At 42.4% G+C, this 60,948-nt stretch overlaps 5 protein-coding genes across 6 annotated transcripts; 1 reads left to right on the top strand and 4 right to left on the bottom strand.

Moving 5' to 3' along the window:
* Window positions 1-545: 545 nt before the first annotated feature.
* txndc11 (thioredoxin domain containing 11) lies at window positions 546-10,180 on the bottom strand. The gene is made up of 13 exons (XM_080520340.1): window positions 9,880-10,180; window positions 8,758-8,854; window positions 8,427-8,546; window positions 7,994-8,091; window positions 7,294-7,423; window positions 7,067-7,160; window positions 6,820-6,932; window positions 6,288-6,491; window positions 5,521-6,199; window positions 4,322-4,509; window positions 3,567-3,679; window positions 3,373-3,453; window positions 546-2,167 (listed from the first exon to the last, which is right to left on the bottom strand). The coding sequence occupies exons 1-13, from the start codon at window positions 10,002-10,004 to the stop codon at window positions 1,648-1,650; spliced, it is 2,562 nt and encodes an 853-aa protein (XP_080376466.1). The 5' UTR covers window positions 10,005-10,180; the 3' UTR covers window positions 546-1,647.
* A 1,681-nt stretch (window positions 10,181-11,861) lies between these two features.
* Window positions 11,862-17,289, bottom strand: LOC308144523 (bifunctional apoptosis regulator-like; the record flags this gene model as incomplete). Its single annotated transcript, XM_080515653.1, has 8 exons — window positions 11,862-12,042; window positions 12,484-12,680; window positions 13,148-13,327; window positions 14,040-14,184; window positions 14,357-14,526; window positions 15,634-15,727; window positions 15,879-15,977; window positions 17,048-17,289. 8 exons carry the CDS (start codon window positions 17,287-17,289, stop codon window positions 11,862-11,864), a joined length of 1,308 nt encoding a protein of 435 aa, XP_080371779.1.
* Window positions 17,290-23,846: 6,557 nt separating this feature from the next.
* On the bottom strand, window positions 23,847-29,089 carry eri2 (ERI1 exoribonuclease family member 2; the record flags this gene model as incomplete). The annotated part of the gene is made up of 9 exons (XM_080515640.1): window positions 23,847-25,307; window positions 26,040-26,128; window positions 26,229-26,310; window positions 26,896-26,996; window positions 27,173-27,335; window positions 27,424-27,551; window positions 27,639-27,719; window positions 27,827-27,888; window positions 29,067-29,089. 9 exons carry the CDS (start codon window positions 29,087-29,089, stop codon window positions 23,847-23,849), a joined length of 2,190 nt encoding a protein of 729 aa, XP_080371766.1.
* A 1,110-nt stretch (window positions 29,090-30,199) lies between these two features.
* Window positions 30,200-36,749, top strand: rexo5 (RNA exonuclease 5; the record flags this gene model as incomplete). Its single annotated transcript, XM_080515628.1, has 17 exons — window positions 30,200-30,486; window positions 30,637-30,763; window positions 30,846-30,957; window positions 31,058-31,165; window positions 32,023-32,111; window positions 32,431-32,546; window positions 32,654-32,792; window positions 33,815-33,909; window positions 33,998-34,100; window positions 34,201-34,292; window positions 35,062-35,170; window positions 35,272-35,388; window positions 35,467-35,595; window positions 35,671-35,763; window positions 35,860-36,190; window positions 36,272-36,456; window positions 36,585-36,749. 17 exons carry the CDS (start codon window positions 30,200-30,202, stop codon window positions 36,747-36,749), a joined length of 2,397 nt encoding a protein of 798 aa, XP_080371754.1.
* Window positions 36,750-37,871: 1,122 nt separating this feature from the next.
* parn (poly(A)-specific ribonuclease (deadenylation nuclease)) lies at window positions 37,872-49,601 on the bottom strand. 2 transcript variants are annotated; one of them, XM_080520270.1, is made up of 26 exons: window positions 49,518-49,601; window positions 49,240-49,317; window positions 49,089-49,168; window positions 48,931-48,998; window positions 47,625-47,706; window positions 47,407-47,467; window positions 44,670-44,838; window positions 44,348-44,410; window positions 44,226-44,264; window positions 44,106-44,148; window positions 43,941-44,021; window positions 43,762-43,818; window positions 43,538-43,615; window positions 43,396-43,439; window positions 43,271-43,313; window positions 42,230-42,305; window positions 42,036-42,146; window positions 41,362-41,431; window positions 41,232-41,287; window positions 40,951-41,037; window positions 40,799-40,873; window positions 40,542-40,719; window positions 40,267-40,391; window positions 39,295-39,361; window positions 39,057-39,217; window positions 37,872-38,738 (listed from the first exon to the last, which is right to left on the bottom strand). In XM_080520270.1, the coding sequence occupies exons 1-26, from the start codon at window positions 49,534-49,536 to the stop codon at window positions 38,695-38,697; spliced, it is 2,055 nt and encodes a 684-aa protein (XP_080376396.1). In that variant the 5' UTR covers window positions 49,537-49,601; the 3' UTR covers window positions 37,872-38,694. The 2 variants fall into 2 exon arrangements, with proteins under 2 accessions (XP_080376396.1, XP_080376397.1); XM_080520271.1 differs by having other exon boundaries at window positions 40,267-40,385.
* Between the last annotated feature and the right edge of the window lie 11,347 nt (window positions 49,602-60,948).

The raw sequence follows: 60,948 nt of genomic DNA, 5'->3' as shown, positions 1-60,948 counted from the left end.
ACAGTGGTTCATGAAGCTCCATTTGGCCATCACTACTAAACAGGATGAAGAGGTATAGATTGATGTACGAAAACTCCCAGATTATTCATTGAATAAAAATAAACAAACTTGGACACGCTTTGAGATACACTGGCGGATAATAAATGTAAAGAAACATTCAGTTCGGTCATGATGGGAACCCAGAATTACCCAGAAAAAACCCCAACAAAGCACAGATTGTTCATTTTTCTGTTGCAAACCAACGAAACGTTCACTCATAGGGCTACGGTTAACTTTCTCACGTCCAGCTAGCAATTTTCTGTATTCACCCTTTAAAGAAAATCGTCTAATATCTCTCACTAACGAGAGATAATCAGTGTTGCTCACATCGCCTGGCTGTGGTCATAATGTTATGGCTGATCTGTGCATGTTATAACTGCAAACCTGAACCAACGCTGGAAGCTTTCCTGAGATGGACTGACCCCCCCCACACACACACACACAGAGTCCACAACGAAGCCCAGTAATACAAGAGGAACTTTATTCTGATCAGTAAAAACCGGTGCAATATTTCACATGTAAACAATTGCAGCATGTCATTAATACCTGAAATGTTACATAGAAATATTTAAGTGACTCAATGATTCCCGTAAAAAATAGATCCATTTAATAAAACAACCGAACACCCTTTGGAAAATAAAACCTTTTTTGCTGATTATTTCAAGTAATCTGAAGCTCATATGAAAAAGTATTAAATAACCTTGCAGCTTCATCATTAGACCTTTGGACCCTGCAGCCAGAGTCTACATCACTAATTCTGCACAATATGACACAGAAAAGGTCTTTATTTTTTTATTTCCAGGCTTTGCCTGGACAACTTTAATTGGTATGCAGCTAATTTTATCAACGGAAAAAAAAAAAAAAAAATCCCACGTAGACCGGGCATAATCATAAGGTAGTGAGTAAATTGCTCATTAGAATCTATGTTTAACTAAACAGTAGTGCATACACTGTCAACATGATGGAGTTTTAACTCAAATCAGTCATACCAGCTGATTTAAGGAGCTCGTGTTATGAAAATAAATATCCTCATACAGCACTCTCGGGTAGCAGGCGAGTGGAAACTGTAAAAACCGGGAAAAGTGCAGCGCGGGCCTTCATTGAGACTTTTAGTTCTACTTACTCTGACTTCCACATTCAACATTTTTTACTGGAACTGGAGCGCTGCTGGAGGCAGTACTCGAGTCCTTATTAGTTGTAGGTAACTTCCCTTTGACGCCTGCTTTGATGAGTTCTAATGGAAACAGGAAGCTCAGTTTGTCTGCAGGGTCTGTGTAGTAGCTTCGTCGTAAAGAAGCCGTTAAACCTCTACAGGTGTTTGTTTGTCTGTGGTGTGTTTCTCAGTGGGTAACCTCGTGTCTTCACAGCACTTTAGGGTCGTCAGTCTTTCATTTTCCTGCCGCTCGTCTGAGAGCAGCAACCTCACACAACAAGCTGAGGAGTGTCTCCTCCTCGTGAGCTTCATCACTCGGGGAGTTTTTAACCTCGCTCCCTCAAATAAAAAATCTTTCCTTCCTGCTCAGGTCTCGTCGCAACTTTCTCCCCCGCTTCTATTTCAAGTTCTTCCTTCGTCGCTGAGCCTCGTTTCCTCCGCGTCACATTTCGTTCTCAGGAGGCCATGTGGCTTCTTTTCTGCTCGGCCTCGCTCTTCTCCACCTCGGCCTGCTCCCGGGCCTCCGTCCTGTCCTTCAGCGCCCTCAGCAGGACCCTGAGCAGCATGTTCTCGTTCAGCAGGCTCTCCGAGGTGTCGGCCAGCTCCTGCAGCCGTCGCACGGCCTCGCCGAGCTGCCTGCTCTTCTCCCGGTGCTGCTCCTCCAGGCTCCGCCTCTCCCGCTGCAGCTCCGCATTCTCGGCCTCCAGGCTGCGGGTCTCGAAGGTCAGCCGACGGTTGTCGCGCCACAGCTGCGCCAGCTGCTGGGAGAGACGCTCGCGGGCGTGGTGCAGGGCCTGAACCTCCTGCTGGAGCGCCACGAACTCTGCCCGCAGGACGGCGCCGGGTCCCGGGCGCTCCGGCTCTATGGAGGCTTCGCCCGCGCGGCGTAAAGAGTCGGAGTGCAGCAGGAGAAAGTGCAGCAGGTTGGGCAACGTGATGGGAAGGTCATCAGGAAACTTCACACTTTCGTGCTTTCTGAGAAGAAAAAGGGAGGTTTTGGAGACTCAAGCACACTTATCTGGGAACAACTTCAGCGCTGCGAGTTGTTAAACAATAGATTTGTCGTGATTTCATTACTGAGATGGAAAAAGAATCTCAAGGGAAAGTCAAGATGTCGACATTGTCCTCAATATGATGCACGATACCACTGGACTGGTTATTCTGTCCAGTGGCGTTTCTCCATGTAAACACTTGGTGGGGCAAGATTTTATTTCAGGTCGAGTAAAATCACTGAATGCCAAAGTGAAGCGGTGAATAACGTTAGCCATAGCATTATGACAACCATATAACGACTGATTAAATAAAAAGAAAGTCTCCAAAAAAGTCAATGTCAAAAACCAAATCTCGGCCTGCTGTTTCGTCAACAGGAATTCTACCGCGAGGCCACCGGAAAAGTTACACAATTTTGAGATTCGCAGACCATCTTGGCCATTGCGTCACTCGGTTTACCACCAGTGACCTCCAGTTTCTCTGCAAAAGTAAGAGTTTCAAAGTCGTACTCCAGTAAATAATCAACCTAGTTAATTCACAAGCTGGTGTTTGTGACGAGTCGCTCCAGTTCTGTGAAGCGGTGCCTAAATCAGCGCTGAGCGTCTAAATGACGGTAGTGGGGCTTCGGGATTCAGGCCCCACGAGGCATCAAAATCACGTGGACTGTTGCCACAGCCTGAGCATGCACACTTACACTTCACTGCATGCAATACACACTGCATGGTGAGAGAGGGGCGAGCCCCACTAATGCACCATGAGTGTGGATCAGGAGGAAACACAGTCTGAAGCAGCAACTAACCAGCGAGTACAGTCCTCGCACAGTGCAATTTAGGAGGACGCTTTATTCACGTACGACAAAATATTGTAGATAATCTAAAAGAATTCATCACAAACTTCACACGCTTTTCTCCGATGACACCAGGTGGGGCTCAGCCCCAATGGCCAGTCGCCTGTGATTCTGCAAGTTTGTGCTCTTACTTTTAACAGATCTCTCTTCTCTCAATGACGATATAACTGTATCACTATAAGTCAAATAAAAACACATTTCTTATTGTACATTTAAATCGAATTATGAATCAATACATGTGTAATTGGTCTGATCACGCAGTATTTAACTATTGATCCTGTGTGAAATGTGAACACGATTTAAATGGTTCTTTCTGTGCACATCTCTCCACCACTTTCCTCACCTGTATCTTGGAAACAGCAGAATGGAGGGAACGTGATCCACCATGAACTCCCAGGGAAGGTCGTTACGGGCAACGTTCACCCTATAGCGATAAATAATATTAATTACATGGATTTACAAAACCATTTAACGGCACCTTTCTATTTGGTTTCGACTAAAGTACGGATCGATATCAAACACTGAGCCGAGACGTACCTGGCCACAGTGATGTTGCCGTTTCCTTGTAACAATCGGGCCAGCTGGATGATGACGTGGTTGAGAACGGAGCAGAAGCCACACCACTGGGTGTAGTAGAACAGCAGCACATCCTGACACACAAAACACACCTATGGCTCAAACTGAAAGCATCCAGCAATGAAGAAATGTGCTTTTGCTGTGTTGAATGATTAATAAGTTATAGGTGGAGGTCTTGTGTACTGTACTATGCTTTTGTGAATTCAAAAAGAGGAAAAAATCGATTTAAAAGCAAACAAAGGCATTCCAAAAACATTTTCCTGTTTGTCAAAATGATCAGAAGTGTCATTTATTCATATAGACTTTGAATGACTGTGTCAATCGAGTCTGAATATCACTGTTCAAGTCAAACTACGGGACCTACTTTAAACAGGGCACGTATCCATATCATTCTGAATTGTTTATTTTCGATTGTGAATGTGAAAAAAAGCTAAAAGAAATACTGCTTAAGAACTCATGTTGATAAAATGGTTGCTTGGAAACGATTCCCCGCAACAACCAGCAAAACTGCATCGGTTCATGTCAGAGTCCAGGTATTTAGATCCATATTCATTCATCCAAATGAAACAAATGTAGAAAAAGTGAACATCTTCGCCACATAAACCAATGAAGATAAAACGGATTTTATCGAGCCTATAGTCAGATCAGATTTATACAAAGGGAGGCAGAGTTCACAGAGAGGTCAGAAATAAAGTGAAGTTGTTGCAGCCTCTCACCTTCTGCTGGTCCATGACGGAGGGCAGGAAGGAGGAGGTGCTCAGCTCGGAGAGGAGGCGGCGTTGAGGAGCGGGAGGAGGCTCGTTCGTTCCCATCGATTCCTTTTGACTTTCCTTCTTGTCCGCTTCCCCGACCAAGTGTCTCTGCAAGAGGCTGTACGGAGCACTGAAGTTCCTGATGAAGGCCTCTTTTAATGACAACCACAGCCAAGGTCACATTCACATACAGTTCAACATGAAACTGGCGACGGAAACACAGTTGACATTCAAGCGGAACAATCTTAGAAACACAGGAGGGTTAGAATTGTGTCCTACAACTCGAAAGTTCCTCACAACTACAAAACTGGATTTTTTTTTTAAACCCCTAAATATTCAACACATTTCTCCAAGTGCATGTTGCTGATGTTTCACTGAAACCACAGTGCAAACCAGTATGCAAACAATGGCAAATGGCTTGTGTCGGCTAATCCGCTGCTGTGCAGAACATGTAAAACTGCCGTTTGCATACAGCTTCTTTTACCAAACCAGATACTGGAGAATTTGAACCACACCGACTCCACAAATCCCTATTCAGTCTCTACAAAAAATAGTACATTAAAAATACATAGATGCTTTTTTAAGTGATGACAACAGCAGGTGGGCTACTTTCCTGTCTCATAAACAGATTGACAGCCGCTTAACGCTCTTTCACCCTCTGAAATGGGAACGTTGGCGATACGTTCCAAGATGTTCTCTGGCAGCTTTCCCCACGTACATCCTGATCTAATTTGTAATAGTGGGATTAAATTAATGTCACACTCACTTTGACCAAAAGACATCCCATTTAACAGAGAAGGACAGAGTCATGTCTCTGTGTGTACAAGACTCAATCTCTGTGCTTACGAGCTTCACATGTATGGAAACCGATTCTAGTGGATTTTCGGGTGCGACTCTTGCAGTGACTTATTATTTCAAACCGGCATCAGTGAAGCATTTCGTCTCCTTACTCCTTGAGCACGTCTATACACGTTGACAGAAAAAAAAAAGCATTGAACTTGTAGACGATTTAGTGATTTTTTTTCTTCCAGATCCGAGTTCAGCTTCAGATCTTTTGGTTTTTGAATGTTGTGATGAGAAGCGGTGACCCGTCACAACATCTCTCTTGTTCAGACCAAGACATCTTGCACTGCGTGACAGGCATGAACCAGACGCCTTCTTACCCAGAGACTCGGTGAGCGTGGCCGCTGGGCTGTGGTGCAGGACGTAATGAACTTCATCCTTCAGGTTCACGATGGTCGCAAACGTCCTGCCGCCGCCCGCTTCGCCCTGTGACTCACTGGCACTGCCGTTGTCCGACGCTCCGAGCCTGAGAGCCAGGGGCCAGTTGAGAGCGGCGTCCAGCACATAAAACCTGAGCGTCCTGTTGGTCCGACACCGAAGCCCCGCGATGCCGCCCCCCTCCTGCTGGGGGACGGGGGGCGGAGGACTTGGTGTGAGCCGAGCGCTTTGCATGTCTGGCTCCTCTTTGGCTCGTGACGCATTGTGTTGAGGTTGTACTTCCCGGCAGCAGGCACTGTATTGACTAAACGGACTGTAGCTGCTCAGAAAATGGCTACAGCCTGCGGAGGCCGCAGTTTGTAGAGACACGGGCGGTAGATGGTGGAGGCAACAGTGTCTGAGATAAGTGGGGAATGCCTCTCCCTGCGCAGTGGCGGGAAACGTGCAGCGAAGGGAGGCGGTGGCCGGGCTGGGCTGCGAGGAGCCGACGCACACCTCGCACACATTTGTACTTGAGTTTGGGAGAAGCACCGACTGGCAGCACAGCGAGGAGAGGAGGAAGCTCCCGTCCGACTCGTCGCTGGAGTTGCAGGAATGGTAGCGCACGGCAATGTCTGCCACCTGAAACACAACCGGTAAACAACGTGAGACCTAAAAAAAAAAAAAATTATCTCACCTGAGATGAGATTATATTCCTGATACTGCTCACCTGCTGTAGTGCAGCACTGGGCTTTGGGCCCAGGGGATTGTAGGGCAGGAACAGCAGCAGTGCCGGTCCTTTGGTCAGCTCCTGTTCCAGCAGGCGGGACTTTGTTCCTGGAGGCTGAAGCCACTGGAGGACGGCCTCATGATGCTCAAACACCCAACTACAGATGGCCTCTGATGTGAAGTTACGTTCCCTTCGAGGGAAAATCTGAATTCGAAAAAAAAAAACCAACCATCCGATTCTCAAACTTTTCACAGTGTGCCAACACTTCAGAAAGTGTTGAGCTCTCCGCAGACCGCCACCATGATCAATATGAACACGGACAGTTCACTAATAAGACACGTTTCCTTGTTATCTGAGGCTTATTGATTGATCCTTTTGCCAACCACAGCTGGTCATTAAACAGGCACTCAAACTCATCGGAGCGAGGCACAGCCCTTCATAATCTCTCGTGTACATGGTAAGCCAGAACAATGCAAACGAAAGCAGGAGAGGAAGCCTTTCTGTCTGTACGTTGCACAGTAATGCTGCTCACCAGTGAGGAGTTAAATCTTCTGTGGAGGTAAACTGTTTCGTCATCTCTGAGAGGGATGACCTCTGCCACTTGCTTGTTGGTCACAACCCCAAAATGGACGGCGCCACGAAAGTCTGCACCAGAACAACAGAGATACTGAGACGACAACGAATTGCAGCTCATCTCTACTGAGACGAAACCCGGAAAATCCCTTACTTTGCACGTTCAAAAGATCGCACGCATGCATCAGTGTGTCGGCACTTCTTACCCCTTTTCAGAGCCTGCAGGGCCGAGGACAGGTATGTGAGGTACCCCGGTGGCTGTGGGGAGGAGTTAAACTGGAAGAAACCCACCACTCGAGACTGAAAATGCATAAGAGGACAGATGAAAATACCACAGTTCGACCAACAAATGTTAAAGAAAAAAGAGGGTTTATTCCTTGAAGATTGCAAACTGCGCCCAGAAAACATAGAAGAATTGTGACCCCCCACCCACCTCATGATAAGCCAGGAACTCCTCAACGTGCGCTCTGGATGGGAGGTAAGTCAGCGGTGTGATGACTCTGAGGATGAAACTTTCCACGTACGTGGCCACAAAAGGGCCTTTGTACTCAATCGGCCCAAACCTGCAAAAACACAGCCCTCAAAGTTAAGAAGCTGATTATCTGTAACAGTTTAATTCCGAATAAACAAACATCAACGCAACATTGAGACGTTCACTAAACTACAATCAGGAAATTAAACTCGAGGAACAGATAACATAAGTCCAGTTTGCTTAGCTGCTTTTACCACGCATTGGAAGCATAGTTAAGCACAAGAAAAGCAATCTCTCATTATAAGTGCCTCGGAGAGACGTTCAAAGTTCTAAATGTTGGTCATTTGAATTCAACAAATGGTTGTGGTTCCATGTATGAATGAGAGAAAGATAGACTTCATGCCAATAGATCTCCGTCATGACCAATCCAACACACACAGCTAAATTTGCAAAGTTCCTTCACAAGACAAAACGTGATTGCAAAAACACATGTTTGAGGTTGACTGTTGATGTTGATAACATCTGCCTCGAAAGTGTACATCTGTGTCGCCACAGCTGTCTGAACTCATTCAAGCATGGCGTTTAGTCATCCTGGGATCTGCCCACCTGTTCCTCATGCACACGGACAGTAAAGGTTGAAGCGGAGGCCTCTGCGTCTCACCTTCTGTAAAACAGGTGGATGATGGGATACTGGTAGAAGCGGTTCAGTCGCCTGCATTTCCCCTGACTCCACCAGCAGTTCACAGCCACAAACTGCACCTGCGTTTGTTTGTTGAAGAGACACGGAGAGAAACGAAGCTGAATAAACAAGCCCGTTTTCAGGCCATCGGCGGGACATGTGCTCGGAAGTCTCTCACTCGCATGGAACCTCAAGACTCTTCGATCGGATGTTTGTAAGGGAAAGAGGAGAATGATGGCTGAAGTGGCTTCTCTAAAGAACAACGACTGTCACTCAGTGGAAGACAAACCTAACTGCACTGGACTGCTTCACCCCCAACATGTGTGAAAGAGTGATATCGCAGTTTCACTCGGGATTATCTATATGTTGTTGAGACAGTTCCGCTGGTTTCTGTGGGTTGTTTTCCATCTTGTACCTGTTTGGTCAGCTTCCTGGCTACTTGCTGCACTTCCTGACGCGCAGCCATCGAGTGAGCGCACCACGGTGCGTAGAAGAAGATAAGAGACACCTCGGCGACGCTCCTGAGACGCTCCACCTGGGGGGGAGAACGTCATACTGTAAAGCAGAATAATAAACACGCAGATCGAAAAGACAAATCCCGCAGACATTAATCCTTGAGGAATAAATCCTTGACAGATGAACGATATCAGATTGTCACATGCAAGTTTACTTTCCAGTCAAAAACTAATCGATGAAATGAAAACCTGGATCCGGTCATATTGAACATCGTTTTCTTTGAAACTCACCTGATCTAACTGACCCATGTAAAGGTCCACCACCGGGGCGTCTGGAGAGAAGAACCGCACCGGAGGGCGAGCTGCTGCCACCACATTCTTAGCACGGCTACAGGAGGGGAAACAATGACAACAACACTGAGCTACACTTATATTACAGCAAAAAAAGGCATTCTTCAGGTATGACACATCTTAAATCTGGCAGAAAGAGAGCAGGATTATGAATCCGTATTTTTTCTGAAAGCAGACGGAGACTTTCATGCACGTCAGTGACGCCTGAGTGATCGGGAAACTTCAGTTGCAACCCAGCTGTCAACGACAACAGGTGTAAAACTACATCAGGAGAAGAAGCAGGATGTGACTGAGAGCGTTATTTGAAATTTGCTGAAGCTCCAGGCATAAATGAGTGTATCCTTTGGTCATGGAATTGATACAACTTACCTTTGAGTCTGAGACTATCAATCAATGTCAGCTGATTTGCTATTGGGAATAAATCAAATGCAATTCTTTGTTTATTTACTTTTTATTGCTGTTTTTTTTTTTTTTTTTTCAGAAAATGTAGCAGAAATCTAAATGTAATTCTTATCAGCCTGACATCGATGCCTTGGTCCAATATAACAGAAATGTCGAGGCTTTCGCTCAAGGGTTGGGATAATGGCATCACATTACTTATTTAGTAACTGAGCCCCTCGATTGAGTTGGAGATATTCCGGTTCCCAACATATGAAACCGAACAACAATATTGAATATAATGACACCAGTGTTTGTCCTCTGCCACTTTGGGACTTTTTCGAAGTTTGCTCTTGTTTAACATGAGAGACTTCATCCTGCCCGATGAACTAATTCACACTGCTGAAGACTGACAGGCTGTTTCCTTGGTTGATTGTCGACGAGAAACAAACAAAAAAAAACCCTCACAAACTGAGCGAGATACATGCATAACGTCTTGTGTAAACTGTTTCAAGCCCGAGTTAATCCTCTTGTCTTGCAGTAGCTATAATCTGTAGCTGCTCATAACTTAACCACAAACTAATTAGAAGCCAAATCAAGTCCCAGCGAAGCTCAACGTCCCCTGATGTTCAGCGAGTGCGGCGGTGAAAACAAACCCACCGGCAAGCCGCTCGTCTCGGTTACCTGCATGTGAACTTGACGGCCAGGACGAGCAGCACTCCGAGCACGATGGCCCCGCAGAGCAGGTCCGGTCTCCGGGCCATCAGAAGCAGCACCTGCCGGAGAGACTGCCGCACCCGGCGCAGCATTACAGCCCGTCGTGCGCTCCCAGTCCCATTTATACGCCGCTCAACGCCTCCATTTGCCTGCCGGAGGAAGGAGGAGGGGGCGGCGAGGAGGACCGGGTGGACATGGAGGGAGAGAGAGACGGAGCTGAGCTGGATTGGACGTCAGTGTGCAAGGTGTTCAAACACGGTGCGACCAACCTTTCTTCCCCACGTCGACTTTTCACTTCCGCAACCACCGCGGCCAGGGAGGGACCGCAAAGGGACTGCGTGTGTTAAAAACGCGCAGTGTGTTGAACACTGTCGTGGTTAAACTGCCTGAAACATCTCAATAATGGTGAATAAATAGACTCAATACATCCACAGGCAATACAAGTATTTTATCTAGGCTGCGTAATAGTTTATTCCTTTTTGCGTATTACCTTGAATGGTTTCTTTAGAGACAGTCTCTTGGTTGTTATGGCGACAACTCGTTGCTGCCATGACAACTGTCCAACACTAGGTGGCGGTCTTTTTGAAAGGAATTGACGAAACTTTATTTGTATAAATCTTGTTACAAGCCGTACTTCCAAGTGCGCCTTTTTACCCGAATAAAGGAGACAAATCTGAAAGACTAGTATACTTTATATATGTACATGTCCGTGTATACCGTCTTTATACTGTTTTTAAGTGGCATCTTTCTGAGGTTTATAAAATTCAGTTACTTTTTTATCTGGAGATTGAGTGAGCATCATGAGTAAAATATATGACGAATCCCAAGCAAATAGCAAACTACAGTTGAATGATTTTAAACAGCATTTTGCAAAATACCCGTTTGGCAAGTAACATTTTCTTAATTTCTTTTGATTAAGGGAAACATTTTTCCACCATGTCTAAGAGCTTTTTTTTTTTGGTGTAAATCTACTAATCCTCCAAGTCACAGCTAGAGACATTCGTTTCTTGGCATTACTCAAGTAATTATTCCAAATTATCCTGCTGTGTCAAAGATTAGCTTCAGAAAAGTCACTTTTCTCCAAAGTGCCGCCACAAACCCACACAGATTAAACAGGTAAGAAAAGGAATAATTCCAGTGTTATTTAAAAATGTTTATTTTTCATCAATACAGAACCAAAATCACAGTGTAAATTTAGTGCAAATGAACAATGTAAAAATACACCAAATCTGATTACTCAGTTCACCCGTTGAAATGAAATACAAAATAAGTTTGAAAACAATACAATGTGGAAGGCATTCGTCAGCTGTATGAAGAGAGACATTAAAATCAAAAGTTTAGATGAGCAATTCAAGGAATTTTAAGGTTTGTTTTTTCCCCTTTGTGGATCTTTAAAGAAAAGGGACTACAGATGAAGAACAGTGAAATTTACACGGGCCTTTAGGGTTTATGTTTCTCATTTGAACCTTCAAACAATTGACTCATTTAAATCTTGCTGGGAGCTAGGCTTTCCTGCATCTCTGTTAACACCAACTTCACCGCTGCACTGAAGAGATGCTGCTTCACTCAAGCAGACACTTAAAAAGGCAAACTAAGAAATATGTCCCAACCTTTTCCACCTTCAGTAGCCAAGCGACTCTCATATCAGTGCTATGAAGGTCTTAGCGAGGCAAGGTTCACTCCCTTCGCTTTATTTTTAACATTTGCATAACTGCTCCCTTGATTCTTCAGGCAATGTGGTTTGTGAATGCGCTGTGTGAACAGAGATCATCAGTCATGTCACAGCTGATTCCCTTCTGCTCAGGATTTGTTTTGTACCCCGCACATCTCAGATCCATTAATTGTTCAGAGAGATGAGGGGAGCCACAAATCAGGCTCTTCAGACCATTTTAATTCTACTCTGCTGCAGCAATAAGGAGCCATGGGCTGCACACAGTTCATTACAGAGCCTATATTGCAGGGTACATTACCCGGCGCACCACCGAGCTAAAGGTGATGATAGGACTGAAGTAGAGCGCCCAGTAGAAGTAGCAACTGCACAAAAACTCTGGGAAGAAGGGCCAGATGATGGTGAAGAGGAATCCGTGAGAGATTGCACACAAGTGGTCCCACATCGCAATGGGCAGCGTCCTGCATAAAGAAGATCCAGATTAGTGCACTGCTGTGCGAAGTTTCCTGCTACAGCCTGAAGAAGCTATATTAAGTTTGTCACTCATTTACATGTTGGATGAACAAACACCAAAGAGTTGTCAGGACTTTAAGGGACGACAACTGTAGTGATTTCTTACCAATAGCACAGCAGCATTTAAATCCTTCATTATGTTCAACACTTTACCTCCAAGCTTTTTTGGTGTCCATCTTTCCATCATTTTGCAAAATTCATGCTTAATCAAGTGTGTGAAATTATAGAAAAGTAATAATTGCCCTCTTAGTTTGCAGTTCTTCAAAAAAGCAGCATGTGCTTGGTTTGTTCCATGATTAACCGTTACCACAATAAAAACCCTCATCTTAAACAATGTAGGAATTCTTTTCCCACACTCACTACATGTAGGTCCGAGTGCGTTTGTCTACCTGAGCCTGGCTATGACCCACAGTTCCACCAGAGTGGTGACCTCCAGCATAAACAACAGTAGCGTGTCGATGATGATGATGCGGGAGGTCCAGTAGTGGACGTCCAGCCAGGCCCAGGCAAACGCTGTGATCAGCTGGTATGGAATCAGAAAGTATTGGACCAGGAACTCGGCCCACTGTTGCCAGCTGGGCGCCACCTGGAGAACACACAAGCACAGGATGGACGAGCTCCGCATGTTAAAATGAAGCAAAAGAGAGGCGAAAGGTATTTTCAATCCCAAAGATTTAAATTGCATCCCGATGTAGATTTCAAGAAGAACAGGAAATACTTGATGTATACTCTGCAAACAATGTAGGCTGCTGTGCAGAAGAAAATCTGGCCGTTTGTGGCACTTTTCCTCATTCACAGAATAAATTCAAGCTGTTCAGATGTTTTCCTGCCGTTATTGCATCATGGATAAGTAGATATTACACTTGGCAAAATGTTTTGCACAGTCGTGCATATAAATCTTCAAATATCCAAAATGATGCCTATATCAAAATTATGCGTTTTACCGCACGGTGGGTGAGTTCTCGTCTAGTGAGTTGTAATAAGGTTTTATTACAAGCAGCAATAAAAGTAAACAGATGTATGAAGTGTTTTGTTTCATCTTCCAAGTCGTACCTGCTTGTCGAGGTATTTGCTCTCCACAGACTGTTCAATGTCCGGGACGGCCGGGCAGCAGGTGTGTAGGAAGGGCAAGAAGCTCTCCGAGTAGTCGAATAAATACATGTAAAAGATTGTGAGGCGAGGGGAGCGTTTCAGTCCGTACACCAGGAACACAGACATCCTGCAGTGGGCCACCTGGCAGAGAAAAACAGAATTATGAAATGTGATACGACTGAAAATAACTTATGAATGAAAGTCCGATAAAGTCCTAACTGCAACCCCAAACTTCAAAAGAGCATCAAATGTTTTCAGACTTCTTGCCATTTCATGGAAAATGTCCCAATTTTGATTATGATGGCAGTTTAAAAAAAAAAGTTTGGAAACGCGATTGGTGCAAAACAAAAAACACCTGGTGACCAATTTTGTGCCAAGTCAAAAAGAGAATTATGAGAAATGTCGGTTTGTAAAAAACATGAAGATTCAAATTTTATTTTTTACCTTCAGCCTTCAATGCATTAAAGCTCAAGCATAATTCTCCACTGGATATCACAGCATAAGCTGGAAGATGCAAAGAAGACTAAAAATGTGAAGCCAATCCAAAAGAGCCATTGATTTTCTCTGGACAACCTCATTTAAAATGTGTCCGAGACAGAATAGAAAACTGTCCTGAGGTCAGATGAGTCAACATTAAATTTTCCAAAACCATAGACACCGTTAACTGTGGACCTAAAAGTAAGTGTGGTGCCACATTAGACCGTAAGGTAAAGCTTGTTTGATGCATGGATTTTTTCATACATTTCTGTAGAGAACCGTCAGCGTGCTCTGCATTGAGCGGGCTGATCCTCAAGAGAGGCCCCAGCACATTTAATTTTCAGGATTAAAATTTTTTTTAAAGTTAATGGCTTACTTTGTATTCCCAGAGGTTCTGTGGAGGTTTGATTCCCAGGGTTTCCGCTCGGTCCAGCTCAGCCAGGACAGCTCGTCGGTGAGCCTGGTTTGTTATGTTGTAAGGAGACCTCAGCAACTCCTCCTCCCCCAGCATCAGCAGGAGTCTGAAGAGAGGGGGGGGAATGCATCACCAATAGGACAACCCACAATACATACAACTAAGCATTAAAAGGTGCGTTCACACAGGACCAAGTTGATTAAAGTCTGAACACAGTTTATTATAACTTTCTGTACAGGATGAAAGGAGTGTATTTTTCCACCGTGTGGTTCATTTACCTTCCATTAACGTTTTCCTGCTGGAAGGCTTCCTTGTACAGCTGAGCCCACGGCCCCAGCAGCTCCAGCCAGGACACCACGTCCTCCGGAGTCCACAGAGAGATGGGTTTACGGATCAGGACGTGCTGCTCCACACCACTGCTGCTCCAGTGATACACCAGCACCAACGCCTGGACGCGCACGCACACACACTGCTGGTGAACTGGTTCTGATCAAACCGCTTCCTGGCAAGGCTTGAATTATTTGCTGTAAAAGTAATCATCCTGATGGATGCAACATGCTGCCATCAGCCTCCTGATAATTCTCACTTTCACAGTCAACCAGTGTGAAGACAGGCTCATGATGAGAGAAGATGGGGAAATGGCCATCTTCAAGCATCTTTAGAAAGTCAGGGTTCCGTAATCGGACGTCAGGTATATTGTATTACCATAATGAAGACTTCTTTTCATCATCAAAACTTTTAAAATCGCAGTTTGCATCTGATCCAAAAATGCAGCTTCAAGTGCTCAGGTGAGCTAAAGCGAACATTACACCCAGTTCTGCACCAGCTTCAGAAGTTGTTTAATGTTTTTTTTTTTTTTTTATGAATTCATCAGATTCTATAATTTGAGCCTTCTGGAGCCCTCCGGTCAACGCAAGGATTGACTTAACTTTAATTTCTAGTAACAATTATTAAAATCAATGGGGGATCGTTTGAGACTGTACATGCATTACACAAACCTGCAAGTTAAACTTTATATCAAAAACGAGCAGTTTATAAATACCAATGCATTTGGATTTCTATTGAGGCAGAATGGCATTTGATGTGAATATACCGATTTGTTCCACATCAAATAATAATGCAACAGACCCAAGATAAAACTTTTCCCATCCCATGATGTCTGAAAAATTGATTGTTGCAGAAATATCTCATTTCAGGCTGAAAATGAACCAAGAGCATTTTCATTCAACTTCCAAGTTTTTATTTCCCATCTCGCAGAGGTTTCTGACAAATTATACTTTGATTTCTATCATAGTTTCAATGTATGCATCCTGGGTAGCAGATATTATTTTTTTTATGTGGGGGGGAGAGAGGAAATGCAAACAAACTGATAAGTTGCACAAAAGGCTCGGGCACATTGACGCTATCCACCCTTCTGCTGCCAGAAGCAAATGCGCGTATACATTTTCTGCCACGTGGCAAAACAAACATCGCTCCCAGGTCAAAACACGTCATACTGTTGGGACATCTGAATATAAAATGCAAATACTCTAAAGGAGATACTTTTTAAACTTACAGCGACAAACGTGAGTGCAGTCAAGACCCCGGAGAAGAAGGAATTTGTTCCTCTGGTCGGGATTGTTCTGGGTTGGTTCAAGTGGTCACCATAGCTATGGAGATGACAAGTTTTGCCAGTCAAAAGTCAACAAATTATCAAAGTAAATAATCAAACTGTCCAGTAAAAGCCCAAGACTGCAAAAGGAGTGTTCATTGGTCGACTTGAATGTTGCATATGAGGAGCTGTGGTGGATTTTAAAGTACCTCTGAAATGCCAACAAACTCCGGGAGATTTTGGAGTTTGCCTGGATCTCCACTTTCCGCCGCTCCACTTCCTCACGGAAATACTTGTCTGTGGCATCTCTGAGGAGAACAGGACGACAACCGTTAGACGATAGTCGATTGCAAGACAAACAACGGGAAGGCGCTGATGTTTGAACACTCTGGCATCTCCAACTATAACGACGCCGAACTTGTGTTAAAACTACAAGAAGTCAGAAAGTGTTTGCGCAGCCATGGTGAGGAATTTCTTTTGACTTCCTAATAAAAGACTGCTTTCTTTACCTCATAAAGGGACAAACATGTCTGTCGTTTGACAACAAGGCCGCATTAAAGTGTTCGTTAATTTCTGTTATATTACTTTACATTTTTTCCTGAGTTATTTTGACCAAGGCCAGCTGTTTTTACCCAGTTGTGGAAGGAGTCAATCTGTGAAAAAGAGTTTAGAATGTGATCGTCTACCGTTTCCATTTCTACCTGAAAGTGATCAATTCCAGACTAGTAATTACAAGGTGAAACCTTTCTTTCCAGACATTTTTTGTTTGAGCTTTTTCAATAAAGTTAACTTGGTGAGGCTTGACACGATGCCATTTGAAACATTAAGTCTTGGGCTCAACAAGACGATTGGAGACAACATGCTTGTACCAATTTGGCCAGATTTGGTTATGGCAAAGTTCTTTCTGTTCAGAAATCTGCTGTGAGAGTGTCACACAATTGGGACCATCAAAAAAACATCACAGCAGGTACAAATGCTGCGTTAATAGGTAGCTTCGACACAGATTCCCTCGGCATTTCCAGCGTCATGGAAATAACTGGTACCAAAGTAGAACAAACAAAACAAAAATAGCTTACGTTTGCAAAAGCACTTCACGAGTAAAATTGATGAGCAGTACCTACTTAGATTTGTGATATTAAGAAAACGTCTTCATTCAGCCATCGTTACATTAAAATGAAAATCACATTTATAATTGCTTTCTTTGGTTTGAAAAGAGAAAAAAAAATCCCCCCAATAAAGCAACTGTGTTGCGCCAACGATTTAAAATGTTTGGTTTTTTTTTGTCCACACCCCACTTCAGATGGTTTCTATTCTCTTCTCCACCAGAGAAACTCAAACATTAAAAGCAAGTGATACGACGGGACTGTGAGAGGCAAACCTCAGCAGTATGTTGATTTTGGGAAAGCCTTGCCACTTTTCCCTGCACTCCGGGCACTCGTTCTTGCGCGACGACACCCACCACTGGGCCAGACAGTGGCGGCAGAAGTTGTGTCCGCAGGTGAGCGTGGTGGGGTTGACCAGGATGTCGTAGCAACAGTGGCATGAGAACTCAGACTCCGAGATGCCGCTCAAATTCAGCTCTGCCCTTGTGGGAGACGACTTCGACGATCCTCGCGGCATGTTCTGGCCTAAAAGAGATGCGTTACTCATTTATATTACTCAAGTGATAGACTGCACTCATAACGCTTTCTTTCCAGCAGCCTCCTACCAAGACAGTGAGCCTTCATCAATTTACTCAAACAATAGTCTCTAGACTGTCACAGTAACACGTCGCAGGGCTTCCTGCACACATGAAATGCTAGTTTGCCAGATGAAAGTGATTGCAATTTGCACCACAGTGCAAAAGTTTGGACAGAAATGTCACAATTGCACAGGCCAACGGACAGCCTGGGATTGAGGGTTTTGACAGTCAATTGATATCACTATAATGTGTTCCCACTTATGTTGATTCAAATATGGTGTAAAAAAAAACAAAAAAAAAAACAAACATGTCTGCTCATTTTGTTTTATGGGCAACAGGATTGTTGTGACAGACTTCCAAAAATGTATACCATATTGGTAGAACAGCTCATTTCTTCCTCAGTGCGACTCGATCAGCTTCAGACATCTGGTTGATTACCAACAAACAATCTTCATTCAGAAAAAAAACAAATTAACTGATTAATATAATCTTTTTGTGAAAATACAGGTCAGAGCTGTTGATTCAGTGACAATGTCATTGTTAGACAGGACAGGGGCTTCAGAATACTTTTTCCATCAGGTGTGTTGCCTACAATTAAAATAGTTTCTAAACGCTCAGAAAGCAAAATAAATGGTCCTCTGGAGATCTTTTACAAGTATGTGATAGTTTAAACGCACACGTCATGGTAAAACCTATTGAAAGGATTTCAAGAAGGGTCAAAGCTCTTCATTCAGCCTCAACAACTTTAACCAGTTTGGTTCCAGCAAGTTTACATTTTATTGCAAAAATGCAAATCTGTCATGACGTAATGGGTTGCAGTTCACTGAATACACGAGGGCAACAGTAACGGTCAACACGTTAGGTCTGCCTCACAGAAGAGGAGTTTATGGCAATCAAGCTCCCGGCAAACTGAAAACTTTTTAAAGGAATGCAGGATGTTCTTAAAGGCGGATCTCGTTTAGCTATGCAAATAAAAACAGCAAGTTGAGCAGCTCAGTGACAAACAGCAGCTCTGACACTTGTACGACAGCGTCGCGTTCCAGTGAGGCAAGCCACCGAGTTAGCTCCGAGCCAACTCCTCCAGGATTAACCCTTGGATGCACAACCTACCAATACAAACACTTCCACAAGTGGGGTCAATTCGAAGCAATGCGTTTTGGCAACATACTTGCTTGTTATTCTTTAAAACAAAGTTGCAATATTTTCATATTCTAGGTATTCCTCAGAAAACATGTTTGTGACATGAGACGATTTGCATTTTTATTTATTTTTTCATTCATTTGAAGAAATTGCAGTTTTTGTATCATGACCCCACTGTTCCACAAGCAGTTCCTATGGAATCTTCCAAGAAATTTAAATCTTAGCAACTCTGACAGTCTCACTTACACATCTGATGTGATCTTATACATCGAATGCAACTTTGACTGTCAATACTGTCCGACTTACACATGTGATGTCAGCAACATCACCACCCTGGAGGTCATTTTTACCCAGCAATACCAGTGATGCCACGTGAACACATGTTACACCAACTATCGCTCAAAATCACCAGCGTTAACACTTCACGTGCCAAATGGCGCACTAACCGACATTAACGTCCGTGTGAGAGTGAGTGACAGCTCGCGAGCTCTCTCGGTAAACTGACCCGGCTGCGGCTCTTCACGGTCCGTCTCTGGCAGGTGAGCGGCTGGAGGACACCATGACACTCCGGAAAGCAGCCTCGGTGGTGAATATGAGGTTGCAGCGCTAACAGCTGCAGCAGATCAGAGGTGCAGGCTGTTAATTAAACCGGCGACAGCTGCTGGAGCCCAACTCTCCCTTTCCCAGCCACGCCCCCTGCACGCGCCACAGCGGAATACGTCGTCACGCTCTCACCTGTGTGGAACTATCCTCACCCCCCCCCCCCCCCCCCCTCTTCTATCATCCTATTCTTCCTCTTCATCCCCCTATTCTTTCTCCTCTTTAATCAGTCCTCTTCTTCCTCCTCCCTTTCCTTCTCATCCTCCTCTTCCATGAGAGAGAGACCTTAGTGGGTTTATAGGTTCTCTTGATTAGGACCAGTGGAGGTTCTTGGTCAGCTTTTGGGGGCCAGCTGCAACGATGTGTTTTGACCGATAAATAAATAAATAACAAGCAAATAGTACGCCTACACTCTGAAATGATTTCAGCAAATGGCAGTAAACTTCCAGCTGGAGCACGAATGGAGTTTTTCCACTAGTACATACTCAGCCTTACTCGACTTGCCTCGCTTTTGACGCTTTTCCATTACGTATATATGCGATTCAAATAGAAGTAGCTCCTCTGGAAAGGTCTAATCTGTATCGTAGTTAGTACTCCCAGGGTCCTTACATTTGTTATCGGTTATAGTTGACTTAAGGCAGGTTTTCTCCAGCTTTAAAACTCAACTCAAAAGACACAGTACTCACTGGGATTGCAGAGTCTGAACTGCTCAAAAAACACTTGGTTCAATAAAACATTGGCTCCTGAATCAAGTCGTCAATATTTAAATTGTTTAATCAAGTAAATGAAAACAATGTTGTCCCATTCTGAAATTAATCACTATTAATCATTATTGATGAAGGCCATAGCCTTTTCCATTTTAAGCTTGCCATCAGGGTGGTTAAGTAGATTTGACTAAAATCTGTAAAATTAAATGCAAAGGTAAATATAAAGAAAATAGACATGGAAAAGGCATATACAGTCACAATATTGGAGCATAGAACAGAGGGGAAAAAGTAAGGATCAGTCCAGTTGTTCAGACTTGTTGCTACAAAGTCAAACGTACCTGCTGTGAAACAACTGAGAAAAAAGAATACTGTATTAGGAAAGGGGAAAAATATCAAGATGGTTCAACTTGATATGGGCAGTGGAGCACCAAAAACAAAACAAAAACAAAAAAAAATCTAAAAAGTGAGATAATGTAGAGGAAACCATCAAGACCATACAACCTAATGTAAGTCCTTCCTGTGACATGTTTAACTTGCTCTGAGGAGAAAACACCTGGAAGAAAGCAAAGAAAAACATGAAAAAAGCTCACAGTACAATATGACAAACAACTATCAGTACTAAACAATGCATTGTGAGCAAGACACAGGAAGTACTGGAGGTTCTGGTCAGAAGTTTCTGTGAAGCAAGAACAAACAAACAAACAAATGAAAAACAACAATATAAAACCATCACACAAGAATACAGAAGCATGCAGTAACGTGACATGATGTTGGCCACAAGATCTAGAGTTCAAGGCCAAAGATACCAAAAGTAGTGAGACAGATGAGGCCACGATGATCCAGTGTCAGAGGGAGCTTCAAAGAGAAGACACAAGGGCATGAGCAAAGGAGACAACAATGGACCACATTACATTGCTCATAAAACTTTATGTGGAGCCGGGACCAGAGATTTTGAACTCAATAGTCCAAGTTCAGGCATATCCAAAGACAGGGAACAGAGAAGAAAAAGGAGACAACTGCAAAAAGATGGCAAAGCACACGATCGAGTGAAACAGCCTCACTCAACCTTACTCAACAGTCCCATGAGACCAAAGCCCACAGGTCACAGTTTTGATGATACAAGGAAATATTTGTTAAAAGAAAAAATATAGACATGGGACAGAACAAAAAGCATAAATAAATCTGAGTACAATGCATAAAGCCTGGATGTTGGCCAAGGACCACAGATTATGATCTTTCTGCTCCATCGAGAAAAAAGACCAACCAATACAAAGAGTGAAAAAAAACCAACAAAAAAAAAAAACACCTTACGAAATACCAAGAAGATGCACAACAGAAAACCAGAACATCACTTGGTCTGCTCCTGGGATTAGAGATCTTCAACTGTCTGCTCCACTACCAGATAACAGTGAGGAGATGACTGACACACACACACACACACACACACACACACACACACACACACACACACACACACACACACACACACACACACACACACACACACACACACACACACACACACACACACACACACACACACACACACCAAACGTGATGTAACACAGGAAATATTTGCACGAGAAAAAATAAAGACAAGAGAAGGCAAAGACAAAGGAAAAAGACCCAGACGTAGAGGACAATGGGATGAAATGATCCACTTCGGAGAATCTGTGAGGAGGTTAGTATTACCTTTGGACTCAGGGAGACAAGTGATGAAATCCAGGGAAATGTTCGACTTCGGGTGAGAATGAACAGGAGGAGGGTGCAGACGAAGGCCCCCAACCAATCGTCAGACCTTTCTTTAAGTCAGGAATGTTCGGAAATAAGAGCACTGTTAAAGCCTAATTTAAGCTTCCTAGATGCTCGGTATTTCTCTGGCACCCAAGAGAATGGAGCTTGTCGGAGGTGGAGGGGAGCTGCAACTTAACTGTAACACCAAGTGGAAGTGGGTGAATCCAGCTGAAGCTGACAGAGCAGTGACTCTGCCTCTCAGACTGGCGAGGTCATGGCCATGACTCTAAACGGGACTCGACCATCTCAGTGGAGCGGTTAATGGGGTCCGCTAAAGTTTTAATGTAACCAGGATGAGTTCAACAGGAGGTCATGTAACCAGCCTGACGTTTGGGAGTAAATCCAGTGATGCAAACTGATCAGCTGCAAGGGCGCAAATATTCAGTGGCATAATGAGAAACTCTTTCCTGCTCTCCTGTAAGTTAAAAAGTACTTTTCCCATCTCTATCTTAGGAAGGTGACTTTAACATTTTTTGAGGGGGGGGGGGGAATGTCAGTGAATGATTGAGGCCCAAGTCTCAGCTCAAGTGTGCCTGACAGATGAGAGATTATAGATGATTTGTTCCCACAGTGGGCGAACGAGGAGCCTGCAGTTAGAAATGAAGACCACGTTACACTGGAAGGAGTCGACATTTATTTGAATCCTCAGAGGCACTGCGGTTGTCGTGTCAGCTTTCAAAAACGAGTGGTGACCTGCTCTGTGACCCTCGGATGGATGAAGGGGGAGAGAAGGTGGATGAATGTTATTATCAAGGGTCTTTCGGTGTGGAGATTTCACGTTCTTCTGAGGTCAAACAAGTGCCTAAACCATAGCTACAGACGTGAATTTAGGCCAAACATGCAAATGAGTTTCAAGAGAGGGAACAGTGGACAAAAAAATCCTTTAATTATGGCCTTCTGCTTTGATTAAACTTAGAGTTTAGATATATAATCCTTCGTTGTGAGAGGAAAAGAAGTTGACCTCTGCTTCTCTGAGAGAAGCAACATCATAACTGTTATAAATGTCCTGAAAATGTAGCTTCTTTATTAAATCTTAACATATTTTGTAATATGCTTATTTTATATTTCTTGACCTGTGAGCCACTGGAATATGTGAAACTCCCCAGGGTGAGACGAGTAGAAGCTCGGTCTGATCTTTACAACATAAAAAAAAAAAGAAACTTTTCAGCAAATACAGGTACCAGTGTCTTGGTGACCATAGAAGTTGTTTATTACAAAGACGAGTACAGATCATCTTCAAAATACATGGTGAAAAATAGATCTAAAAGAATTAATTCACAATTAACTTGTCACACTAATCAAATTAAAAATATCACCTCACAATTAAAAATATTATAATGTTTATGACGTCTAGTATTCAACGTCACAATATCTAATACCTGAATGTTTCATTTTAACCACGTTTTAAATAAGAAGAAATATATAGTTTTTCTTTTTTCCCTTCTTGTGCATATTACATATGAAACATACAATTAAAAACTTTGCAACATTTTTGAAAGCCTATTGTACATAACAGAGGTTACCGTCTCTGGAATGCTTTCGGATTTCACTGAAAAAAAACCCTATTTAACACGAGGTAACACAAAAACTCAGTAATGAATTTTGAACAGAGCAAGACAGACAGAGCAGTGCAGTTTATGTGGAATGTACAGATCTGTACCTTCGTATTTTCCTGAGACAACGAAGCAGCCATTCAGAGATCTCTGGTGGCTTTAATGACCCCCACCTCACTGGAGGAGAGAACAACATAAATATAGGCAAAACAAAACAATTGTGCTTCCAGATACAATAATTCACACTGTAAATATTGGTTTTTGTTGGCAAAGCAGTCAGTCAGAACTGATGAAGCCTGTCGGATGAAAGGCGATGTCTTCCACACCCAAAGAAAATCCAGGAGCTTTTGAAAAGAGAAGAAACAGGGATACCATTTCTTTTATGAACGACTAACAGACTACTGTAAAGATGTTGTTTCCCCCCCCGATAAGTCACATGATCACTTTGTCACGTTAACCAGAGATGTACACAATTCATAGACACGCAAACATTGTGGACAATAGTAAAAGTACAGTTGTTGGGTAAAATAACTGTAGAATCACCTATTGCATATCAATGTATTGCTCATTTTCACATGGTTTAAAATTACGACAAGCTGTTGTCGATAAAAAAAAAAAAAAACACTTATGTACCAATTGCAGTCTTTTTTCCACAAAAAAAAAGACTTTCAATGTTTGCAAAATTGCCTGAAAGTACAGTTTTTAGCAACTTTTCCTCGTTGGCCGGTGGGCTTGTTGAAGGGAGATTGTGGAGTTCATCTGACAGAGCGAAGCAGACGATCTGATAGGACGAGATCCCACCGAGCTGCTCGTCATCACAGCAGACTCCCATTTAAAAAACTGGCATCCTTTCTCCACCCGGCCTCCACCGGAGCGGCGCACCGGACAGCAGTAAAACCCCCGGCCGTGATTGGGGCCGCCGTTGGAGACGAGCTGCCGCTTTGCACGGCGGCCACACTCGCACAGTGGGGAGGTGACTCTTTGGACTCCCTTTGCGGTCGCACCGTAGGAGGAGCGACTGCTGAAGGAGGAACGACTGCTGAAGGAGGAGTGTGTGTTGGTCAACAGAGAGGAGAGGACGTTGTTTGGTGTGGGCAGAGAACCCCGTGAGGAGGATTGTGGCGTAGCGGCTGCCTGTTTCGTCGGCTCGGTAAAAACAATGAAAGAGGACTTCAGACTCTTGTGGTGTTTCAGGTGCTTGAGAACCGGTTCAGGTCTGGCAAAGGAGGTATTTGGTGTGGAAGTCTTTTCTGGGACAAAAGGTTTCGGTGTGATTAAAGAGGGTATGCTTGTTTTGGAGCTCATATGGGGCCGAACAGATGTTTTTAGTTCAGTTTTTCTTCTTGCTGCAGTGAAGTATGTGGCAGAGGTACCTGAATGCTGCATCACTTCATTTAAGTGATCAGAGATTTTAGCGGAGGCTTTTGTCTTTGCAGACGAGTCTCTGGTGACATTTTGCATTGCAGAGTTTCTTCTGGCGCTCCCCGCTTCTCTTAAATCTTCCTTTGACTTGTACTGATGTACTGGGGAGTGCAAGTCATCGGCCTCCACGCACTCGTAACACCCGCTATCAAAGTCCGATATGAACTCGGTGTCACATTGAAAGTCTGAGCCATAACGGCTGTCACCTTCAGCCAACACCACATCATCATAGGAGCCACACCTCTCCTCTGTCTCCACCAGAAGTTGTGCACCCTCCCCCTCCATTCGTCCTGAGGTCAACCCAGTTTCTGCAGCCTGGTTTCGTTGAGGCGGATTTGAAAAGAAGCTCACGGTTGTAGGACACAGAACAAGACTCTTATTATTGTTACCGTGAGCGCCGGTCGAAGCAGAGTTTATGGTAACGGAGTATGAAGTGCCGGAGCCACCGTCTGATGCAGCTGATCTCTGGCTGCGTCCCCACAGAGGTCCCGCCGAGCCGTTCAGAAGCGTCTTTGGAGAGATCAGGCTTTGACACGCTGGAAGTGAGGCTTGAGCAGAACCAGAGTCACTCTTTGTGTCCAAATCCTTGGTGTTGCTCTCTGAACAGGGTTGTATTTGAGAAGCTCTGCGTGGAGTTTTGGAGGAGGAACATTTACTTGTTGTTCGTGCATCTTCTTTTGTGTTCTCTTTGTCCAAGAGACAGGGTGACTTTCCAAACTTTGGTTTGCCCACTTGCAGATTCTATAAAGAGGAAGACAGGACACGATAATTGGAACTAATAACTAATAAATCCCATTTGATTTTCTAACAAACTGTGTTGACCAATGTGTTTAGCAAGCAGCTGACAGCGCGACATGTTTCTAACCCTAGTTTATTTTGTAGTTTTTTTTTCGTTAGTCACAATAAAGAAATTGATGTTTTATAGTAATTTTATGAAGCCCATAATTCTCTTATTGATCAGGGTGCTTCTCTTTCAACTGTGCCATGTCTGCTTACCAGCGGCATTGTAATTAACCACCAGCCTCATCAGCTGGCAGACTGCCGTTATGTCTGATTCCAGTCATGCAGGAATCCGTGATGAGAAGACATCACATCACCCAAATCTGTTTCTCAGAGTTTAAATTACGTGGCTTGCCTCGTTGTCAGACACTTGCATTGTGTTTAGCATAAACGCTCAACATTCTAAATAGCAAAGCAACTGAAATAGAGCAGTTGGTAATAATTCTCATATATTCATTGTACCAGAGTGCTCATGCTAAATTCTAAACAAAAAGGAGATGATTCAATATTTGCAGCAGTCTTGCTGCATCTTTATTTCAATAAATAACTTATACAAAATGAGTATTCATGTTGAAAAGTAACAACTCTACATAAAAAAATTGCCGCCTTGACCTCAAGTGTCTATTTGAGATGAGAGACGCTGGAAACTCAGGCACCGGGGTTGATTCAGGACGCTGTCGGGTGGCCACTCACCCTGTCAAGGCTCTTTGTTATTTTCATGATGCACCCGTCCCTCATCATCCGTGCTGCCAGCTGAGCTGTGTTGCGAGAGTCATCCAAACCTGATGAGAGGAAATACATGAAAGTTAAACAAATAGATAAAACAGCATTGAGAATGAAGAATGGTTTAGAATTTATGTAACCAGGTTCATTTATTTTTACCTGAATGTTCTCGACCAGAAAACTGTATTCCGAGATCCTGAAGTGCCCCATTCAGGCCTTTAGGTTTCCTGCTGTAAAAGAGCTAGAAAAGAGATAAAGTGATGATGCGTGAAACGAACCAAATGGGAAAATATATTCAATTTATTTTCTTCAAAAATATAAATGGTCAATATCTAATGTACATATACATACAACATGACACTTGTATGTATATGATTTAGGAGTCTCGATAAAAGAAATGCAACAATACATTTTCTCCTGTGTTTTTAGTTGCACTGCAAAGTCATACTGACTTCAAATTTTGGTTTTGACTTCAGATATATTGCAAAATGTCACTCTTGTAGTCATTTAGCTTGACACAAGTGCCAATATCCGATTACTTGTCTGCAATATTCACAGCATCTTCCAAACAGCTCACTTTGGAACGTCAATGAAAGTTGGATATCAGCTTTAAGTTTGAGAATCATTAAACACGGAACGTGATGTTAAAACTGTCCTTTGTGCCAAAAGATGGTGGAGGACCTTAGAATGAGTTCTTTTCTGGATCTCTGCTGTGAAACATAGGTTTTGTGGTCGCCAAAACGTCTGTGCTTGGATAGACAGGGAACAGGAATTTATAAAGTTGCACCAGACAACAAAAGCAGACAGTGAGCAGGCAGCCTCTTACCCTGTACGTGCTTCTCAGGTCGATCCAGCTATTGAGCACGTCAGGCTTATGAAGCTGTTTGCGTTTGCATTCATACTGCAAACAAACTCCAAGATCCCAGTCTGATCAAACAGAGAAACAAAGCCGCAAGAAATGCGGTGTTTTAGTGATAATTATTTTACAGGACAGAAATTGACACAAGGTAACAAATCACAGCACTTATCGCCTACAATGTACATACGCAATCACGCTTCAGGTAACTGATCATTTTCTAGAGAGAAAAACAAGCACCTTTTACCTGACCAGGTGACGAAGGTGCACAGTTTCTGTTGATGCGAAGGTTCTGACTGTCTTGGCTGAGTGTTTGGGAAGACCACCCCTTTCTCTCGTTGCAGATTTTGCAGCCAGCGGCTGAACTGCGACAGACAGATCTGAAGGGGGATTCCTGCTTCAACTTGCATCTATAAAACACACAATATTTTTCAGATGATATCCACGGGGACCAGTCGTTAAAAAAAAAGGTGCATTAACATGATTTGACACAAATACCTGTGTGATCCCGGTCAGCTCAGTGCAGAACTCCGACAGAACCGGATGCTCCTGAGGTTGAACGTACGTGTGAAACTCAGACTCAACATCGCCCGTGGACGTGTTGAGAAGAACGGCGGGAAACTCAACTATAGAGGGGGAGAAAGACACCGAGGTGTCAGCAGGAGCGAAGCTCACAAATAATGGAAAATATGAATTTCACAAATAGTCCTTACTGATCTCCTGGCTGTGGTTGTTTTTGTCTCTCCAGCAAGTGGATTCAAAGTCAATGACAACCAAGTATGAGAAAATCTGATCTGAAAAAAGAATATTGTACAAACATGAACCAAAACCTTCAGTTCCAAAGAGACTCCATCTAAATGTGATTGTTGGATAAGGCTTTAAATCAAACAATCACACTTACTTGACACGAGAGATTTCTTTGACCTGGACGACTGACTCCGCTGCCTCAGTAGTCCCAGTTCCCTGTTGGCGGAGGTAAATATATCAAGGACTTTCTGCTAGTAAAAGAGAAAGCTTTTCCAAAAAGTTCTTCAATCACATATCAGTTACTGAGAGGAGCGTGACTTTTATTTTTCACTTTAGTTTTCACTATGTCTTAATAATCCTATTATTCTGTCTGCATTTCCTTGTTAATGCTTGTGGGAGTGACGTATTCCTTCCTCACACCAGCTGTCTGCATGTCCAACATTACCGCGTCCATGAACCACTTCACTTTTCAACCTCTTCTCTTCTTACCTGGTGTCTTCATTCCCCTTTTCAATACAAACATATCATCTCTTCCTACTATAAACCATTTGAATCTTGTATTTTTTTCCTATTAAACTGTATAAAATGAGCTGTCTCTGTGATACAGGAATGTCAACGGTTGGCCTTTCATTGTGTTGAGAGTACAAGGAAGACAGCAGTTGTTTCATGAAAGTAAATGCCCTTACAGATTTTCCCAGATAGAACACAATATGAGACTCTGGGGTTAAAGTCAGCTACCCTATTATTTGAGAAATCAGCAGGAAATTGATCGGTCAAGTAAGCAACAGCATAAATTCCATCTTGCTCATAGAAGGTTTTATCAAATCTCATTCAAATGTTCATATTTTCGGAATGCACTGAAACTGAAAAATTACATAATAGTTTTCAAAAAAGGTCAAGATTCAGTGAATATACCACATGCATGAGTTACAATTTGCATTTGATATTTTAGTGGGACGTCACCACGAGAGGAACTGCAATATGTTAATTGCACACATTTCATTTGTAAATTTCATAGAGCAGATGCTGTTTTTCAAAATTCACAGCACTTCACAATAACAGCAAAGAGAAAAAAAATGTGCACACCAGACAAAAGCTCAAGATATTTGATAGAAAATCGATGTTTTCCTTCACATTTTTCACAGTTTGCTTGGTGAGAACCGGGATTGGAGCGTCTTGTGGGCCGGTTTTGACCCTCGAGCCTCCTGTTTGAATTCCCTGCATCAATCTTTAGTAAAAACTCAGATAGCACCAGTTAAACAAGTTCGGTCTGATTCTGAATACGGTTTTTGAGGAAGCGAGTTGTGAATAACCAACTTAAACGTAGTCGAAGCCATCACTGCTTTTGTTGATCAGTTGAGTTCAAGCCAGCTTAAATGAGGACATTTACTCACTTTGCGAGTTTCTTGGTCGTCATACTTGTCGTCGATTCAATCGGAATCCACAAAAAATGTCGCAGAGTCGCTTCGAACCCATCAGACGGTCTTTTATGAAGCTTGAAGTTGTAATCGTCGCAGACCGCGCAGTTTTTCAAACACAGCATCTGTGGCTCTGGGCTCGACTGGTGAAGTCTGCCAGCCAGTCCCGCTCAGTCGATCGCGGACCCACGTGGTGCCTCAATGTTTACCTCGAGCTTCGGAGGGGAACACGCGAGTCCGGACCCCCAATCTGGTATTTACCCCTCTTTATATCCACATTACTGGTCCTGCATGTGAACTGAAGGATCAGTAACTGCAGGAGGACATCAGAAGAGTCGAATAGAGAGTCAGCTACAAATGGTCCTGAGATTAGATATGAATGGGATTATATTGATCTTTAATCTTCAGTTATTTCATGTTAAAATAAATTGCGATTGCCCTCCCTTGTTTCCGATTGTTCAAAAATAAAGTAATAACATCATGTACTCATAATGTTTGGTTCCCAATAGAAGTATTTACTCCCATCTAAAAACTTTGCGTTGTTTTCAGTCTGTTAAATAAATGAGAGCTTTTGCATAATAATTTAATCCCGATTACAGATATTTAGTGGAAATCTGTGGTAAACACTCTTATCTAAATTGCTGATGAAAATTATCTTAAAATTTCTGCTGTGTGTCAAAGGATTCACTTCAATATCTTCTTGTCTCTCAAGCTCTGAATGATTTTAAACTTAAATACGTCTCAGATTACTGAGATCCTTAGGACCTTACGAAAGTGTTTCAGAATCTGAAGAAACAAGGGGAAACAGCATTTAGCATTTATAGTTGCGATATACTCAAAAATCAGTCCTCTGGTATCCAGGACAAGTTTTCTGCCTCCTTCCTAGTGATCAAAGTTGCAAATCCCTGTGAAATTAGGAATTTTTGCCTTCTGTGACAGTAATTGATAATTAATTTAGCAGTAAAATCACTCAAGGAGAAAGTGTCCAAACCATACATCTTCAAAGACGATACTAAGACTGAGGCTTCATATTCGCTGTACACAAATACTGATGCTTTAATAAATATCCAGAATGCTACTTTTTCTATCTCAGTAAATAAAGCTTTGACATGGAGGCTTCATTGGCACCGCAACCAGCAGCAGCAGCATCATCATCATCACCATCACCAGCAGCAACCCACAGTGGGAAAAGAAAGAGAAGTGCTCCACACGAGAAGGCCAAGAGGTTAAAAACCGAGCAGGTGGGAGATGAAGAGTTGCAGCGTGGACGTGCCTCTGGCCCACCGAGAGTCTCTGTGCTGCTTGACCGCCTTCAGCAGCCGATTACATTAAAGGAGCTGACAGAGTTACTGCATTATGCTGCTCTGGGGAAACCATGTGGCATCAAACAGCCCAGGTAACGACTGTGGTAGGAATGTGTTATCTACTGTATCAGTTCTCATTAAATGACTCTCTGCAAGTAGCTCTTACTGTGTCCCTGTACTGCAATAATCATAAAAACACATTATTCCCTCTACGTTTGTGTCGCTTTACTTCCCTTTCCCAGTTGGTGTTGTCTTCACCATCAGAAAAAGGTTCACAGGGTAAATGTTGCCATCGTGGAGGGCCTGACACAGAGTCACTTTTATAAACATTACCTCTCACTGCAACACCTCAGGACAAACTACAGCACTGTAAGTAACCAGGACGTCACAAACGCACCACCAGAGGTTGTCTAATGTTAGAAGTAATGTTGTTATTACCCATCCGTCACAGAGAGTCACCTTTACACCATCATCAGAGAACATCGCCTCAGGAATCTTTAGAAGTGAAGTACCTAAAGGAGACTGGTCTCCTATTCCCTCTTTGCAATCACCACTGCAGAAAGGTAAGAAACATGCTTTTATTGTTTTTTGGCTTGACAATGGAACTAGTTTTTAGTCATGTTTTATGTTTCCTCACTTCTGTGTTATTGTGCACGGCTCCAGTCGTGAACGCACACCCAGTGGTCAAAACGTTTGGGAAGCAAAAAAGGGGACTGACAGCGTACGTTCTCTCCAAGGAGGATATGATCAAGAAGCATTACCCCGTCAAAGGTGACAGAGCTTGTTTTTTAAGTGTATTTTGTACAATTCCAGTGAGACGTGATCTTTTTTCCCTGTCATAAATGACAAAGGACAATTTCAAGTTTAGTTTCAGCATTTGGTTTGACATATTCAACTGCAGTGGTCTTGTTTGCCGAGCACACAAGAAATCAGGTATAAATATTTGTAGCTGAACGCCTCATATGAAGTAATCACTTCTGCTCACAATATTATGAATTACACTGAACAAAGAGCTACATTTGAGCAAATACTTTTCGGTTTATACAGTTCAAGTAAAACTTAGAAGGCGGCAAAGCAACCTTATGCAAGACAGGACTGTGGATGACTGGAGCAAAGATAACTCTTGGCAAGTGACAGGGTAAATACAGGTGATCAATTCATCATATGCTCAGTCAGAGACACACAATCACACACAGATCCAGTCGTTTTAATTTAAAGTATGCCGTTGGGATTCAATTCAAATCCCAAGACCCATACAGAAACACCCTTGTCTGGAAGTAAAACCCAGGTCCTTTTGCTGTGTGTTAACCACTTCATCACTACTCTGCCTCAATTTCATCCCTCCATCCGTCGTCATTTTATCTTACTGTAGCCAATCCCAGCCAGCTGACTTATCAGGTTAGACTCAAAACGGGTCTCCAGTCCTTCACAAGAAAAACACATAGCCAGGGATTCACACACACTTCATATTCAAGCTTATGAGAAATGTACCTCAAATGCAAAGAGAACACACAAACTCCTCATAAAAAGCCCCAGTGAACCAGGAATTAAGTGATGTGAAACACTCCTTCCATTGACAAATACATCAAATCCTTAATCATTTGCAATACCCGTTCCCTTCCCAATAGGAATGGTCGGCTTTGAGGAATTTGTGTGCACAGACAGCTCCGACTCTGTGACCGACCACAGTCCTTTGTTTGGCATCGACTGTGAAATGGTGAGAAGCTTTCAATCATCCAGATCATTGCTGCTTTCCACAGTGGAATTCAGTGGAGGAGTTTCCTAATGAGAGGTGTGAATAGCAACTGCTTACGTGATGTTTTTTTTAACTGATATAATGTGCCCGGAATGTGTGTGATAAAGTAGACCTACTATGACTGTAGTGGATTTCCAATGTCCTAAATGCAGCAAATCAGACATTAAAGCGTTGAAATTCAACAAATTTTGCCACCAAAATCTTACTATTGTAGCTGAACAATGCAAATCTTTGCAGTGGCACTGTACATACTTGTTAATTTGTTGGTGTTGTTTTTCAGTGTCAAACCATGAAGGGATATGAGCTGACCCATGTTGCTCTGGTGGACAGCAGTGGGACGTGTTTGCTGGATGAGCTGGTGAAGCCCCAAAACAAGATCATCGACTATCTTACCTGGTACGCACGCATGCACACATACTTTTGAACAAAAATGGCATTAATAAATCCAACCTGACCAATTCTGAGTGTCATGTACCATGTCCCCGCCGCCTCCTCCCCGCCAGTTTCTCTGGTATCACCGCGGCTATGTTGCGCCCAGTTAAAACCACCCTGCGGGATGTTCAAGCGAGGCTTCGGATGCTGTTGCCGAGCGACGCCGTCCTGGTGGGCCATTCAATCGACTGTGACCTCGCTGCTCTGAAGGTGAGTGACGAAGCCGCTGACCGTCTGTCAGGTGAAGCACGCTGGATGAGAAAGGAGCAAACTTCATTTGAACAGGTCCAGGCTGGCACATGATGAGAATTACACCGATAGACCTTATATATATGTATGTAATTATGTGCGTCTTTTAATAAATGTAGTCTAGGTAGACATCCCTAATTTACTGTAGGTTATTGTGAAAACATCCAATATTCCACAAGAAGAAAACTTAGGGGTTGAACTTTATCAGCCATTGTTTAGAATTAGGAAAAAGACAATATTGTTCGTAGGAACAACAAAAATGAGTTAGCTTGTCATTGATATGGATCACAAAGTATTTTAGCATCAGTCTTCTGCAAGACAGTTAAATTGCTACAGAAAATTAGACATTAATTTTACAGTTTTACTAGTTACAGACTAGTTGCCATTTTAAAAGTTAGTGGAGTTACTTGTCTTGTTACTGTATGAAAAGATCAATTTGCATTTGTCATGTTTCGCTCAACCGTTTTCATGGACCTTGTAACTTTTACATAATTAGTGGCGTTACAGTAACATGGCTATGAATAATAGAATAGAATAGAAGTACTTTATTACTACCGGGGGGAATTTCTTTGCAGCGTTGCTCCACACAGAATAGAATCAAATAAATAGAAATAGAATGGAAAGTTAAAATATCAATAAGACAGGAAAAAATGTAATAAGTGATATTAAATATGAACATGTACAAAGCTTAACGTGACTAATACAAGAATTAGAAAGAATGAAATTGAAAGAAAAACACAACAAACACTCTTTACAAAGAGGAAACTAAACAAGATGAATAAAAGGGTCCAATCAATAGTGTGGAGAAAAGCTCAGCAACACACCTCGACGAAGGAAACCAAAAGTGATGAAAACAGGTTAACAGAAAGCAATGAGAGAAAAAGGAAATGGGGCGACTGCAACAAGCTGCATGCATGTGCACGAGTCTGCTATTCCCAACACTGGTTAAAGAGAAGTTTTGATTGTGTTCTTCCTCGCTGCAGCTCATCCATCCACATGTGATCGACACTTCGCTGCTCTACAAAAGACTATATGGTCAGAAGTTCAGGCTGAAGGTGCTGGCTGAGGCGGTGCTGAAGTGAGTTGTTGCTTTTTGTGTGCGTGTGTGTTCTATGCCTCGATCTCACTGTGGGCTCCTGATATAATTTCTCTGTCCCCATCATTAGAAGGGAGATACAAAGTGATACGCAGAAAGGTCATGATCCTCTGGAGGACGCCTTCGCAGCTCTGGAGCTGGCTCAGTACTTCATCCAAACAGGACCTGCTCAGGTAGGAAGAATTTTTTCTGAAACACACAGACACACACACACACACACACCCACACACCGGTTGGATTACTTTGTGCTTGTGTGTGTGTGTCTACTGTCAGGTTGTAGAGCTTCATCTGGAGGATTTGTGGGGGTACACAATAGTAGACGAGGAGCCCGCCGACTATGAACCTGCTCCTTCACCCATTAACAGGTAAGACGTGTTCCAGTCACTCACGCCTCGTTCATGTTCATACTCCTCCAGCTAAAACCCATCTCAGCTCTGAGAAGTTTCACTTCCGCACTGAGGAAAAACTGTGAGCATTTACTTTACCCTTTATCTGGCAAGTGACTGTATTTGATAAATTATTTTTCCTGTGTGCCTGAAGCTTGGCCGTAGCTGAAAACAAGTTGTATACAGTATCAACTTTTTTTTTTTTTTAAATCATTAAATCAAGCGAAATGCAAAGTGTTTTTTCTTTTTCTAATTATTTATAACTTTGATATGTTGTTACACTGCATGATGACATAATCCACTTATATCAGCCTGTAGCCACGTCTGTTCTGAATCTTGTGAAAAACAATCAGAAACTGCTGGGATTCAGAAGGTTACATTGAGATAGTAAACTGGTAACAATGAAAGAAGAAATGATTTGGTGCCTGGTGGAAATGCTTGTAATTTGACACCAGAGTCATCGTGCTGGCCCCTGCTGAAGAATCTGACAAGAATTAAGAAATCTGAATTGGGATATTTTGCGATTCTCTACCATATGACAGAGAAAACAATCAAAACACATTAAAAAAGTTGATGTAAAACAGTCTTTATAGTGAAATAATGAACGAAATAAAGTCCAACATGTTATAAAAGTAAAAAAAAAAAAAACAACCTTCAGAAATGTTTCAGCAATCTGATTCCGTCAACTTATTTATTCGTTCTACTTTTACGTTGTATTTGACTCACTCTTTGTTGTGACCGGGTGCAGGTTTTCGGACATCCTGCAGACTCTTGGCCGTTCCGTAGCGTACTTAGGGAAGCGATCCCATGTGGAACTGGACCTGTCCAAACAGCAGTGGTACAAGTCGGACAAGGAGGTTCGGAAAAACAAAGTGGCTCAGTTGTTTTTGTTGCAATTCTTCACCATGCAATGACATCAGCAGGCTGGATTAGACCCGTCTGTCCTTCAACATTTCAGCTTCTTGCCTCCTTCAAGAGACAAACCAACCAGCCCTTCCTCTCCGTCACCCAGTTCTCTTCCTTCGCCGACCGGCTGAAGCCGCTCGGTCTCCATCCGGAGCTGCAGCATCAACGCGTGAGTCAATCGTCTGCTCGTTCCTTCCCTCCTTCAGTACATGAACGGCTTTGCAAAGCGATGGGTTTGACCCTGCAGGCCTGTGCAGACCTGCGGGACATGTGCGTCGTGTTCGCCGGGCCGTTTCCTGCATGTTTCTCCGAGAGGGACGTGAGGAGGCTGTTTCGCTGCTGCGGACCAATTCAAAGAATCCAGATGTTAAACAGAGTATGTTTCACACTCTTTATTTTCATCAACTTTTACTTGGATGAGCTATGATGAACGAACTGTTTGGATCGGCAGGTTCATGCCCGAGTGGAGTTTCAGCTGCTGGAAGGAGCAACGCTGGCTGTAAAAACACTGAATGGACTGCGGTTGCAGGGGCAGTCCATCAAGGTGTCCCCCTCTTTCTCTTTTCATTCATTATTTCATAATTTGGTGTCACAGATATGCCCAAATTCACACTGTAAAAAAACGTTTCTCATCTCCCAGGTGCGACGGCCTGTACACGAGTCCACCCTCGACCTGGACCTGGCGCTGGACACTTTAACGGAGGACACCTCAAACACCTGTGACCTCTATGCTGTCAAACTGAGGCCCAGCCAGGCTGAACGCATAAGAAACCCTCCAGAGATTAATAGACAGATGCCGGGAGTCCAGTGTTCTGGTGCATCGGTGAACGGACTCCCACCTTCTGAAACGGACTGTGAACACGTGCAGCTCACAGAGGAAACTTTCAGAAAGACTTTCAGCCGCTTCGGGGCTGTGGAGGATGTCATCCTGCTGCCTAAACCTGAAAAAAAAGCACCGCATGCAAACATAAGTGAGTAAAAAGCTTGGTTATTAGTTTTCTAAGCCCTTGTGAAGTTTGTGGAGTTCGTCTCTCACCCGAGTGTGTCTGTAGAGTTCGAGAGCTCGGAGGGCAAACAGGCGGCGCTCAGCTCCTCTGCTGAGCTGCAGAGGGAGAACTACCTCATCTGTCCGTCTGTGACGCCGCGCCATTTGGCCTCATGGGTTGCTATGGCAACATCGACTGGAATGGACGGCGAAGCAGGGGAGATGACGACTCACAGACACAGCGATTCTCAGGTAATCACATATTCTGAATCAGACCGTGGAAATATTTGACATTTTGAGGCCTTTAGTGGGTTTGTGATTTTTTTTTTTTAACTTTTAACATTCTAAAGTCAGGCCTTTGTTTTGCTGTACTCATGCAGGATGAACAATTGATCCCCATGCTCGCCAAGCTGGACCACCGCCTGGGGAAACTCTTCCAATCCCTCCCAGAAGGCACCTTGTCAGTGGTCCTGCTCCCTGGACTCAGCAGGTCAAGACTCTGGCACCATCTCCTTCACAATCTGATCTCCACTGAACCTTTCTGATTGTTCCTTCCTCTCCTCCTCAGTGGGAGTCGCCTCCTGCCAGGTTTATGTCTCATGGGAGTCAAGCAAGACTCTCGAGGAGGGAGAACCTGCTAACTGGAGAAGACCGGATCCTGAACCATACACACGCAATAAAATTGCACTGAAGTTTAGTTTTGACCTTTTCCATTTGTATACTGCCAAATTTGTCTGCCATGCATTTCAAACTTGCTCCAACACGACTTTGTCACAACACCGTGACAATTTTTTATAACAGGCCAGTGAATCTCAGACCCAAACCAAGAGAGTCCAGTTTGCTTTTACATAGCTAATGTTCAGGTTTTTATTTCTTTTAGAGCTTTGCTTGGGTTTAAAAGCAGTCAAAATTTCATGTTACAATGCAAAATATGAGATAATTCAATGAATCTCCTGAGATTCTTCAAAGTTTTATTTGATCTGTTCAATATGAAATTTGTAGTTTCTATAAAAGTAAAAAAAAAAAAAAAAAAGTGTGCAAGTTCCTTGAATATCGGTGCATTTCCTAAAGGTGGGGGTGAGCGATACGGAATAAGGCAGGTATAGGGGTGGTTTGAAAAGTTTGAAAGCATTTCCAGTTCCTCCAGTTATTCCGCTTGCGCACAATAAATATCGGAGGATGCTTTCTACAGTTCATTGCATTCAGATTTAAATGAATGCAGTGAGGACCAGAGGGATTTCTGCATACTTTAGTAAGACCTACTTTTTAGACAGATTTGTGTTTGGTGTTTAACAGATTCTAGCATTCAGACGTTCAGCACCAGGGGCCATTTTAACTAGAACAAATGTAACCGAGTTTGAACAAAGTTTTAAAGTACCATCCAACATTGAGGTTTCAGCCCAATCCGCTAAATATGCCGATTTACCTTCCTAATTTTGTAAGAGATCTTTTCAGAAACTTTTCCCCATCTCGATCAAAACTTATTGTGAGGAAACCAGTGCCTGTTTAACATGGAAATTAGACTGCAATTTGAATCTTAAAGATTACTGCACAATATTTTAGATTGAAAGAAAAGGACAGGAAAAACACATTACTAAGAAACATTCTTTAATTTTTTTCCCCTTTTTGCAAGGGAATATTTAAGGATATTTAAAGTTTTATCTTATACAAAACCGTATTTGTCTTAACGTTTACATCTTTTGCATTAGATCATACTCAGACAATGTTGTAGGTTTACAGTTACAAAACACAAAAAAGGGTAAAGAAACAACTTTGTACAAAAACTGAAAGAAAAAAAAAGACAAGCACCCCATGAAAGGTCAAAATGCCACCAATAATAAATATATTATTGAGAAGCTCACGTTTGATAAAACTGGAGAAAGTTGCCAACTTCTCTTTAAAAATGGGGGGGGAAATAATTATTGATGCCATTAAAATTCTAAATAACCCCGACCTTGGAAACTACGGGACTCCTCGAGTGCCGATTGGATCTTACATTTCATTAAACGGATTCACAGAGATACAGAAACCAGAGAAAAGTGTACATTTCCCTCTCGTGCACAAAACTCGCACTCTTAATCACAGACTGATGAGGTTAATAAGCCTCCTTAAAATGTGTGAAGGATTCCTGTGGTGGTGTGGTGTGTGTACGTCTGTGGTGGCAGACTCCGGTCAGAGCACATAGACAAAATCTTTTTACCTCACGGGATCTAGTTTGTGCACATGTATACGAGTGCGTTTACCCAGAAGAGTCGCCTGCTCCTCTGGGAGTCGGACCAAAATATGGCAGCTGCAGCTATGGCTTGTGTTCTCTCTTTCAAAGAGTCCAGTCGAGTGGGTTCGGCTGGTAGCTTCGGACATGCTGTCCACAGCTGCTGAGTGAACGGATGAATGGTGGAACATGCGCTGCTGCTCAGAGACTAGTGCTGAGGAAAGAAGAGCCTGTTTGGGACGGAGGCAGCTCCGCTCCGCTCAGCTCTTCGCCGGTCACTACCAGAGCTCTGGCACTTCAAACAGGGCGGTCGTGGATTCAGCTGTGAAGGAGAACAAAAAAAAAGTGTTTAATTATCGCACAGTGCAGTATATAATAGACGTTAACTTTCACTGTACACGTCGCTCTCCACGGAAACCACTTTGATGTTATATTCAAATTGCTACTTTCATATTAAAGTTAGTCGTCGGTGTCGCCTGGCCAACAGAATTGAGCGGCTGTTTCAAGGAGCATTTATTATGTACAAAGAAATGCTGACGTCAAGCCGATTCAGACTTTAGCAATCCAAGAGCGATGGACATTGATCCACATAGAGGATCAACCCTGAAATAAACCAACAATCCTGACAGCGAACACACACCTTGAGCCTTCTTCTTGTTCTTTTGACCCTTCTTCCCCTGGATGGCTGAGGCCCGTTGCCAGGCGACCGTCCCTCCTGCATCATTACTCGGATCCATGGCCTCGGGACTATCATCTCCAGCATCGGGGTCGGGACTCAACCCGGGGGAATCCGATGCTCCTCTGCAGAAACACAGCGAGTGTGAGAGGCAGCAGACAACACAGGTGGCAGAATAAAAGATTCCTGCTTGTTCACTCACGTCGTCTTCAGCCATCCCTCGGATGTCTTGCTCTCCACGGCTTCTGCGTTTGATTGTCCACTAATATCTATAAAAAAGCGGCACAAAGGACTTTATATCGGAACTCCTTGTGCAGCACACATTGTTATTCACTGAAGAGACGGCACATGAGCAAGAGATGAAGCAAAATTAAAGTGTCAGAGCTTTTGAAGTCACTCAAGTCCCATTATAAATTCACATCTGTCAAGTACAAATCTAAAGTTACCACGTTCAGGATTTTAGTGACAATTTCTATTACATCCTGCTGTGATAATGTGCGTTTACACATTGCCATCCATTACGGTTATATTGTACTCGTCTGATGTGAGTGAAACCATGAGACAGATGTTTAACAGTTTCAGAGCAAAGGAGATAATTAGTTTGCAAATAGTCAAATTGATCATTTCCCTTTATTTGGCCCACAAACTAACAATAAGCCTTTAAACAAAGTAAAAATTTATTTATTATTTAATATTTATTTTTCATTTGATAGGATTTTCAAAATGGACTAGTTCTCAATCCCAATTCCGGAGCCATTTTTACCGTGACAATGTGCTGTATAACAGCAGCTCAGTATTGTTTAGAGCCAAATTGTAAAGGGACAGATACCCAAAACATCTCAACACAAGCACATGAATGGAAACACTTAAGAGGCTGCTTGAGTGAAGCTTCAAATGTCTGCCGGGACACGGCTGTCGATTCCAACTGCATGTGACCCAGCTGTTCTGAAGCAGGTGTCCATTAATAAACCATAAAAGCGTGATGTTAGACAAATTACGCTGGCCTGCTCAAGTTTAACTCCATAGTTGTGATGATTATTCACAATGCCACCTGCCTGCTCCCTCAGCGCTCGCTGTACCTCTCACTGCTAAGTACTTTCCTCGAGGAAACCTGCTGCATGTTGCCACTCTGCAGCAGCAGCAGAGTACAAAATGCAATTGTTCACTCACACACCATCGGTTTTAATCTTCTTGCTCGCTGTGCTATCCGGGTACGAGTAGTGACTCCAGCCATCTGCAATCAAACCCTCTTCAGATCCCTGCTCGCCCTGAATGGGACTGATGCTGCGTTTCCTGATCCTCATGAGAGAAAAGGAAAAAAAAAAAGAAAAGAAAAGGGGGGGGCATGGCATCCATGAATGTAAATAGAAGGTGTGCATAGCCACAGAATATTCCAAAGTCACTGGATGCTGTGTTGAATTAGTGTAGTGTGGAGTAGCACTGGTGTACCTGGCATATCCAAAGCCACCAGAGGCGGTTGAGGGGGTGTAGTGGGGCTTCACCCAGCTGTCGTCTCCCCAGGTTTTGGGGGTTTGGCACAGTTTCTCCTTCTCCTGCTGCTTCCCCTGAATGTACTCGGCATACGTCTGGATTCTGTAGCTCTCTGCGTAGCGGCTGGTGTTCATAGCTGCAGCGACGAGGCGAGAGGTTAGCTTGGCGACCAGTATTTATTTGCGCGGCGGCTCGTCTAATGTTTGCATACTCACCGATCTGCACCTGGTCGGTCTGACTCAGGGACACAAAGGCTGAGGTGTCGTCTATCCATGAAACCTGGATGTTTCCTGCAGGAGACAGACAGTGAGTGTGAGTTACGAAACAAAAGGATTATTTGATTTAAACGTGCGCAATCATGTCTCACCAAAGGCACTGAAGAGCTGGTAGAGGTCACTTGTCTTCCATTCTTTTGGGAAGGTGACGTACAGGACGTGGTCTCTTTTGGGCTGCACTGTATTGAAAGGGAAGAGATTTTAATTTCTCATAATGTTCAGATTTTCTCTCCACACCCAGTGGGAGAAAAAAAATTAAAATAAATAAAAGACCTGCTGTGCAGCTCAACCAGTTTTTTTCCCCCCCCTAAACTAAATATTCCATCAAACAGTATTTAATATTCATGAAACATAGTCACATATTTCCACTTACGGTCTGGCCCTGTGATGTTGAGGTAGGGTATATCGATAATCCTCATCAGGAAAAGCCTGGAGAACAGACATTTGTTAACCATTACGTCACACCATTTTTGAGAGAGCAGCAAGTTTGGAGCGTCACCTACTTATTGAAGAACGGCTCGATTAGTTTGGAGCGAGCCGGGATGTGAGCTTTGGGCGGAGTCAAGAAAGAACCTGTGAGGAGATGCAGAAGGAAACTTTGTAAAAAAAAAAAAAATGTGTGTACGGAAATTGAAAAGTTACTGCAGTTGCAACACTTGAAAGTTTCCTCTTTAAATTACATCAAGGACTTGTACAATTATTTGATTACTTGATTTTGTCGTGAGGAAGTCCCGGAGGCCATTATAAAGACTAGCATACAAGTTCTGAGAGAAATGTTCGAGTTCTCCACTTTCCATTTCAAATATTGGGCGTTATCAGAGAACGTTAAACCAGTCCTGTAGGCAGAGACCAGACAGGAAAAAAAAAAGGTGCAAAATAAAGTGAAAATGTTCACTCCTCTGAATAAAACTGAAATTGGTACAATTTGCTTGGTGGGCATGTTTTGAGCCCCTAGTTTTGGTTTACAGGGCCTTATGTTTGAAACCCATGGTCTCACCCTGTGAAAGGTCATCCTAAGACTTATTGAAGAGCTTCACACAAATTAAGAGTATGATTGGTGAAATTCTGAGTCAGCGTTTTGTTACAGATTCCATTCAGACTTGAAAAGAAAAACTTTGATGTAGGGGCAGCTTGTGTAAAGACATCACTACTGTACAGGACCCAATGAGACTGGTACCCAGGTAGTTTGCCATCGAGATGAAACACAGGCCAGTGATGTAGGCGTCGTATCCCGCCTCATGGAGCTGCTCCTGGGCCGTGTTATAACTGGGGAACTCCTCTGCAGCTTCTAACCAGAGCAACACAGAAGAAATAAAAAGGTGTCAGCAGGCTTTCAGGGGTTATTTAAACAAATCAACTACATTTACTCACCAACTTGTGGCGACTTAAATGGAGTCTCCTTCAATTGTTTCTCCAGCTCTGCCAGAGAAGTGTTGGTGATCAGGTCCTGAAAGTTAAAGTGATGACACCTCAAAGTCAAACATCTCTCAACTACATAGCAAGGAACAGTCTATAAACATCACTGGCATCGTGCAGTGTAAGCTCTGAAGAAACTTTCTGAATATGGACATTGCAGCCAAGAAAATGAGGACGCTTCAGATTTCTAGAAAGCAAAAAAGAAAAACTGCTTCACAACAGATTAGTCAGCAATTCAATACCAAAACATGATTTATGGCATCCAAAAATGTTACAATATCACAAATGTTTCTTTAATTTGAAATAGTCATCTCTTTTTTTGACCCTTTGTGACAATGCAAACGTGTCCCAAGAATTCATTCACTTATCAGAGGTGTTTCGTGAAGGCCGATAGTACTAATAAAGGCCAGCTGTAAAGAAACGGCCTCCAGTCATCATCACTCTCACAAGATGAAGAGGAACTACACCGTTTGTTCCCAAGGTAGAGTGAAAGCTTTTAACACCCAACATTTCATCAAACCAGATTAATTCCAGACCTCTTAAAACACATCTTGCAAATCTGAAGAGTACTCTAAAATAATTTCAAGATCTTATATCCACAATAATGTAATCTGCAGACGAAGGAAGAAAACATTTGACTTCATGCTAAAGTTGCAAAGTTATGACAAAAGTGTCCGTCAACATCACCCATCTTCATTAACAATAGCACAAATTAAATCTTGGGTTGGGAGAGCCCCAGCTACTCCATTGAGTTGCACCATTACAGCATAATCGTAATTAATTCTGTAAAGGCCTTTAATAAAGCCCACTTGAAACCATAATCAGCTTTGCTGTTCAAGTATGTTGACACAGGAGAAATTGGAGCACCGTCGCTCTCAGTATAATGGGAGCACACTTGGGTTTCATTTTTAGTTCACCTGCAGATCTGCATCTGATGGTGACAAGTCAGAGAGTGTCGACTATATTGAAGCCACGGCTCTTATAGAAATGACTAACCTTAAATGGCTGAGTGGAAGCCATCAACTTTGTGTCCAGAAGTCTGCAATTGAACAAAGAAAAAAACATTAAAACATAAAAAGAACAACCACCTGTTGTAAACACATTTAAAGATGAGAGTTTACCTCGGGAAGACACACATTGTAACCTCTTTGAAGTCTTGAAGATCCTGCAGGGACGAAGATTCCAATAAATAAAACGCGTTTTATCCATTCAACTTTTCTCCCCCAGTGCTTTATGTGATCATCAGGTTTAAAAACGACCTACCTCTGGCAGGGGGCAGTAGAACTGGTGGATGGTGTGCATCACATCCAGGAGCATGTTGTGGCCGACCACAAGTTTACTCTGTGCACAAGGTAGAAAGATTCAGCGTTACAAGACAGAAAATTTGCAATTTTGTAAATTGAAGCACACCGACGCTCTTCTACAAACCAAATGGGTCCTCTTATGTAAACTTTAACACATGGGGAACAAAGTCAATGTCCACTCACAGATTTAGAGATGGCATGGATGACCCTGGAAAAGCCGACGGCGTCATTCAACTCCCCCTGAAGCGGAAAACACGCGACACGTCATCACAGAGTACGACTTATTTCACCGGCGTTTCAATCGGCTCGGGAAGAGAAGACAAAGTGAACTAATGCAACGTCCGTTTCGAGCATGAACTCACCTGCTCCCTCTCCAGTTTCTGCTGCTCTCTCCTCTTCCTCTCCTCTTCATCAACTTTACTGACCTGGATGAATCGCTCCTTCTGCTCAGAACAAATTTACATCCCATTTTTTAAAAACGAGCACAAAACTCACAAAATGGGTGAAAATCTAAGAGACTCGCTCACTTTTTCCGTTTCTATCGTTTCCACGTGAAGACCCTTTGGGAACCTGCAAAGCAAAAGCACCGTTAATCAAACCAACACAGAAAAATGACAGAAGAGAGAGCAGGAAAGAGGAACACTCACTTGCGGTTCAGTGTTTGGTATATAAGCTTCCTCTGAAACCTGGTACAAATAAAAGCAAAAAATAAAAAAGTTCAATAGATGACTCGGCATAGTGAATATTACTTGAGCAGAAATATAGTTACCCAGTACATGGATCCAGGTCCAAAGTCTTCTCCGAGTTACTGAAAAGTGCTTCAACCTTTTCCCTGTGGGTGAAAGAGACACAAATGATGAAAATGTACCAATAAACAGCCTTGTGAGAACACTCCTTCGTTCAAAAGGTAGGCGCTCCTCCTGTGCCAGTCTGAGGCAATAATCTCACCCAAGCTGCAATCTCGATATGCATGCAGACGCCAACACACCTGTTCCCGGTGTGAAAGCACTCACAGGTGTCTGAGTGACTCAGAAGCCTCGAGGATCACTCTGGATGATGCAGGAGCGGCGTTCTGAGCAGATGACACTTACACCACTCTGTTGATGAAGTCCTTATGCTCGTCGGGTACGTGTGCGGGGCCTTTGGAGGATGAGGGGGAGATGTAGGATGGCGTCCCGACACCGTTTGCTTGTTGATTCCTCCTTTCCTCCGTCTGCTCTCTCAGCTGGGCTTCCTCCTCCTGGTTCAGGTACGGGATCCCTTTTAAAAAAAAAAAACACAGCGAGTGCAAGTTTATGAACCGTTTTCACCCAACGAGTGAGCATCTATTAATTTGTTAAAATATACGTAATCGGGCATCAACATGACATTACAATCAACGTGAATGAAATCTTTACTGGCTGACTACCTTGCGCTTTTATTCATTTAAAAACAAAACTAATAAATGTATTTGTTCTTTGACATTCAGTGAGTTGTATTTGCAGCTTTGCTTTACTGTTGCCCATTTTTTGTGAATATAATATTTGTACTCTTAAGACCTAGTGCAACAACAGCGTCAACATGTGATTTATAAAAAAAACAACCCGATCTTTCTGAGGATGTGACATCATTGAAATGCCATTTTATGGCATTTGTAAGCCAATGGAAAACTGCATGACGTTTGAGCAGAAACGACCGCAATGCTTCCTTTAATCTGGAACGTGCAATGGTAGTCAACAAGTACAGCTGGCGCGAGGACGTTTCAATGACTGCCGTTAATGCAGAGGCTCGGGAGCTTGTGTATCACTGTCGAGAAAATGTATTCAGATGGATATCTCATGTTAAATACTGGAGACAAGTGATGCTCATCTGTAATAGGGTCTCATTGCTCCGGGAATTCAACTGTGCGATGAGATTGAGCGAGCGCGTCAAGTTTCAAGATTATTTTTTTTAATGGTGTTCAGAAGCTACCGAGTGTTGTTGACGCATAACCAGAAGAAAGTAGAAACTAATCTAACCGGAACAAGTCGTGTGAGAGCTATAAACTCCCCCCCCCCAAAAAATGAACTTTTATTAATGATTACATTTTGAACAGTTATGAAAATACCAGCAGCAATCTCTACCTGGAGTTTATTTGCAAAGTTATTTTTTCAGCAAAAGACTAAATTCTTTATTAATGAATTTTTTTTTTTACATTTTCAAACTATTTTTTTTTGACACAATGATGCAGTTATTTCAACTTCAGGACAAAATCCTGGTTCTGTATTCATGGCACTACCTTCAACTGTATTGAATCTTCTGCAGGAGACTCTTTGTAACGGAAACTTCTTCATATTTAAAGATCCCCTGCAGTCATGCTGAAACATTTATACAGAAAACTCTACTTTTAAGGCTCCCAATCAAACATTAATATTCAAAACACTTGGGGAGACACAAAGCTTCAGCAGAATTTTGAAATTAAACATGTTGCTTCACACAAGATGTCCCAAAAATAAAAGGAGTTTCAATAGCGTGAACTTTACACAAGTACTAATAACCGTCGCAAGATTTGCGAGTTTTAACAATAATCAGACCAAGTTTGTTTCTACAGTTCTCTTTCTCTTTTTAAATTAAAAAAACAAGCCCATTGTAATGGGGTGGTACTTTCTACAGGTTCTAAATCTTTATTGGTGAGGTCTGCAGTGCTGAACATATCCAACTGGTTGACTACTTTCCATATCACATTTAATCTGCCATACTTGCATTTCCTTCATTCACTGCCATTGTACTTTGATCAAACGGAAGACTCCCAAGACACTTTGGATCCTCCTACAATCCTACTATCAAGGCTCGTCTCATTTCCAGTTTTGAATCATTAACAGAATTATATGATTTGGTCCTCATTGAAGCATGTAGATGCATGCCGTTTTTAGCACCTCTGCTTCTCCAAAACTTGCCCTAAAAGTGATATTTCTGCTCTTCGCCACGGTTCTGCCACACTTTGTGCCGGGTTTTCATATGGTCAGACTGAAAACGTAGTGGATGGTACGGAAAGAAACCGCGACCAGTGGTTATGGCTTTCTGCTAGCCCTCCGTTGAGGTAACTAGCACCGAGGAACGGGTCTGTGAGGAGGAACAACAACGTAGCAATCTGCGGATGGTTGTGACGAGGGATGCACCGATCCAGGTTTTTTGACTTCCGGTCCGATACCCAACTTTGGATATCTGCCGATTCTGATATTATTGCAATACCAGAGCTGTGTTTGCTTTAATAATATTATTGTTGATTTATATGAGGCTGTGATAAACTCCTCTCAACAGTAAAGTATGAAATGTACAAACGTATGCATGTATTCCCTCAAAAGGCAACTTGAGGTTCGTATAAGGTCAGAAAAGGAAGCAGCACAAGTATTTTTATTCCATTTGGACAATGTGTGGGGTCTGCAGTGATGTCATCATCTCATAATAAACTAGTTCCATCTCTAAAACCTCAGGATCGACTTCATTAATTCCTGGAGAAATTCTTTAGCAACGCAGCACAAACTGCAATTTTTCCAGCTCCAACGCAACACAAATGATTGGGATTATTTTCAGGGAGTTTAGCGTGGTGTATGACGCAACTTCATGGAGGTGTGAATCGCCTGCTACCGAGGAGGAGCGAGCGATTTTCCTATTGGCATTTTAAAATGGTGACGTCTGGCTGCCGAGCGTCCGTCTCGCTGTACAACGCCTTTACAAACATTCATGTTGATACTTTGCGGTGTTTTGAGCTTTAACATTTTAAAAACCTACCATGTTGAAGTTTCATACCTGATGCCAGCAAAATAGGCTTGAAAGCCATAAGAATTCCACAAGTCTTGCAACACTCACCATGACGGAACACCTTGTTGAAGTCGAATCCCTGACTGGCCAAGAAATCAATGCTGGAACTCTGAAATGACAAAATGCCATTTATGTCTCATTTTCTTTCACCTTTCTGCAGCTGTCCAGGCATCAAACAGCAAGCGTTGTACACCACCTGAACCCCCGAGGGCACCAAAAGTCACTTCTGTCAACCATTTACCAAGACAAATCCCACATCGACTTACTTGACAGATGAACTTTATGTCAGGCGAAGTCCTGCTGAACGGCTTGGGGAATATATAAAAGTTAAAAGTCTTTGTGATATACCTGTCGACAAGAGAACAAGAAGGAAGAAAACAGTGAAGAAAGGTGGAAACTACTGAAGTTCCTGCTGAAAGACTTTAATGGCTTCAGTGATTAGTGAAGAGTTTGACTATTACCTAAAAGTTGAAACAAATTTCAACATTAATAAAACTTAATATGAACATATTGGGTAAGGTCCCTTGAGACCATCAACAATATCAAGTAAATAAACAGATTAGCACAGTGGTGAACTGCAATATAAGCTTATGTTGCAAATTTCCATTGAATTATGAAAAGCTGGAAGGCTGTTCGGTCTGTCTGTGGCTAACGGCCGGTTTGATACTCCAGCCATGGGTTTTGAAAATAGGGACAGAGCCAAGGGCCACTTTTTTTTTTTTTTATTTTACCCCCAAAAATGGAAATTCTGATTTTCTATATAATAAAAGGGAGAACAGTGGGAAGCTCGAGGGAGCAGGAGATCACAGGAGTTATCAGAGGCTTTGCCTGCTCAGAGGTTTTCAGATTTACTGTCGCAAGAGAATTTCTGGAATCGAGAGCAGACCTGTGAAACCGTTTCTAGCCTTTACTTTAAAGGCTCATGTAGATGTGTCCACAGAATTCTGCCACACTGACGTTTGGGGGCAAATAATGGACAAAGGGTCCAAAGCATTGGTGAGCAGAAATGAGGTGCTCCGAAGAGAGAGGAAAAATAAAATGCATCTAGGGATGCACATTTCTAGCAAATTCATCGTCAGTGCAATGTCAATGCTAAGCATCCAGTGAATGCCAATAAATTATTTCAAAGAACTGCATTACAAAATATTAGACCAATCAGTTGGATCCCTGTTGCCCGACATCGTATTGACATTTTAATTCCATTATATCAACATGACATACCAGATGGGCATGATGGCAGAAACGTTTAAAAACGCCTCGCCACAGCAAGGCAAGAGAACTGTAATTAAGAACAAATCTCATACACAAAGACCTGAACATATACTACTGAACTGGATGTATTTATTTAATGTACAGTTCCTGATATTGTGCAGCACTGTTAGGAGCCATTAGACTGGAAGACATTTGTGCACTGATCGACCATCCACGTTTGCATGTTCGAATAAACGTTGAGTGAATAGCTAAGCCAATTAGGACATCAATCAGCCGTTGGCTTGCATATATGATGATAGAATGCCGTGCAAAAGCATATGACATTGTGAGGAGATATAATTTCAGTCAAATTTTACTTACTTTGACTTGGTCTGATCGTACTTGAATGTGCATAACCCAAACTGGAACAGGAGGAAATCCATTGAGTGCTGTTGAATATAGAACGTTTCTTAACTTTAACATCCTCATCATCATTATCAGCAACAGAGAATAGGTGGCAACTGCTCAGCTCTGCTGACCTTCTTCAGTTTGGTGTAACGCTCCTCTGGTGTGTCCAGACCGTTGGTGAGCGCACTGACGTTAGGACCGTCACTTATGCCTGAAAACACCGAACACATGTCAGCCTGCATCACACAACGTCCTGCGCCGCCACACGTCCGACGCGATTACCTGAAAACTCCCCATCGATGGCGAGGAAGTCTGCGTCTTCGATGGCGCTGTACACTGTGTTTAAGCAGTCCTTGTAGTCTGGAAAGCAGGAGAAGAGAGGAGCGTGTTAGCGGAATGAAGGGAGCGTGTTAGCCTGCAGCTAGCTTGCGACACAAACACCGGAGGAAAATTCCAATCCTGGATCAAATGCAGAGCATGCTACTGCAGGGATGCACGGTGTCGGACCGTCTATGGCGAGCTAAACAAACGCAGTGTGCAAGAGATGTGTGTCTACTTACTTCTGCGTGTTACCTCCATCCCTGCACAATGACTGAACCGGCTGACAGCTAACGCTAACTACCTCCGCCACTGGCTTTTAACCGTTTCAAACACTTCCGGGGCCACGAGCCGTCCGCGAGACCCCGAAAACACTAACGATTACACTAACTAACACTAACGATTTCCTCAATAATGTCTTCCAATAAGTTTAAGGCACATTTTAAGACACATTTCTAAAAATAAATAATAAATAAATAAATAAAAATAACATAGTAAATATATATATACACATGCATATATACATATAGAGGTAACACGCATATATATATATATATATTTTTAATTTATTATAATTTAATTTATTATATATTTATTTTTTTATTTATATAAACTATGTGCGTGTGTTAGTAGTCTTTTCATATGAAGTTTGCTTCTGAAAAGTTTGCAAACGCGTTTGCCTCTGCTCTCCATGTAAACAACATGGCACACATTCTTTGTATCTCGATCCTGCAAGAAATTATACTGAGCTGGAATCATGAAAGAAGGGGCCGACGGGCACACGGGTAAGGTATGTGGGACACCCACCCACTATTTCTTAACCCACATCTCGAGGCACAAAACAATCAGAGACTACAGATAGAACCTTTGGATGAGTTGTGTGTGCATCTTGCAGATGTTTTGAATCGTCATACGTTAGAAAGACCACGGTTACTTTGCATCCTCTGTTCATATTATTCCACTTTAGCTATTTCTGTATTGCATTCACATCTCTTGTGGTTATTCTGCGGCCCATTTTGGTTGCATTGCCTTCCTGCTCACTGAGTCGTTTAAAAAAAAAAAAAAAATTATATATCTTATAGTTATTCTATGTCTCTTTTAGGTCATTTGGTGAGGTGCATATGTTCTTTTGCTGTTATTTTGATTGCTTTGTACCTCTTTGATGTGGTTTTATGACCCACATTTTGTTGATTTGCATTGCTGCTGACTTGTCTCATTTTATATGTCCAAAGGCATCTCTTTGAGGTTTTTTTGTGGTCCAAAATTAATTGATCTGACTCTCTGCTTATTTGATGCTTTTTTTTTTCTGTCAGCGATTCATCTTTTTCTGAACATTTGCATTGAATAACTGCTTCATCTGGGATTTACTGACAGAGCACTTCAGTCCATCGTCCCAGTACATCCAGTCAGTAATTTGACCAAAGATGGATTCAAACGCAAGACTGATAGGTGAACAAAACACTTCAATTTGATAACGTTATGAAACCTTTCAATTCATGCACCCACCTGGATCTGGGGTGCTGCATTGAATTTAAGGTAGATTTTAATGGATAAAGGTTGGTACTCTACTTCTTAATTGTATCCGCTACATTTCCAATATCTGTGCTGCAGAGTGGTAACCGAAGTCAGTCTGTTCTTTGCAATTATTATTCACATTTTGTATCGGGAGATGGATATAAAATGTGTTTTTCTAAGAGAAAATGTGTTTGGGGTGAAAGTGAACGCGAAGTGTTTTTTCACTCTCTGAAATGCAAAGATGGCATTTCACAAAGTGTGGACAAGAACTCTTTTTTTAAACACTGAGAGAAAGTGAATGTCTGCTGCTTTTATACATACAATTTTCTCCAGAGATGTACAGCTGTGGTGTTACATTTGTTTTTGAACAGAATCTTGCAAATGTGAAATACCAAGTCTCTTTGAGCTGCCGAACGTGAAGCGTTTAAACACCCGATAGAAAAGAATCTTTCTAAAAAACACCCTAAAGATTTCTCGTCTACTGACAAGCTATATTTTGTTTGTTTATGCTTGCAGAGTCTTATGATATTAGAATGGAAAAAGCCAATACACACTATTTTATTTAATCACATATTTATATAATCACAGTGAAAAGAAGAAACCATAATTACAAACCTTGGAACTGTGATCAAACACTGATCACACTGTGAAAAGGTCCCTCTTCAGAGCAAACATCAGGATGACTCACAAAGGTATCCTTGTGAAAACTAATCTCAGAGCCTGACATGCTGACGAGCTATTACATAAGAGCTAAACGATGAGTCAAAATCCACTTTTTTGTTAAATAACTGAACATGACAATAGGAGAGGGCATGTGTGTGCTGTTAGTTGAGTGGAGCGTGTGTGAATCACATGTGATCACTGCGATAACTATTTTTGAATGACCTTTAAGGTGTCACTTTCCATTTGCTGCCACAGTTTGTAAAGTGTGAGACAAGAGCACATGTGGTTTGTTGTCTTTGATCAGAAATGTAGCATCTATCAGATCAGCTTCACCTGCAATGGTGACTGCAGTTCTGTGGGGGAAATATAAAACAAAAACTGTGACAAACTGTCTCTATCCCTACACATCATTAGACATCAGTTTCTCTGAAGAACACTAGCTTTTTGGTGAGAAGTCAGCTTGTCTATCTTCTACAGAGGGTGAGTGGGAACTGGAGCCGAGCCCAGCTGACAATGAGCTTACACAGATAGAGCCCCAATCTCCCTCATACAATCAAGAAATTTGGGATTAACAATCAACCAACCTCTACCCGTTGAACACGAGAAGAACACTTCTCGCACGGAGAGACCAAAGTCTCCATCTTTGAGGTTGAGCTCGTCACGGCTGGTTCAGGTTCTGGTGCAGTTGAAAAGTTCTCACGTCTGGCTCTTCCTTGAATTGATTCAAACCTGGAGTATTCTCACAGTGACGTGGGAGTCCGATAGTCTCTCTCAGCAGGCAACGTTGGGATACTTAAGATGAAATAACATAACCATAAATATTAACATTTCACACTTTAGATTTCTGCTGAAACACTGACAAAAGGCTTGTGTGATGAAATAGGTCTTAGTTGATTTAAGTTTTCGCTCTGTTCATTCAGATAGCAAACAGATGCTGTGTTATACTTATTTCAACATGATGATACATTCAAATACAGTAAACGTTTTAAAATATATGACAGATGAACTAAAAGAGTAGTTAATATATTTAGTACTTTGTTAAAAATACTCTGATCCATAAAGGTGATATTTTCCAACAGGAATCCTATGTACACTGAAGAACAAGGATATTATTTTGACTTTGACTATTATCTACCCTTTTACACCCCAGACATTCTGAATCTCAGCAATCTGACATGCGTAACCGGTGACAGCTGCAGGAACCCGGCAGCTTGCATGATATTGTCAGCTGGCCCTTCCCATCAGTCAGAGGAGCCTTGTCGCTAGTCTTCAGTGTTTACTGACGGTGGTAATTTGAAAGGAAAAAAATAAGCAGCATTTGAGTCAAGCAGGGTTTCATCTACATGCTCATGATACTATGCAATGACCCTTCGTCTTCTATTCCTACTTTATCCTGTGAGGAATGAAGTCCTCACAGGACGGTCAAGACGAGCAAACACAACACAGCAGTTGTCGTTATCTGAGAGTGACTTCAGGTTACAAGGTAATATTAAGCGTTACTTCCCGAATCGTCAATCTATCTTCTATACTGTTCTGTCTTGTTCAGGGTTGCAGGGCATACACGCACACACGCACGTATGCATGCACGCATGCAGGCACACACTGTATTGGTTTCCCCTGTGCCAGAGGAAAAAAATATTGCAATCATGTCCTGGAACTGGAAGCAAACCTGAGCAGGTACATGGAGAATATGCAAAGTAAAGGCCCTGTCAGCCACCAAGTTCATATCGAGATCTTTCATGCAGCTCTGCAACATTGCCAACTACTGTGATACCATACTGCCTTGAGGTATTTCCCATGAAGATGAAAGTACTTTTTCCTGGCATAAAGGTCTCAGAGCCACTCTGCATTTATGGGACTTGAACCATGTCGGCAGGCAGTGAAATGCCCCCTGCAGTGCAGCAGAGTCCTTCACTGTGGGCATCAAGCATTATCATTTCTTTCATTTGACATTCATCCGGAGATCAGCTTTTTTCTCGGTATATGAGAGTTTCTAGTCACCTCACCACAGATATGGCTTTATCTGCTGTGATCTCATCTGAATGGGCATGGGTTTTCAATATAAACTTTTTGGATCAGTATTCATCCTGTTGTTATCTGCCTGGCTCAAGCAGGACACAGTGTTCACGCTGAAAACTCTGTGGCTTTAAAAGAAATTCCACATTTGACAGATTGAGGCTGCTCTTGTTAGTTTGGGCTGAACGTGACACTCTTTTCATATGGAGTGGGGTCCAAAGACATTTGACCCTATCCCCTTACACTGAAAGTGCCTCAGTGAATCACTTTGCTGATTCAAATCACTTCATTCAGTTCAGCTCAATTTAAAGAGTCGCTGACTCTGTCGTTTTTTTCACTTTTTCACCCCCACAGCTCAGCTGTTTCATTACTGTTCAAAGGCAGTGCCGTTCACACGGCTAATAATAATTCAGATTGCCTTCAGTTCACTGGTATCTTCAGTCTGCTGGTCTGTCAAACTGTTGAGCTCAATTCAGTCCAAAAACCCGCAAGCCTGCCAAAGTCTCTGCAAACATCGCACATGGTGCTAAATCATATTTACAACCATCTTACAACATGATGACTGTTCTGCTTGTAATGAGGAGATAATGTCCTGGCTTGATAATGACCAGATAATCACTATACCACACTGCAAGCAACTCAGGCAATCAAATACACACTGCAGGCAGAAGTCAAACAAGCATGGCTTATATTAGGAAAATGTACAAAATGCAAGATATTGAGCTTTATTTCAGAATGTAACTCAAAATTTGATAAACATACATGGAAAACTATGCTGATGACAGTTTCACCTCCAGGAAAAATTGTATGCCTGAATATTTATGATATCAAAATTCTGGTGATATATATACAATTCAACATTGATTTATTGCCCTTTGGAGTTGAAAAATGCAGTATTTTTAATGTTGAAAAATATTATTAATGTTGAATACATTTTCACCTATGATATCCAGTTTAATAGTTTCTTTGGTATTGAGTTTTTTTCTATTCAACACTATTTTTCATTGGAAATGCAAGCGCTGTTATGTCATATCAGTTCAGATCATTTCTGTGTGGAGTTTGCATGTTCTTTCCTTGCATGTGCGAGTTTCGAATTTCCTCTCACATTCCAAACACATGCATTGTATATTATATGTATATTTCCTGGCTCTTAGTGTGGTTGTCTGTCTGTGTTTGTCCTCTGATGAACTGGCAACCTGAAGATTGATGGATTAATGTTTTGTGCAGAAACATATTAATCACTATTAGGCACCACTTCTTGCATCCTAAATACAATTACTTGATTTTGTTAGCACTCTCACCTCATAGCACGGAAGTTGTGGGTTCTAGTCTGCACTGGGCCAGAGTTGCACCATGTATTTGAGGTTCATTGATGAAGTGTGGATGTGAGCGTGTGTGATTGTGTCTGATTCTCTGGTTTTAGTGTGTGATGGACTTGCAACCTATCCAGGTTGCAAGTAGCTGAGGGAGCTGAGGTTGACTCCAGTACCCCACAACAGAAGGCATATTCTATGTGATGATTTACCTCCTTACGCTCACCTCATCACTCGTCTTACTGAATGTGCCTTTTAAGACTTGGTAAATGCTTCCAAAAATCACTTTTCACATTAATGATACTTTCTGCTGAAGAAGGCAACATGAAACTCTATCCAGCTTGTTTTACCGTCAAGCTTTGTGTCAAACTTTACATTCAACACCAAAAACTTTGACATTGCTTTCACGAGCAATGACAAGAAATAACAGAACAAAAAGTGCCAACATGCAGACTCTGGGTGTTTTCAAAATCATGAGCAACTCCAACTTCCTTTAAGGAATAGGGACACCATGACCAGGAAGTCTGAGTCTACACAGATATCAGGATTAACTGGATTAACATTCAAACACAGTAGGAGTCCTGGTTTGTCCTCATAACACTGTGATGTGCAGTGTGGTCTCAGCACAGGACTTGATTGACTCATCTGAGGTTTGCATTTTAAACAGATCTAAGTAGAGCTAATTAATACTTATACAACACTAACTTAAATTGTTAAACATCAATGTTTTTACGGTTTTGATGGAAGCTGCTTTTAAAAAAACATAAACATACAGTTTAAAATCAGTTATGCGGTTTGCCTCATCAGTCTTGGTTGGGCTGTATTTAACTGGACAATGCAAACAAAAGTGATCAGTGTATTAATCCCAATACTAAAACAGGGCATACTTTGTGAGCTATTTTCACGAGCAATGACAAATAGAAATATATGGTTTTGTTTTCCATGCTGAGAGTGTTTGATGTCATTTTCACAAGTTTCTTTTTCAAATAGAGTCTTTCCCTGTTCCATTTATAAATATTGGAAAATTACTCTCTGCTGAATTTTAAGTAATGTATGTCATTTCATTACAAGGTAGAAATAGGCTAAGATGATACATTTTTAAATACAGGGCTGCATGGTGCTGTAGTGGTTTGCACTTTTCCCACTTTTCCCTCACATCAGGAGTATCCCAGGTATGATTCGGGGCCTCTTTGTGCATGTGTGGGTTTTTTGTCTGTTTTCCTCTCACAATCTAGGTATGAGTTAGTTCTGGTGTGAATCTGCAGCTTCCTCACTTGTAAAAAGCAGAACAGAGGATGGATGTACTTGTATTGATGAAATATTTGTTAACAAACCACCAGCCACCACCGGAGGGCGCTGTCCTCCAGACGTTGAGATTATTTGTTCTTTTTCGCTCAGAGCCACACTGGTCTGAATGCCTACTTTTTTGAGGACATACCCTAAAAATAACTCTTGACCCCAAGCTTAACTAAAACCTCCATCTGCATCTATTTGCACCCTGGAGAATGAAACAGAAAGCCTATTCTCATACAGCCTTTTGAAAAGAGTGAAAAAGTGAGGAATAGTCAAAATATCTTCACATTAGTGATCTTTAATCATTTAGTGATCTTCCTCATGAGGATGCACACACATGCATGCACACTCACACACAGATGCTTGACCCCCCCTATAGAATTTTTTTTTCACAGTCAAAAGAAGCACAATCGGGGAATACTCAGTTGAGGTGAAGGATGAGCGGTGGGAGTGGAAGCAGAATGGGTGGAAGCCAGATGGGGAGCGGCAATTTGAAGAAAAAGCACACAGAGGGGAGACCATTAGCAGCTGTCAAGTGAGCGTGTCCATTGTTTACCGTTCCAACCAGGTGACATCTGAGCAATCAACCTTTTTTACAGCTCAGCAATTGAAGTGAGACCGCGAGGGGATGGAAGAGGTGAAGAGGGAAAATTGAGAACACTGGATGAAGGTTAGGGCTGGGGGTTTGTAATCCAGGAGGTACGAAGGAGGAGCACAGGTGTGTGTGTGTGTGTGTGTGTGTGGGGGGGGGGGGGGGGGGGGGGGGGGGGGGGGGGGTCTGGTTATAATGTGACAGTTAGTGGTTCAATAAACATTTTCCCACCTGTCACACGTACAAAAGCACACATGTAAAAATGCAGGTAGCGACGGGAGCTCACAGTTGTGTAACCTGCTCAGACAGTCGTGTTATTGCTCTCCTAATCATGCGTGAGATTGGGTGGCAAAACACAAGCAAAATACCTACTATTGACATGCCCTATGATAAACGCGCGCGCACGTACGCACACGCACGCACGCACGCACGCACACACACGCACACACACACACACACACACACACACACACACACTGGTCTTCCAGTGAATAGAAACTGATTTGCTTTCAGGCCAAATAGAGGAAGGAATAAGTGAGGTTTATCACACTGTAATTGCAGGGTGGGGACGGGGAAAGGAACAGAGGCATGTGAGAGGGATGAAAGTTTTTTCAGAGTTGTGGAAGTGTAACAGATAAGTAAGAACAAAGAATAAATTGGCGGCAATTTTGGAAGAGGAGCTTTGCCGACTGCCTGACGCTGGTCTGGCTCTTTGTTAAAAAAGAAGTTGTGGGAGGATGAAGGGTTTGACTCGGATGAAAAGGAAGAGCTGGAATGAATCTCAGCTGTGGTGACAAGGAGGAGGAGGTCTCACTCTCTCAGGTAAGCCTTTGAATTTATATGCTCATTTCCATCGCTGTAATGGAGCGAAATGGCATCGTTTAAAACATTTTGGAAAGCGATGTGGCTCATTCTGAAAATTACAGCCACTTCCCATTTGTTTGCTGTCAGTGTGACTGCGAACTGACACCAACCACATACTCTACAGCTCATGCGCTTAGACAAGAACAAATAGCTTTCTCATTATTTCCCACAAGGGCAAGGCCTCTGTTGGGCTTACATATGAATGGCTGATTGGCTTTTGCAGAGCAGGATTGACCAGTGTAGTGAATCTTCATTCATCTATTCATTTTCTAAACCATTTCGTCCAAGTTGTGGTTGTGGGAGGGTGAAGATGATCCCAGCTGACTGAATGAAGGCAGGTACACCCTGCACAGGTCACAAGAAACAGATGACAACACATACACTCACATTATAGCCACAAATCAGCCTCAAACACATTTTTTTAATGACTGTGGGAGAAAAACACAAAGAAAAAACAAGCATGCATGGGGAGAGCATGCATACTCAACACAGAAGGATGCCTAACCAGACCCAAAACTAGGATATACTATTAATTGAGTCTATCAAACACTTAAAGGGTCCCTGAAATAATTCTATTAAAATACACCAGTATTTAGCATTATTTTTCCCCCTTTCGAATGATATATGACACACCAATGACAATCACACCACTATCTTGCTCTTGAGCGCCGAACGTCTAAAAATGCCTTTAAATCTCCCGCCCTGTGAATCTGACCTAGTTTTCCCAACTTGCCGTAGTTTTGCGCTGTGACGTATGAGGAGTTATTTACTTCCGCCCACAACAGCTGATCGTAGTGTCTTGTTTACATGTGCTCTGCATTATCGCGTTATTTAGCAGTTTTTTAGAGTCATGCCTAAGCGTTGTGTTGCGGCTGGGTGTTCCCAAATGCCCAGTCCGTCTGTAAGTGTCCATAAATTCCCAAAAGATGAAACTTTGAGGAGATTATGGACAAAACAAGTGCAGCGCACTCGCTCCAACTGGACACCAACAGAGGCCTCCTATCTCTGCAGTCAACATTTCACGGATGACTGTTACGAAACAGCACCCGCAATCCGAGAGTCACTTGGTTTTGATGTGAAGAGGAAACGTATCCTGAAACCTGGTTCTGTCCCCACCATTTTTAAACGGCTTTTTAACGGATTTTTAAACCCAACCTTCAGTAAGTCTTTTTAAAACCTGCTAAAACTTAAGACAAATAGACCAATAAACTTTGCAAAACACCCACTCTGACACAAGGGTAAATACCCGGTCACACACAATATGTGCACACGGGTAAATACCCGGTCACGCACAATATGTGCACACGGGTAAATACCCGGTCACGCACAATATGTGCACACGGGTAAATACCCGGTCACGCACAATATGTGCACACGGGTAAATACCCGGTCACGCACAATATGTGCACACGGGTAAATACCCGGTCACACACAATATGTACTCACGGCTCAAACATGTATGGTTGAACGCCTTGATTTTCTTCTAATTCTTCCTCCGATGATTCCTCTCCTTCATCTTCGTCCAAAACCAACGATACGTCACTTAAATCTTCGCTAACATCGCTCCTAGGTGCTTCTGTATCGCCAAACCCCTCCATTCTTCAATCAGCTGATGTTGTTTTGGCTGGGACATATAACCCCTCGTACGTCATATCCGGTCTAGCTCAGGCGGCTCACATTTATGGCCCGCAAATATACCGTCGTCTGCTGCATCATGTAAAGTCAATTAAAAGGGTCGGAATTTGGACTTTTATCTGGGAATGTTATATACCTTTCGAAAGCATATTTATTCTTCTTTCTAAAGATGAAATCTGAAAAACATTTCAGTTACCCTTTAAGTTGCATAATGCAGCATAAACTGCTTCACACAATGAAAACAAACATAGGTCAATGAGTAAATGTATAATCAAAGAGTGAGGAGAGCCCTCTCACATCTGCAGGGAGGAAACACCAGGTCCACAATAAGGTATTTAAACACGAAGGCTTTAAAATAAATTTAATAAAAAATAATGACTAAAATGAGGCAATTAATTGTATGAAAAAAATAATAGAAATTTCTAGGTCAGGTAAATAATAAAATACGTGGGAAAAGATTAATAAATTAAAACAAGTCTTTGTTCTAGATTGTGTGTTTTTCCTATATTTCTCTGTCTCTGTGGGGGTTGGGGGTGGGAGGGGGGGGGGGGGGGGGGGGTGTTCTCTGTGGAATGCAGTTTTTTCCCAAAATGAAAAAAAAGCACCCCAAGAGATGACCCAATGACTGATGAATAGTTATGATCATGTATGTTGGCGATTGTCTGTCAGATCTCCACTGATCTCAGCTCAATCCTGGCTTGAATCAGTGGATAGATTGTTGGATTGTTCAAAGCCCCCTTGTCACTTTCAGATTAATGAGTATGCGCTTTCTCTTTAACTTAGCTATGTAACATGATACTCTGGTGACTCCAGTCATACAGTCAATGAATATTGATGTCAATTCTCCTGTTACATGTATTAAACATACATACTGTATATTACAGCGGGCCAGCCCCGCTCAGATTTGCCTTTCATGCATATTTGCACAACACAACATAATCAGTTGACTTCTCATCTCTTCTCTTTGGCAAGAGATACTGGAGGACACTCTACAAAAAATGCTGCAATTTGTGCAAGGTGAAGATTTGTTTTTGAAGATTTGTTGAGTAAGATGATAAGCAGAAAGGTGAAGTACGAATTGTGCCTGGCAACTTTGCCTTGTTGCTGCCTTGAATGTTTTTGTTTGGTGCCTCTCGAGTGTTCCAGCAGCTCTGTCCAATTGATTCTATTAAAGCACATGTGTATGTCCCTTTTTATTAAAAGAGGGATTTATGCTGGTGGTGGAGGTTATATGTAAGCTTTAACAGTCAAATCTTTACTGGGCATTATGAGATAATGTATCTCGGGAGATGTTATGTAATAACACAAACATATTGTAACATGCAGTGTAACAGATTATTTTCCTGAGAGAGAAATTCTTTATTGTGTATGCAATTAGTATGGTTTAGAGGCTATTAATTTGCTTTGTTGTGCTGATCACATTTCCAATTTCAATGTGTTTTTAAAAAAAAACTAATGAGCAGTTTTTGTAATGTTTTATTATACAAATAAATAGCATCCGTGGATCTGTTGTCATAACAAACAATTACAAGTTCTTCTGCCATGCTCATATGAGAAGCATCGAATGTAACTTTGCATAATGAGATGAAAATATTCCCAAAACATGGACTTAAAAAAAAATAGGGATGATTAAGTGTACACATTTCTGCTCCTGTCTCAAACGTGAAATCTTTTAGTAGAAACATTGTGTCAAACTGAAGCAGATAATTGCATCTTCGTGTCTGCTTTTGTTGTAACTGAAACATAAGCGGCGGGAAACAAAGTGTTAAATGTTGTAATTAT

Source organism: Blennius ocellaris, assembly GCF_963422515.1.
Source record: "Blennius ocellaris genome assembly, chromosome: 3".
Classification (NCBI taxonomy): domain Eukaryota; kingdom Metazoa; phylum Chordata; class Actinopteri; order Blenniiformes; family Blenniidae; genus Blennius; species Blennius ocellaris.
The sequence above is the reverse complement of the archived record's forward strand: the minus strand, read 5'-3'. Positions and strand labels throughout refer to the sequence as shown.

Bases quoted from the DNA above. Each gene is read 5' to 3' on its own strand.
- txndc11 (XM_080520340.1), bottom strand. From the start codon at position 10,004: ATGCTGCGCCGGGTGCGGCAGTCTCTCCGGCAGGTGCTGCTTCTGATG. The intron at 8,092-8,426 runs GTACAAGATGGA...AAACAAACGCAG, and splicing joins CCAGGAAGCTGACCAAACAG to GTGCAGTTTGTGGCTGTGAA. The intron at 6,200-6,287 runs GTGAGCAGTATC...GTTGTGTTTCAG, and splicing joins CCAGTGCTGCACTACAGCAG to GTGGCAGACATTGCCGTGCG.
- parn (XM_080520270.1), bottom strand. The intron at 41,432-42,035 runs GTACCAGTCTCA...ATCTCCTCACAG, and splicing joins CTCGATGGCAAACTACCTGG to GTTCTTTCTTGACTCCGCCC. The intron at 40,392-40,541 runs GTACACCAGTGC...TTCTCTCATGAG, and splicing joins GGTGGCTTTGGATATGCCAG to GATCAGGAAACGCAGCATCA.